This window comes from Falco cherrug, chromosome 4, assembly GCF_023634085.1.
Source record: "Falco cherrug isolate bFalChe1 chromosome 4, bFalChe1.pri, whole genome shotgun sequence".
NCBI lineage: Eukaryota > Metazoa > Chordata > Aves > Falconiformes > Falconidae > Falco > Falco cherrug.
In genome coordinates, this window is record NC_073700.1 from 56,635,574 (window position 1) to 56,701,181 (window position 65,608).

The 65,608-nt window shown below is 47.5% G+C and overlaps 2 protein-coding genes across 2 annotated transcripts; one reads left to right on the forward strand and one right to left on the reverse strand.

Annotated features, from left to right (window-relative positions):
- Window positions 1-29,044: 29,044 nt before the first annotated feature.
- On the forward strand, window positions 29,045-44,602 carry CSRNP1 (cysteine and serine rich nuclear protein 1). The gene is made up of 5 exons (XM_055709387.1): window positions 29,045-29,202; window positions 36,059-36,254; window positions 38,625-38,884; window positions 39,255-39,551; window positions 40,688-44,602. The coding sequence occupies exons 2-5, from the start codon at window positions 36,083-36,085 to the stop codon at window positions 41,669-41,671; spliced, it is 1,713 nt and encodes a 570-aa protein (XP_055565362.1). The 5' UTR covers window positions 29,045-29,202; window positions 36,059-36,082; the 3' UTR covers window positions 41,672-44,602.
- An 8,632-nt stretch (window positions 44,603-53,234) lies between these two features.
- LOC102049653 (chymotrypsin-C-like) lies at window positions 53,235-55,870 on the reverse strand. Its single transcript, XM_055709541.1, has 3 exons — window positions 55,744-55,870; window positions 54,124-54,273; window positions 53,235-53,385 (listed from the first exon to the last, which is right to left on the reverse strand). The coding sequence occupies exons 1-3, from the start codon at window positions 55,852-55,854 to the stop codon at window positions 53,359-53,361; spliced, it is 288 nt and encodes a 95-aa protein (XP_055565516.1). The 5' UTR covers window positions 55,855-55,870; the 3' UTR covers window positions 53,235-53,358.
- Window positions 55,871-65,608: the final 9,738 nt, after the last annotated feature.

Genomic DNA, 65,608 nt, shown 5'->3' on the forward strand with positions numbered 1-65,608 from the left:
TAATATGTTGGCCCACGTCTTGAAGACCCAGTTTTGGTTTCGGTTATTACAGACAACCTGCGTGACCTGCAGAAAGTCAAACAGTCCCTCAGCTGCCATAAAACAGAGCTGCCAGGAGGGTTGCTGTGTATGAGATGGCGGGGTTGTGGGGTACGCTGGTAAGAGTCAGTAGGTTGAAAGGGAGTCATCTGCCCTGATTTTAGGTTTCTGTAGCACAAATGTCTCCATCTGAGTCATCCAGCCTTTACGCCCAAAGGAGACAGTAATCTCATCTGAAAGCAGGGGTCTGGATCAGGTGATCCTCTGGAGGCACCTGTTTCAATGGAGCAATGGGCCAGACACACAAGCCCAAGGTGGAGCCTTGGAGAAGGGGAACCAACCAACCTCACCTACCCAGGGGTGGCTGGGACTGCAGCCTCCCATGGAGTGGGGACACCCAAGCACCTGGTCCGCCTCAATCCCTTCTTTTGCATGCTAATTAGCAAAGAGTGGAACCCTCTTGAAGACACCTAACCAAGACCTGGGGCAGGTTGGGACCCAAGCCTAGCTGTAGGACCCTTATAGCACTTAATAACCTGCATAGATAACACAGAGAATTAGTCCCCAGAGTGGGGGGCTCAACAGTCCCAGAGACAGGGAGTGCATCACCACTCCCATCGTTTGTCTGCCAGGGAAAATTCCCTTTTTTTTTCCCTTTTTTTTTTTTTTTTTTTTTTTAGAGACAAGCCAGCCAGCTCATGATGTCTTGAGATAGGCTGGGGGAACTCGGGAGCGGGCCAGGGTGCTGGAGACCATTGGCTGCATGTCTGGGGGGAGCAGGGGTGGGATTATCTTTCTTATGCCTCCAATTTGACCTCTTTGCTAGCAGATTGTTCCGATTTTCCACATGGAGGAATCTAGGGACCCTCTCGAAAGTTCAGACTCCTGTCATCTTCCCTACCGGCAGCAGCAGGGCTCTGGGCTTCTGCAAAGCTTTGTTTGTTAGGGAGCTGGACTGCACAGCAGCCGTCACAAACCCGGCTTGCTTCATGCATAAATTTGGGCATTTCATGTTGCTTTTATACTGAACCATGTGGGGTTTTTGCTAGTCAAAAATTTCCATGAAAAACTAGGAATTTGGGTTTGCATTTTCTGCTGGTTTTACCACCTCGGCAAAAGACCTGGGGGAAATCGCTAGATGATTTCAAGGCAAAGCATTTCCATTTTTCTTATTGCAACAGAATTTTATTTCAAAATTTGTGTGCGGTCAACAACCAAAAGGTTTACAAGTAAAAACCCCCGAAACAGGGCCGTTTTTCAGATTTTTGCTTAGCTCAGAAAAGCAAAACATTCACATCTTTAGTCAACCTGAGTTCTTACAATTTTTTTGACTTTCTTGGCTCGGTCGGAAAACCTGAAAGATCAGCTCTTTGCACAGCTTCATCTGACAACCTCCCTGACTTTCTGCATGCTGGTGCAAGAATCTGGACTTGGGCTAATCAAGTATTGTCCATCAATGCAATGCAATACAACACAGTAAAGCACATGGGAATATCAAGTACTGTCCTTCTGTCCTTTCCAGCTCAAGGAAGCATCAGGGCATCTCAAACCAGAATTTCCCAGTCCGTGGCTGAAGTGCAGAGTCTCTACAATCACATATCTTAATAACAGGTCTTGCCCAGCACAGGAGTGCTCTATGGCATGCACATTATTGTGCCATCTGCCCTGGCTGCAAACATTTATTATTCTCTGTGACACATGTTGTAAAATTGCACTGAGGTAACTCCGTCTAGTTAGTAATTTCCATTCAGATGAGCTGAAGGAATTAATGAATTTGGAAGATCTCAGATGTTTGGAGATAGGGACAGGCGATGGCACGCTTTAAAATAATCACTCTCAACTGTGCACAAGCTTGAAACCACCCTAGTAATCATAGGCAATCTAAGTGCTTATCGGGGCAGAGGGAGAGCTCAAGCACCATTCAGACTCTCTAATAATGGTAAATGATTCCACAAATGCACGTGTTCAGGACTCGGACTGCTTCCAAAGCGAAGTGCTTATGAAAACTTGAAGTGCTCGACTGGTTTTAAATCACTGTGCAGGGCTGACTGATTTAAACTACCCGAGCACTTCTCTTTTTCTTGCCTTTTCTTCTTCCCCACCCCCTTTCTTTTTTTTTAATTTTTCTCTCTCTCTTTTTTTTTTTTTTTTTTTTTTTTTTTTATGAACACTTCGATTTGGAAGAAAGTCAAACACTTTAGTGGTTCAAGACCATATTGAACTGATTTAGAAATATGTTGAAAAAAGAAACAGTAAATTATGGTTTAAAACCCTTTTGTTCCAGAGCATTTAGGAAGCAAAGATTGCTGCTAGAGCTGGGATGTATTAGCAAGAGCTGGAGACAGCACTGGGTTGCAGGCATGGTCACTTATCTGTTTGATCGCATACCTACTGCAGGACAGATCTGCCCGTGTGCTGCTCCCTACCCTCTACCTTTGATGTGCTGACTTTTTTTCTCTGATCCTTAGTGGCCTTTTCCTGCAACTGGAGAAATTCCTTGAAAAGTGGCCTGAAATTTCGATGCTGTGTGCGGAAAAGATGCAGCCTCCACCCGGGCTTGTTAACTGAGCGGCACTGCAGCCTTGGCAGTCTCTGAGTGTCACAACTTGAAAGTGAAACTTTCTGGTGGATTCATACCTCTCAAAAGATGGGATAAAACTGAAGCAGACAGCATAAATAATGGAAAAGTGAATTAGACTTTAAAAATTCTGTCCTCTTTAATAATTCAGAATGATTATAACATGCTGAAAGGAACTTTTTTTAATTACTTCTAGCCTGGCAATCTCCCATTAGTACACACACATCTCCATCAAAAATCATCAGCTAACGAGAGCTGCCTTAGCCCGAGACAAGCTGCAAAGTCTGTCCCTTTGGATGTTTATTCACACCAACGACCTGGGCAACCTTCCCACACTTATGGCTGTGCTGGGGTGGGGAGTAGATGCTGCCACCCCCAGGACCAGAGCTCTGCCCCTGGCTGCAGCCACCTTCTGGCTTGCATAAAACATTCAAAATAAAACTCCCTCATAGCCAGTAAATCGAAGCTGCTTGTCACCATTGCTGGGAAATGAGTGCAGTGGGAAGGAAACCGAGCTTACGGTCGCAGACATGAGCTGAGGTTTCCCCTCTCATGTAATGTGGCGAGGCTGAGGGACTGATACAGCCGCAGCAAGTCGGTTAAACAAGGACACGGGAGCATGCCAGCCTGAGAGCTGAAGACAATATCAGCAGAGCCTGAACGATGAGTCCTGCTTTCCTAAAGTGATGGCAGTCCTTGTTTGGTGACTTAGGCTGTGCACACTACCCTTACCCTTCCTTAGGATGCTGCAGGTGGAGAGAGGTGTCAGGGCTGCTGGCAGTGACTTGCTGGTGAAGGCTGGAACACAGGCAGACCATCAGCATTCCCATCACCGAGAGCCGTGTCTCCCTTCTTCCGGAGCAAGGGCCTTCAGTGGTGAAAGTGAGGAAGCATTGCCCGGGTGATGCTTTCCATGAGACATGCAACCAAATGGCAGGTGGGTGAGGAGCAAAGCTCTGGAGATGTCAGGAAAGGAGGAGAGCAGATGGCAGGAGAAGAGTGGTAGGTGTCTTGATTGATAGCTAAGAGCTCTAGGTAGTTGAAAGAGAGTCCAGCTGAGTCACAAGCATCAGCGTGGCTAGAAGCAAAGAGGCTGAGGCACGGGCTGGGACAGTGGAGTAGCTGAGAAGTGCATAGCTGGAGAGAAGCAGGAGAAAATGCACAAAGGGCTCTTTTGTAGCTGGGAGGTGAGCATGGCTCTGCTTGCAATACTCAAACCTGTGGTCACAGGAGCCAGGCTGTGCTCTGAGGTTGCAGCCAGACTCATTTAGCATTTTGTGGGCCGTAATTTACAAGCAAATATAAATACTGGCCACCCACAGAATATACCCAACTCCTGCACCAAAGCTGGTAGGTGGGGGAACATGGCTGTCCCTCAGCCACTACCTTCACCGTGCCATCTGGCTGGCTGTTGCCAAGCCCATGATGACCATCTGCCTTGTGGCTGCCTAGGAGAAAGTTAATTATATTTTTTTGTAGAGACACAACAGCAGCTGGAGATGCCAGCCAAGCATACACAAATAAATTAGGCCCAAATTCCATTGCCAGGACTGAAAGAGAAGTTGTTTCAGGGTTAGTCACTCTTCAGCCCCACCATAGCAGCAAGGACAAGGCTTTTCACATGTTTAGGGGATGCTGCTATGTCACGTTCACGTTTTGCCGCGGTATCTCGGTGTGAGGGATGCTCTCCCCTGTCAGAGGTTGCGTGGCAGGGCAGTCTGCCTCAAACCCTTCCTGGACTTGCTGGGGGACAGGAAGAAACATCGCTTCACTTGATGTCCCAGTTCCCACATCCATCAAGTGAGTGCAGCCATTCCCGTTTCCTTTGCAAAATGCCTCAAGCAGGAAAAAATAGTGTAAGTACAAAGTACAAGAAAAACAGTTTTCTTTGGCCCCGTTAAAACTACTGTGAGAAAACGCAGCTGTGCAGGAGCATTTAACAAATGGTTTTCTTTGCAAAGCCTCACCTTCTTGTACCAACCAATATTCATTAGCCACCCTCGGCTAATCACAACTCAGACACCAACGCTACCACCACTGGCACATTAGTATGGTCCTGAGCCCAAACCTAGCACCTTTCCTTTGGGTGAAGGCTCTTGGGGGTACAGGGGCAATGCCACACTCCTGCACCGAGACCATTTTGGGGCCAAGTTTGGCATCCCTACACTCTGCCATCCTATGCTGTGTTGACATAACTTGCATCTTCGCATTTTGCTCCATACGATCCCCAGGGATCAGACCTTTCCTCCCCTGTGATTTTCAGGACACCAAATATATTCCTGCAGACACTGAAGGGTCCTGGTTTCATTTAGGTCTGGAGGAAGCTGTGCTGTCCTCACACAAAAGAAGCACCAGGGCATAGATTAAAACCTCTCAAAAGATGGGAGTTTTCCAAACTGCCTCGTAAAGGGAGCAGCACTGTTGTGAGAAGAGAAAGCTCCTTTGTTTTGGATAGCAGCTGTAATCTCCACATCAAGCACATGTTGGAATTCGTAAGTGGCCATTTAGCCATATTCTGACAGCAGAACGAGCAACCTCGGGGTGGCAGCCAGGACTATTTATAGAGAGGAGGTTTGAGGTAATATCCTTACCTTGGATGCACTGTCTTCATTTAAGAGCCCAGCTTATGAGAGAAAGTGATGGCAGACAGGCAGACAGCAAGGAAGGAAAAGTCACAGCTCTCTCTGCCTGGCTTGCTTTGCATCAGAGCAAATTAAGTTTTACAACAACAATAGAAATCTTTGAAAACCCAGTTTCTCCCCCAGCCTAACAAGAAAAGGAATAGCAGAAGATAAATAGCTGTAAAGGTTTTTCAGGCCAAACCTGCATAAGCATATCAGGTTAATGTGTCACTGTTGTCGCAGTACAAGGGTGTTAGGAAATCATGATCTACCCAGGAGCTCAGAGCTTAGCCACAAAGTTTGCTGACCTTTTTGTTGACGTTGCTGATGACACTCAATAGCTTAGGAGAGCTCTTGGAACACTCATTGAGTGTTATCGTGAATTGAGGCTGTGCCCCTGTATTGCGTCAAATATTGATGCGTTGAGTCTGCTACTGTCAAGGTATTTGGTAAAACTCAAGCCGTGTCAGCTTAGGTGTTCTGTACAGGTGGATGGGGTGGGACGCCTGAGAAATGTGGATTTTTCCAAAATAAACAGCAGTCAGGAACTTATGGAGAGCATGAGAAGGGGAGAGGACACCAAGGTGGTGGTGAGACCCTTTCGGTTAGCAGAGGTCTTTGAAGGCTTGTACTCAGAATAACAGGAGTCTTGGCCATGGCCTGTAGATACAGTAGTCCAAGGGTAAACTGTGTCTTGGGACAAGGCATGGTGGGATAAGATTCAACTCACAGCCAAAACATCTAAATTTAGCCATTTAATTTAAATTTATTGTCTACACTACACACAGGTCAGCTATGAGTCTGAGCTCACATAGCTGCCTTGAGAGGGATCACACTGGCCAAATGTGGGTGGTTACCTTCAGGTATGTTGAACAGATAAGGTCTTTACTCAAGAGCTGGGTTGAATAGCCCAGGCTGGTACCTTCACCAGAAGATCCCTTCCACTTGCTGTAATGAAGAGGGAATATGGAGAGCCCAAGCAGAGAAGTAATAGCCCTCAGAGTAGTAGTTTTAACCACAGCTGAAGGTTAGGGTTCAGAGCAGGGTTTTTCATCACCTTGGCTCACTCGTGCTTCTCAGAGAGGAGCTCATACTGTCCTTGTGTTTTGGCTAGTAAAGCTGGCTTCATGAGCTGGGCACCAAAACCTGCCTAGGACCAAGAACCACAAGACATATCTCAGGCACCATATAAACCAAAGGAGATGCTCACATATGCAACCTAAGAGCCCCACACTGGCCACCTCAGCACTGGGTCTTCCAAAAGAAGAATGTTCTCTTACACCAGCTGTTGATTTTGGTTTACCCCTCAGGTGGGAGATTGTCAATGCCCCCGAACCTTCAGATCGTGCCTGTAATTAACCTGGTCTTCTTCTGAAGCTCCTCCTCCATGGAGGTACAGTGCTCTCTGAGTTAAGGAACAAGTATTTTATTCATCAGGTAAGGAAAAAAGTATTTATAGGAATCTCACTTCTAACATCGAAGTTACTCAAAGAGGCTTCCCTGAGCCCTTCTCCTCTTCTCCGAGTTAAAGTTGCTGCTGCTGTTGCTGCAGGGATAGCTGAAAAAATCCTGGTGTGGGAAGGAAGGAGAAGCTGGCAGGTATCCAGCATCAGCTTCTGCCATGTGGGGAGAGTCCTACTTTCCAACAGATGCTTGGGTTTTACAGCTTCTGGAGCCCAGTTCCCTTATCCTCCTAAGACATCTCTAGCTACTCCTTTACTGACCGAATGAAACAGAAGCAGGGATTGAACTGGGAATACGTAGATTTTCTAATATGCACCCAAAAATCAGCAGATTGAGAAGTAAATCCGTATGTAAGTACACATATGCAAAAGTACATATTATATGCATGTTGAGCTGTTTAAAATGGCCAGTTTCCTAAGGCTGATATCAGTTACGAGAGAAAAAAAAAATGCAAGAAAGAACTTAAGTAAGAATGTGGCTGGTAACTACAAATTCAGTGGAGCATATTTTGCTCTTGTCCCACAGCCCCACAGCCGAGACACTGACCCAGGCAGAGGCGTGACTATGCATTACCTATAGGGTCATGTCTGGGTGGCCACTTACAGAGTCAGACTCGACACGTTCAGAAGAAAGAGAAAACTGACTTTAACAATAAGTATAGAAAAGAAGTCAGAAATTGAAGGGTTTTGATAAAAGAAGCAAAGGAACAGAGGCAAGAATTGTTCAGTAAGTATCTTTGTACTGTACTGGCGAAAAAACCCAGTGACAGTCTTATTATGTGCTGAAAATTAAATACCTCCGCTGTGCTAATACTTGTTGTGGTCATTAAGCAGCAAGTGACTAAAGCTAAATGGATAACTCGAACCCCAGGATTTTCACCAAGAGGCCCAAGGGCTATTAGTATTGAATTTCATTATTTCCAGGGTGTCTGTGGGTTAGAATTGGAGACTGTATCAATCCTAGCACAATAATAAACCGCTGATAACTACATCAGTTCAAATTTACTAGATTAATAAAGACACTCATGTAGTCAATACCAATCAGCACCAGTTCATGGAAAGGAGATCCTGTCAAAGTAAACTTACCTTTTCACCATCGATAGGGACAGCAGTGTTAACAGAGTTGGCACTTTATGAAGGTATCAGTAGCACAGGGTATTTTAAGCTGATTAAATCCACTTGGCATATGTAAAATCTGTTAAGAACTGGACATTTGATAGATCTCAAACCCTAACTGCAACAGGAGACAGTTGACTAAGGCCCTGTGCTTCTAGTGGTGCGTTGCAGACCTCAGCTTTTGGCCTTTTTTACTAATACTATGGAAAGAAAGGCATTACTAGGTCTGCAAATGATGGGAAAATCTGGGAACTGCTCAAGAAAGAAGAGGTGAGGGCAGTGGGTACCCTTGATTGCTTGCTACGTTCATTGCAGGAAAATTATATTCGGTGTACATTGTACATTCCTCCTTTGAGGAATGAAGACTTTCTGTGTGTATTTACTGTCTAGGGCAGTGCCCCAGGAAGCAGAGATTTTGTAGACTATCTTCCAGGGTTTTAGAGGGAACTTGAAGGTAAAAACCCAACCACTGTGCTTCTGCACAGTGCTCTGCATCTGGCACAGATCTGGCGGATGCAAGATTTGACTCAGTCAGGCTTCTGAAGCTGAAGAAATATTAATAAATTGGAAGGAGGCACGGGACTGATAAAAGGATTTGAATATATATGGCCTAAACTGAAAGGCTGAAAGGGCCCTCAGGATGTCTGGAAAAGCAAGGAAACAGCTAAGGGGTGACTTGACTCTGGTAAGTCATCAAAAAGATGACAGAAGGATATTCTGCTTACCTGATATGGCCATAATAAAATCAGATATCAAAAAAATTAAGCTGGATGAATTCACATTAGAAACAAGACACATATTTTTCAGCAATGAGAAGTATTAACTACAGGAACCATTTTCTAAGGTTTGTATTTTTTTCCCATCCATATTTAAACAAAACAACAACAGATCAGAGATTTTTTTTCTAAAATATATGTATTTAAAGGATACAAACATGAATAATCTGCTCCAGGCTTTCCAATTAATAAACCTAATTAAAATATAAACAAAATATATTTTCCCAGGTTCTTGAAGATACCTAAAGGACCATAAAGCAACTCAATCTGCCTCCTAAACTTGGGAGAGAAAGATAAGATCAAAGCTATCAGCTGCTTGAAAACTCACAGCTAAATCAGTTTTTTTGCTGGTCAGTCTTTGTCTGCCAGGTCATGGAAATTGTCTCCACTGTGTTTTGTCATTTTGCCTTTCGGGTCCTGCTGGGATTAGCCAGATTCTGTAGTGTGCCTGAATCCCCAGATGGGCTCATCCAAATGGAATAGTTAAAAAAAAAAAAAATCAGAGAAAATAAATCTGGAGTAATTCTGTGGTGTCCTGTAGCCTGCCTCTTGTGAATCATCAATTAATGACATGCTTAATCACATTAATGTTTTCTCTAGTCCTGATCAAACTTGTTTGTGTGCTCAACTTTACTGTGTTGACCAACTATTTAATGTAAACCAGGTATACACAAACTTCCCGCTGAGCTCAGATAAATTTATCTACTAATGCACTAATGGTTAGTGTGTCACAAGCGCTAGCAGAACATGATAGCTAGATTTTTAAAATTAATTAGTTTGTCAAGCTTATTTTAAAAAGGAGAAACTTGAGCCTAAGTTTGCCTGTGAAGCAAAATAATACTATAGCTAGATAGTTTTTCCAAAGCATGAAATTCAAGAGGAGTTAGATTTCCCTTTGTGCCTTTGAAGAGCTCTCCTTCATGTCGCAGAGTTTTGTCTTGGCTAATATGCTCTAGGCACTTACCCACAGCCAGTCCTCGGCCATTTTGCTCTGTTTCCAGGAGGTACCATAACCAAAGGGCTCCTGTGTTGCCAAAAAGGCGTGGGCCAGCCAGCGGTAGTTGCATATCTCTAGGTATCTTAGTATCTCTAAGGTTCATTCCCTCTTTTTTCATGTTTTTAAAGACTCGGTCACAAGAATGCCTTTGGCTGCACACTGAAAATCAGACCACAACATGATGGCTCTGACCTACTTCTCTCTCGTGGCGTACGTGTCTGGCTGACAGCGCTTTCTGAGTGCCCTGGAGTTTTCCAGCCAGCTGAGCTCAGAGCAGGGACGGTGGATATTTGATGGTGGACATTGAGGGGGGCCCTTCCAGGCTCTTCAGTCAGAAACCAAGCAAACTCTGAATATGAACTGCTGTGGTTTTGATTAAGTAAGCAGGATCTGGGTGGGTTGCACGTGATATCCATGTAAAACATCTTATTTTCTCATTCTCAGCAGTGATTCCAATAGAGCTGCTTTGCTTCAGAGGAAAAGGAAACTTCTCCCTGTCACTAGATCATCGCAGGCTGCAAAGAAGGAGGAGGAAACTTCTTGTGATGCAAACCCAGATATTTTTGTAGCAGACTTCTGCCGAATGGAAGAAAATTTAGGTATTTAGATTTACTGGTAAGGCAATCTTTATGGGTGACTAATTGTGGACAAATGATGGAAGCAAACTTACATGAAAATGTTAACCCAAAATCTGGATGCATCCTATAAGAGATTTACACTTCCCTTTTCTTAGTTTTAGGCTCTTCTTCTGCCGGGCAGAACTTAAGTTGCTTTGCAATCTCAGTAAGTTTTGTCTTGAATATGTGTCTTAAAACTTTCTATTGCCCTTCTGAAAGGACTTTTCCAATGTGAATGCTCCTTATACAGTGAGAGTTAACCTTCAAAACAATCGGTGCCTACAAGATTAATCCAGATGCTCATCATGTAACATGTCCTCCCTGATGTGCTTCCATTAATGTTTCTTCTCCCTTTCCATAGCATCCTTTCCCCTTATGGAAACTGAAGTGCAGAATCAAGCCTTGAAGTATAGGAGCCACTTTTTGCCATGTTGTTGAATTAAATTGCCTTTCATTCTTCAGAGAGCCCAGCCAGCTTCAGTGGAGCCATGTGAGGACCAAGACTTACCCACAAGCTGGGCCTTCCAGAGCATCCTTCAGATAGTAAGGACTCAGGGGCACGCTCCATGGCCTAAAGAGTTTCTAGCCAGGAAGGAGAGAGAGCAAGAAGTAAGATGAAGTGCAGCAAAGGCTAATGCATTCAGTGAACAGTGATGTATCATGCATATTTTATTATTCCCGCTTTGTAGGATTCTCACAGGGTTTCCTGGGAAAAAAAATACACAGTACATGAATATCCTGGGCTTGTCAGACTGCTGGAAATGCACTATATGGAGGGGCTGAGCACACAGAATGGATCTGACTGGGGCAGGCTGAAATCCCAGGCAAATGTCTGACATCCCAAACTCACACAGAGACACAAGGGCTGGCTGAGGAAACCTGGGGGAATATTAACCTCCTCCATTCTTCTTTATTTTTTTTTTTTTTTAACCTTACCTTGAGGTTTAATGGGGATCCAAGACATCAGTTTTGAGTACGGAATTTTAGGTGGTGAAGGAAGTTAGACGTGACTGGCCATAGCTTGAGGAAGTTTCTACGCATTAGGAACCGTATCTGAACAGATGCTTGGTTGAACATGACAGTTACCATTTAGCTGCCCATTTTCCTTTTAATATGCCTTTTTTAATACTTAGGGGTTCCCTTTGACTCCAGTTGGAGGTCTTGGCAGCCCATGCTGGCTGTGGCTACAGCAGCAAAGCAAGCAGGACCAGCTTGTCCAAGCCTTTTTTCTGGTCCTGAGGATGAGTACCAGGACACAGCTCATATGTATATGGTTACCCACAACACAGCTCATATCCATAGTTACCTCCTTCCTGCCCTCTTCCACAAGCCCCACATAGTGGTCTTGCCTATAAGGTCACATCACATACCCTGGCCCATGCAATGCCCTGAACCATGCCCAGATGGGAGTCTGATAGTTTGCGTGAACCAAAAGTCATGCCAGGGAATGAGAGAACTTCTTGGTGATCATGGGAGACCGTTTGATCCTGTGCCCAGGTTCTGCTTAGTTAGTAGAGCATTCAGACCACCTACTGCCAAGCCTAATTCAAGCGTTGCCATCACCTCCCTTCACAGCCTACGAGGAAGCAGGAACCAGTCTGCCAGCCTGGGGTAGCAGACAGCTACTTTGATCTCTGCAGCAAAGGTGCCCCCGTGACGATATGTGTAGGCAGCCTGAATATGACCCAAGTTCATATATCGCCGACCTCTCCTGATAAGCCATGTCTGGGATAGGGAAGTGTTATTGCCCTGTTTATACCTGATGGAGATCACATGGGAAGGTGGGCAAAGACACCCTACACGTCTCTCCAGCTCCCTACCACCTTTATGCTGAACTAGGTGGGTTCAGTCCAGCTCTGTTCTCCATTGCATTTTAATCTGCCATTGCATTTCAGTGACTTTTCCCTGCCAAGATGATGGAAATATTATGCTTGGAGGCTCAGCCTACTGATTCTTCATAATGTTTTCTTGTGAGATTTTTTATTAATATGCCACCACTGTCTGCATTGTATTTTGGAATGGGGAGACAGATGTTGTGTTTTAGTTTTCAGTTAGACATGAAGAATCAGCATGAAAAGCTACAAACCTTTAATCCTTGATGCCACAGGAGCACGGGGGAGTGTTTTTTCAGAGCCAGACTGGCTAGGGAGCCTTGGGAATATATGAAACTGTTTCACTCCTCAGCCAAGCAACTTTCAGATATTGAAGACAATTTCTTTACCAGATCTTAAACTATGTTTTCCATCTGACCTCTAACTCAAAAGAAAACTGCACTTTTTATTTTTAGTTTTTAAATTTCAGCTTCTTAAGGACTCTGTTCAGCAGGATGTGCAATGCAGAAATAACTTGCACAGCTTCTAATATGCCAGTGTTATATGCTGGTTTAGAGGACTTCTTTTATTTAATGACAAAAAAGGGGTTCAATCTGCAGCTGTAGTCACATTTACTATGCTCATTTGCACCCTGTTACGGCAGCAGAGTGTGATTGCTGATCTGTTAATGTGATACTGGCAATTTGGATGATTTCTATGCTTTTATTGCTTGCTTTTTTTTTTTTTTTTCCCCCAAGATCCTGGGAACTTTATGTTTTATTGATGACATTTTTGCCTTTCTGGTTGTGTAGGAAAGTTCACTAACCTAGCAGGGAGTGATATGCAGACACAAAAACCAGAAGGCAAGAAAAGAACTTAAAAGTTGATCCTCACAAGCTTTCTGATTCTTAAGTCAATCTTTTTATTTCAGGGGGATCATGAGACTGAGATCTGACACAACCACAGGTGGATTTTGCTTTCAGTGAATAAGATGTAAGGTGTAAACTGAGTACCTGCAAAGGGGTGATCTACTTCCAGCTCTCCCAGCCACACTGCCAAGGAGAGGGACAGGAAAACTCTCAGTCTGGCTCATTATGGACTTGATGGTATCTCCCTTGTAAGTTACTAAACCCATTTTGTTCATTTTGCAACACATCAATTTTATGGCCGAGTTTGAAGTATTTACTTGTCCTTGGGGTTTGCAGTTGTTGAGATACAGGATGGGAAAGCTTGCATGTAAAATGTGGCTGAACTCTGCTATCCATTCAACAAAGAGTCAATAGTTCAGGAGTTAATTCATGAGAAGAAGTGAGCAAAAACACGCCAAGGTCAGGATCTCATGACCCACAGTCTGTCTATAACTCTATCTGAAAGACCTTGTAATAGATAGGTATGTGGCTTGGAAAATACATAATACTGTGGTTAAGCGAGGCATTTCACAAGTTTTGTAATATCACACTACTGGCAGACTTTCTTGAGTGTGTATCATATTCATATCAGAGTTCTCTAGTGGGATGGAAAACGTTAGGGTGATGAAGGTTTTAAATCTTATGACACACAAATTGATATGCCAAAAAATATTTACAAGCTGGTGAGCATCCCATAAACTCTCTCCAAAGATTTTTCTCTTCAGGCACCAAAGGAGCTGTGCTGATTTACACCAGAGCTCTGGTCCTCTCTATACCATCTCCCAGCAGCCAGGAAATGCCAAGCCCAGGTCGTTTCTCCTGGTTACCTCCTCACGGTGCCGTGAGATTTGTGTAGTGCCAGCACTGACAGCTGATTTCCTGGCTCCGTGTCAGTTCATCGCTGGTGCGATGCAGGTAAGGTTCAGGTTTCCACCTCTGCGAACCTCAGGGTGTGGGAAGCCCACCTTGAAGTACAATTTCAATGCATCCTCCTTTCTGCTTTGCCTTTAAAATGCCAGACTGCCAAGCTCAAGAGAGGAGACTGCAGAAGGCCACCAGCTCTCCAGTGAAACATGGACCTGGTGAGGCATGAGACCAAAGCTAAGGTCAGCAGGGCTCACAAGCTGCCTGCTTTCTGTTCTGTCCAGCTGGCCCTTAGCCTGGCGACCAGAGCTTGGGATCCCATGCACTCACTGTGCTCCAGGCCATCGCTCGCAAGCTGGAAGGGCCTGGACATAGCCTAGGAGCTGGAGCACCTTTGCAAGCTTGCAGCTTTGCGGCGTGGAGAGCAGGTTTGGTCTTTAAAGACTGCAGTAATGGCATTCAAGGGGTTGATGGCATGGTCATGCTTGGCCAGATGCTCTCTGCTATCTCTGAACCAACCACAATTTTCCTAAGTGAACCCGGGAGATGACTTGGTTTGAAAAAAGAAAGGAAGGGAAGTGGGAGTCAAGGTGTTCTAAATCTTGGCAAAGTCCCTGAACAAGACGGCAGCATGGGCTGCCATGTGAGGAGGAGGTGACAGGGAGCAGGGAGGACGGGAAGGAGAGCTGCTCTTGACTACCACTGCCTCAAGCACTTGTCTTATGATTCCTGAGGCTGCTGCCAGCTGCTTGTGTGAACTGGGGTGAAATCACTGACTTCCTGCTCCTCGTGTGCAAAATGAGACTCTTCATACTTCCCCTCAGACCTGTCCTCTTTGTTTACAGCATGGAGGGTTGTGATGGAGCCTCTTTCACTCCTGCAAGTGCATAGGTCCGAGCACTGCATGCCTCATTCAGGACCCGAAAGACTTGCTGGAGTATTAATCCAGAGGAATATTTGCACCCCAACCCTCAGTGTAGCCTTTGCACATGGAGAGGCCTCTCCTCTTTCACTTGCAGGTTTTTCTTGCAACGATTTGAAAAGTAAGGGGTAGGAGGAGGGAGGGAGAAAGCACTAATGGAACAAATGCTCCAAGAGCCGTTCCAAAAACATTTCCATCTTCCGGCAGAATAGCAGCTGTGGCATGTCCAATGCTGTGTTCAGTGTAATGGTCACCAGCTGTGAGGAACCACTTTTTTATTGACCAGAGCATTTCCTCAGGGCTGCAATAGATACCAAACACCTCCAGCTCCAAGTTTCACAGGTGCCTGGAGCTGGCTGTGCCTTCAACTGATGGCTTTGCCAAGGATTTCCCCCATGCCACCCCCCTCCCCACGCTGCCCTCCAGCCTCCAAACAACAGCAGTCTCACTGCGGCTGGGAGAGTCGGTGCTCAGCTCTCCTTGCCCAATGCTCCCTGAAGCCCAATACACACCACTCCTAAAGCCACAGTAATTAAAGGACATTTAAAGAGGTAATACCAAAGATAAATCATGTAGCAAGAATAATCAAAAAATAATAAAAGCTAAGACTTTTATTTCAGGAAGATCTTTTGAGGAGGGGGGCTGGATATAATCTTTCTGAGTGCTCTCTATTATAAGCTGTGAGTTATAAATAAATCCATATTTTAACATCTGGGATTCATAACATCTTGCTGACAGTCAAATCTCATAAAAGATGTGGTGAGTTCTACAGATGTGGGAAACCTCATTCAATGAACTGCATAACAAAGGAAATCTAGTTCTTTTTCGTTATTTATTGTTAACTCTGTGTCTCTCTGGTGACCGGTAAAAGTGGCTGGTTACAGTGAGCCTGGCTCCAGAGAGGGAGCCGAGCTGCAGGGTCACCCATGCTTAAATGCACCCTTGCTCAGAAACTCACAGCAGCAGCACTGTCTGAAAGCCACTGGTGAAACAAGTACTCTGTACATCGTGGGCTGCCTGCAGTATATAGGGTTTTGATCCCTCCCTGATGCTCAAGGCTGGATGTTCATGCAATAACAAGCAGTTGCTGCTGGCAAAAGCTTATAAATAGGGGGGGACAAGCAGGAAAGCACTGTCCAGGGCATCAAGGAGGCACTAGGCTACGGGATGTGACTGAGATCTGGATGCATGTGCCTTCAGTTCCAGCATGGGATTTTAGCAAGGTGAAACAGGGGGAAGGAAGGGAAGAGAAAGGCAGGACAGCCCACCTCCCCAGCTCACAAATCCTCATGAGCCACCACAACTCCTCAGCAAGGATGTAACTAATTGAGTCTACAGCCCCAACTAGCATTTTACGATTAGCTGGTTTACTTTCCCAAAAAGAGGAGGGAAAAGTATTGAAGTGTTTCCTAGCAAAACTTAATAACAGCAACCATATTACCACAAACTAGATGCAACACTTCCACTGTCACAGGCGTTACAGCAAACTGGAATCTCCTTTCTACTGGGTAAACCCAAGGAAAGTAAACAGTTTATTATGGTCACGTTTAATTTGGGCTTATACAAAGATGGAGCACTGAAGTCTGTGTTTAATGCGTTTGTGGTGGTTGGGATATTTTTTTCCCCTCCCCAAACAGCTTACCATTGATTTTCCTCTTAGCAAGTGCTGCTGTTCTGACAGTCTGTCTCACTCTTCATGTTCAGACTAAGAGCTTGTAATCTTCCCGTCGGTGATATCTGAATCCTCTAGCCGTGGGCACGGTTATGTTTTCACTAAAAGAGGATTATGACCTATTAATCAATAAAGATGAAGCAGGCTAGTAGAGCCATGACAAAGATGGTGTTGTTTTGCACAGTCCTGGAGAAACAGACAGGTGCAGCAGGCATGAAAGAAAACAGCATCTCAACAGCTTGGTCCTCAGCCATAGGTTTTCTGCATCCAACAGAAAGAGGTGGTGTAAAAAAAGGTCATGCAAAGAGCTTCTGCTGGTCTCTGAATTCTGCTATTTCATCTGGACCCATGCAGTATGGGTGCTGAGCCCCATGAGAGAAGATGAAAATGCTCCCCTGCTCTTCTCAATGACAAATCTCAAAGCACTTTAAGGTGGAGGACAGAACTATCTGTATTTGACAGAGGGGGAAACTGAGGCACGCAAGGTGGGATTTGTTTGTGAGCCTGCAGGAAATCAGAGCTAGGGCTGGATAACAGAGAATAGGCTTCGCAAGTTTAGCGAGTCCAGCCCAGCTGGCTGTGTTGCGTGACTTACACTAAGAGGCTGGCAGGACTCTAGAGCTGAGCTAAAGCACTGGAACTATGAATTTCCAAGCTTTCAAATATTTGGATAGCTTATAAATATAATTTTAAGCTTCTAATCCCTCCCTGTCAAATCGTGTAATTTTATTTTTCTTCTTTTTGGTTTCGACCTTCCTTCTTTTTTGGTTTTACTAAAGCAACCTCAGCTTTGACATCATCTGAGAATTTCATTTAACAAAATGTTTTGAATCATTTGTGCTGGTTCTGGAGACTCTGCCAATGGAAACATCCCCTGCAGCAAGTGCAATTTTAAACCTTGAATGTGCATTTTTTTCCCCCTCCTATAGCTACATTCAGAGCAAATCTCTTCCCTTGACTCCTGGCCAATTGTCCCAGAGGAAAGGATCACTCTGGGATGCCAGGAGAACATGGCTTGCACAACCAGGGAAAGCCCATCTGGAGACAGGGCAGCTTCCTCACGTGTCCCTGCCCCCTATCAGTCCACCCAGGTGGGTAAGAGGAGGAGAACAGGCTGAGGGAAGGTTCGCTGCATGCCTGGGGCTTTGAACGTGGTGCAGTGGCTGCATCACCAAAGGGACAGTGAAGCTCACCAACTGGTAAAGGGAGAAGACACTGCTGGGAATCAAGGCTATGACCAAACCACACTTCATACCTACCAATATTTCTTTTTTTTTTTAATTGTATGACCATGTTTGCACCTCCTGCTAACCAACAACACTGCTCCAGAAATTAATGTCCTTGTGTTGGGTCCTCCTCCACTCTCTTTTTAATGGTGGTATGGAAGCAGGAACATCATGTCCTGAAGTCAAAAAGGCAGACATGCAAGGATCCTGGGCCCTGAACTCACATTTAATACTCAACAGACTTCAGATACCAAACCCCAGCAAATAAACAAGGGGGCTCTCAGATACCCCTGATGCACCACTGCCAGATGTCTTCATTGTTACAACATACAAGCACATGGGTAACAGTAGCTGGTGCTCGAGGTTGCCTTTAGGAAGCAGGAACATCTTTTGCAAATCCTTGATCCTCAGTGCTGTGTCTTTGACCCACACAACCCAAAAGCCATGCATTAAAAGCCTCTCCATAAGGGTCAGGACCGGGGGAGCAAAGTTATAGGCTATTTCCAAACAAAATGCTCCCTGCATCCCCCTGTGCACCAGAACCACCCCATGAAACCACACTGAGACACCTCTCCTCCAACAGCAAAAGGGACTCCAAGAGGGAAGGTGTGTGAGACTTTATGTCACTTTTATGTCTCTATTGATACTATTTGAAGCAAATGCAAACACACTCAGGCTTATAATAAGAGGGTGTAATAGACAGTAAGTGCAAATGACTCATTCACCGAGATTTTCCAGGATTAGACAGCAGCAGAAGGGCAACAGCTGTGTAAAATGGACTTTAAAAAATAATCTTCTAATAAGATTTTAATAAACCTGTTAGTAAATTATAATGCTTGACTTCAAGAACTATTTCTCCCCTGAAGTGTTTTTCTGTGGAGTTAAAGTGGTGATCTTTCCAATGTGCATGAAATAACCCCGACCGCACCGTGGGCAGAGCCAGGCAGGGAAGGGATTCCTCAGGTCGATGGATGAACAGAAAACCACACCTGTGGAGACAAGTTGAGTCCTAAAAAGATGTTTCAGGCCTCCTGCAACATTAACTTTATGAATTAAACTCAACCTCCTTTTTTATACTACTCTTGCCATCTTTTTTCTTTCTGTTGTCTTGAGTAAATTAATTTCAAAAATAAAATCAATGGTGTTTCTCAAAACAAAAAGCCTCCTCTTTTCATTGCCCTCCAGACTGCATGTAGCAAATGCTGGCTTACCAAAACCTTCCCCTAAATCCCATGTCTGGACATGCATGTGCATATTGCCGATGCAGGGAAACTGCCACATTTTTGGTACTTTTCTTAGAAGTCTGTTTCCTGGGGTCAATTCATTACATGGTAATCTTGGCTTTCGTTTGGAGGAGAGAACTCATTTTTGCAGCTGCCACAGTCAAGGTGAAAAGCCTGCATGTGCAAATGCTTAGAAGCTCACAAACCAGAATGGAAACCAAAAGGACACGGGTTTATTGACCTCCCTGAATCCTCTCTGAATTGCAGCACGTTTGTGTTTGAGCTGGACCTGGCCAAGCTGCTCATATTTCCTATGAGTTTGCGGGCATTTTGGCCCCAGCAGGACAGTGCTCATCTCCCTTTCTCCCTCTCTGTCTCTTGTTAAATGGGGTGTCAATCACTTACCCTGTTGTGTTACAGAGGTTTCTGCCACCCACAGATGTCACCACCACATATACATTATATTAAAAAGTGTATCTGTAAGTGTTTGTATATATCTCTCACATTTTCATTCTTACTCTTTGGGGAAAGTAAAGGGGAAGAAGCAGGCTCTCAAATTTACAGGATCAGGCAGAATAACCTTCAGATGGGGCCAGAAACATAACCTTCCCTGCTGCTCTGGGGACAGGTTACTTTGTGGGGCTGTCCAGGTCGCTAACGCCTTTGTACAGTTAATGGGACACCGGCTGAGTCAGAAGATTGTGTCCCCCAGGACCGTTAGTACTGTGGGCTTTAGGAGACCAACATACTTTTGATGGCGAGCATCCCGGAAAAGCAAGATGTCCCCTCAGGCTGGGACACAAGGCTAGATCAGCACACCATGGCTGCCCATACCAGACCTGATTCACACTGCCAAACCATCATTTGCCAACCCTTGACGGCAGAGGTTCATTAAAATTGCCCATTTGTTTAAATTTATAGCGAGGCTGCTAATGGCTCTGACAGAGCAGCCCCCAGCGAGGCAGGAGGTCTACCTGTGCCCCATTCTCTGCCCTTCACACCCCACGCAAGGTCAGGTGGGTGCTGAGGTGGTGGGGGCACAGCCCCAGCCTGTGCTGACTGCAGCAGGAATCTCCTCCCGCAGACTCCGTAGCAGGTAGCTGAGGGCTGCATAACCTTTTAAAGCACAGCAGCTGGCTGCTCCATGAACAGGAGCCAGAGCTCAAAAGCATTTTGAGATAAGCGCAGCACGCTGGGCTGCCAGCATCTGCAGGGAAGGAAAAAAGGAAAAGCCCAGATCTGTCACAATTTACATGAGCAAAATTGGCTCCTTGCTGCAGACGCTAGGAGATGTGGATGCTCCCAGCTCCTCCGGGGTCAGTGCCCCAGATTTAAAGGTCACCTGTTTTGGCTGGCAATGAAATTCCCAAAGGATCAATATTTTGCCATAAACTATTAAGCGGTAGTTTTCCCATGCAGCTTCCACCTTGCAGGGCAGTGCCTGCCCTGCCTAAGTACCTGTGTTCCGTAGGTACCTGCAGTGCGGGGTGAGGATTCCTATAGAAGTACTTGAGCTCCTGCACAGGGTAATTCAGAGTCTCCTTTTCTTGATCTTTCCCACTGCACTGATATCAGAGGAGCCTGGTGACAGCTGGCATAAGCTCAGCCTTAAAACTTTATGCCTGTGTCCATCCTGCTCCAAAAGGACGGCCCCAGCTTGGTGCCTCAGTTTCCCACTGATAAAACTGGGGGTGAGAGCCAGGTCCTGCTCCTCAGGGAGCAATGAAGGTGTCACAGTCACGCTGGTGCGTGCTGAGACCCCCAGACATGGCAGCTAAGTTGATGACCTTGCTGGCAGTCTAACAGCTTTACAGCAGGCATGAATTTGGCTCAGAAGCCCCAACACTGAACCCAAGCACTTCAGGTGCATGACCTGTGACCAAGCCCATAAAAGCACCAGCAAAGGCAAATAATAAGTAACTCTGTACCTAATGCCACGCACTTACTCTTTTCGGAGCCAATTTTCCATGCTGCCAGGTTCTGACTCTAAAACCCGGTGGCCTTGGGCATCCTGCAAGTGTCAGAAGGATAGTGACAGCTCCCAGATAAAACCAGCACACAAATGGAGACCTGATGTTCTTTTGGTGGCTTCCATTTTTAAACAAGCATCGTCATCTGGAGCTCTGGCACCGAGAAGCAAGCACTGAAGTGTCACCTGTGGTCACTGTGGCCACCGAAGGCTGCTTCAGCCCTTGGTGACACCGGAGCAGCAGTTTTTGTTGTGAGATTTGCTGTGAATTCAGCCTATCAAGTTAAATACATAGAGAAGCACACACATCTACTTGTATATATACAATTTATGCATGTATTTTACTGCTGTTTCTGTCCAGCTCAAATATCATAAAAGCTGCCCAGGGGAAGCAGTGCCCCTGCCTCACACTGTGGGCTTGCGAAAACCTTCTTTAGAGGAGAAAATTGAGCTTTAGCCATATTTTTATTTTTTAATGGCTTTGGATCCTGGCTTCTCAGCTCTGAAACGAGCACTTGCAGTAGCTTAAGGAGACACCCCAGCCCCGCAGGAGCCTCCAGCCCTCTCCTGTGCTGGGGGCTTCAGCCCTGGCAGTCACAGGGCAGATGTGTGGGTGCCCCAGATGTTCCCATTTGCAGTCCAGCCCATTCACTCAAACTTTGCATCAAAATAGGTTTGTGCTGAGATGCCAGAGTCAACTCATCAGCCTTTGCTGGAGGCAGGGGGGTAGCAACTTTTTCAGACAGCTCAGGTATTTCCTCCAGAGCTCTGTCTGTCACATCACTGCAAATATGTTTGCTCTGGATGGTGTTTTGCTGGTTAAGAACGGATGTGATGGAGGCTTTAGGATGCCCCTTGCAAGGAGGGCAGGGGCTGGCGGGGGTCTGTAGCCCCAGGCTGCAGCTAAGCAAAGCAAGTGAGACAGGAGATCCCTGTTGTGAGCCAACAAAGTGACAGGGCAGTGTCTTACCAAGGCTCGCAGGGAAAGACCATGGCAAGGGTAGGGAATGAACCCCAAGTGGTGTCTGGCCAAACCCATCGCCCTACTCGGAGCTGGGTCTAGAGCAGCTTCACTGCAAAGTGACAAACAGACAACAAAAATTGCTTTTTCTCTCTGAAAGCTGCCACCAGCCAACCCAACGAAAGGGAAATAACCCTCTCACCCAGTCTCCCTCATAGTTTACGATAAAGAGCCTTTTGTTGCATTTTAATTTGCAAACTTTCTCTTCTGCCATTCTCATGTACCACAGTTCCGGAGACTCATATAATTATTTTTACAAGAAACGCTTTCAGACAAATAAGTCTGGGGAGGTTTGTAATTTCTATTACCTCATGGCGACTCTATTGATAGACAGCAGCACACCTTGGGAGAATTAGAAAGCATAAAGTAATGGAGGTTTTTGTCCTCTCAAGACAGAGCTGCGAGTGCTGCCTGGCTCACAGCCAACACCACCAATTACCAACCTGGAGCAGGAGACAGGTCCCAGCACTGAAAAATTATCGTTTTCCAACAAGCCTGGTAATGATGGAGCTGTACTGTAAGCTACCATTTCCTTCAGGGCCTGTTAGGTGTCCAGGACTGCAACGTATTTTGAGCTGCCTCAGTGTTTAGGGACAGCTGTTGTCCCTACTGGGGGGGTGGGGTGTGTGTGTGGGGAAGGATGGGGTTTGTATTGCTGCTTCTTGCCTTTGCTGCCACTTGCAACTCTTCCCTGGCTTTGTTATTCTGGAAGCCCTTTATGCCAGGAGACAGAACAGTCGAGCATAAAAAGCAACTTTGGAGGCACTGTCATTGGCAATTATGCTTGAAAGCCAGAGATTTAATTATTGTGCGAGAACGATACCACTGAAAGAGAAATTGCAACAGTCCCATCACTTGAGACGTTTCAGCACTAAAACAGACGACTCATGAAATGTCAAGAAGTGAAAAACACAGCACTCATGTATTTCCCACCTCCAAATCCTGGTGCGAGGGTTTCTGTTGACATCAAAGTTAACTATTAGTTGGGTTAATTGAGGACACAGGTGCCCCACTTGAATTCAGCTGTCTGGGTAACGCTTTTTTTTTCTCGTACTTATTTTCCTTGACGCTAACCATTGCTAGCGAGTGGCTGAAACTGCACAGCACTTTCACAATTCCCATTTCATGCCTGCATTTTAAATTAACACTTCTTCACTCAGGTTGATGATTTTTGCGTGTTCGTTGGGAATCTAACAATTACATCAGTGCTCCCCAGCAAACAGGTCATATTCTCCATCTCTCTCAAGTGTACAGCGTACCAGTACATCTAAGAGAGCACCGCATTACGATGTCCCTATCTCCATCATGGACTGGCAGCATAGCGAAATGCATGAAGAAAGCACATTTCAGTAGATGCATAAATAATTAACAAAAAGGTATATAACAGCATGGCATATAGGGCCTTAAATGCTGTAGATCTGTCTTCCAGCACCAGCTCAAAGCAGCAGCTTCACAGAAGCTGATTTGTGCTGGTGTAAAATCAATGTGGAAACCTCAGGACACCTGCTATCACATCTGCATGGCCAGACCCACTCACCTAAGGCTCTCCCAGCACAGCCACATCCCTCCCGCAGTTCCTAGTGTAGGTGAATAGCCCAGAGTGTGGCTGAAGCAGTCTTTAATTTGCCACTTTTACGTCCATCTTTCAGGGGGGAAAAAAGACCCAAACAGTCCAACACTTTTGTTCAAATCATGTTTCAGCTGCATTGGGTGGGAGGGAGCCCTGGCACCAAGATAGGCAGCCCATGAGCAGCCACAGCCATTGCGATTGCACAATGCATTATAAAAGCAAAATGCTAATTTTATCTGAATGCAAAACAGGACAAGTTAGGGCCACAGGGCAAGTCAGGGCCACAGGGGTGGCTGAGGGTGATGGTGGACACATGATTGCTCAAGCAGGATTGGTTCAGCGGTGGTTTCTTTTCCCATCTCCTCGTATCTTCATTCTCAGATAGGTTGCTGCTGTACCCAGCCCCACATCCACAGCCAGATACAGCCGATAAGCCCTTTCAGAACTGCACTCGGGATGTGCACTATGAAAAAAATTCATACCTCCAAGCCCAGATATTCCTGATTTATCCATCCCTAAGCACCAAAAGGCTTTTAACCCCAGGGAAAGCGCTTCTTCTGCTGCAGGAGAAGCACAGAACAGGCAGCAAGGAGCTTGACATCCAGACAAGTCTGGCTCACACCTCTTATCTCGCATCCCCATGTATCACGAAGCATCCTCCTCCAGTCCTTTCCCGCCAGGGTCCCTGCTTCCTGCACTTGGTCTGTGGCTGCTGCTCCCTGCCAGGCCACTTATCCCCGCCGTGGCCCGTCAGCAGGGAATTTCCTCCCGCTGGAGCGGCACTCGCATGGCACCCAGCCAGGGAAACCAGCTCTGGGCCAGTGCTGCCAGCAGCCTTTACAAAGGAGTGAGGGCTTTCCTGGGCACAGGGGCTGTGAGCCACTCCAGCTGCACAGGGAGAGGAGGATGCTCCTTGAGAGGTGAAAAAGCCATGTTAAAAAATAAACCAACCTGGCTCAGGTTAAAAAGAAACAGATTGGAGTTTTTTCCTCTCTCTCTCTTGAATTCATTTGTTGGAGGAAGGAGGCTCAAAGACACAACAACAAAATACATGTTGAGTCAAACTGAGATTACTTCTTTCAACCTACACAGGAAAACCTCTTATATTGGTTGAGGGCTATTTATCCTTCTGTGTAAGCTTCCACTTATTTATGTAGTAGTGCTTTTAGGTTGATTTTAAAACAACAACAAAAAAAATATTGCTTCAAAAAGAAGAGTGAGAATATTTTGTTTCAAATCCCCCTTCTCTTTCACACACAGAAATATAAGCAGTTTTGGGTCAGAATTGTTCATCACCTGATCGAATCACTAAATAATTTCTGCCCTGCATGGGGCTGTATCTCACAGTGACTTTACTTTCATTAAAACTAATAAAAGCAAGAGAGCAAATGGGTACCCTTGGAGGTCGCTGGCAGCCTTTCTGACCATTTTCCAGGATACCCCCTTTCCCTGATGCCCTCATGCAAAACTCGGCTCGGGGATGGTGACAAATGACCCCCCCTCATCTCACAGACATGGTATATAGATAGGTGCTATTATGTCCTGGTCCTGTCATATCAAAGCTGTCCAGGTCCCCAGAGGTTGTGTGGTGAGACCTCACCGGCACCAGGACCCATTTTGGGAGCAGTGATGGGTGACTGCTGCTGCTGAGAGGGCGGCTGGTGGCTGCTGGGCTGGCAGGGAGGCAGTGGCTAGCCGGGGTGTAGTCTCCGAGGTGGAGGAAGTGAGGAGCCAGTGTATAACCTGAACTTGATCACCCTCAACCCAAACCCTGAAGAGGAAAGCCTGCACGCATGACGTCTTCCTGTTAGGAAATATTAATCACGGCCATGTCCAAACATGGTAAACGAAACCTCAGGAAAACCACTCCTCTGGTGATCGAGTGCTGTACCCCAGCATATTCAGGAAGGCCCTTGTGCCTCAAAGACAGGACTCACCCGTCATCGGGGCACCATCTAAAATTATGTATTGCTTCCATGACATTTGCATATTTGAAGCAAAATCTCAGCTCCTCCCCTATGTGCTTCTCTATCACTGTCACCGTTGTTTCATGGGCTGGGGAGAGAGACACTGGGCAAGCCAGCTACTGAGGTGAAGCACCCGGACATGAGAAGCAAGGGGCAACCACCAGGTTATGGAGTTGCATCAAATACAGCAGCAAAATACACTTGAAGACGTTTTCAGTCCACCCTGGCTGCTCACCCTTGCACACCACTATGGTTTGCTGCCCTTGCAGCGGTGCCGTTGGGGTGACGGGTGGGGCTGCCCTGTCCACGGGAATCACTGACACACACTGAGGTAAGACCAGAAGCAAAAATCCTGGTGGCACTGCTCTGCATGACGGTATCAAACTGGCTTTGGTTCTAGAGAGGACCTTTTTCAACATCATATTATTTTTTTTACTAACACTTTAGCCCCAGAGTTTGAAAGCTTTCACTGGCCTATGGCTGAGGCTTTCACAGCAGTCTACTCTAAAAAAGCTGTACCACAATGAAGCTCTCAGCTTGTCTTCTCCACTCTTCAGTCAGACTGGGCACCTTCCAAATGAGACACCTGTGTTACCAAAAAAACCCACCCAAACCCAAACCCAAAACAAAACCCAAACCAAGATGAAAAGGCATCCCAAGAGGTTTACAAGCAAAATAATATTCCTGGAAAGAGGTGCCAGCACGCTGGCTTGCAGCACTGTGTGGGAGGCATCTTGGAGCTAAGGGGGTCACAAACAGAGCACGTGGGTATGTATGCTTGGGGAAATCCCTCCACACCTTGTCCACCTTCTTGACCAAGGCAAATCCAACCCAATTCTGTCTGATTTTGAGTTGAAGCTACAGCAAATGAAGGATTGAAGTGGGACCTTGGTGGAGGAAGGGGTTGAGCAGCCCCTTAGAGGCTAGATGCAGAGATGGCCATGAGAAGACCCTGGTATGGCCATCTTCAGGCTCCGCTATGAAGCCAGAGGAGACAAGTCCTCCTACCTCCATGGACTTTATCCTACATAGGGACTGCTGCAGCCTGGCTGTACCCAAACCCTGTGGAGTACATCTGGGATACATTTTAGCAGGCAGCTTCACAGTCCAGGGACTCTGACCATGCCACTGGCCGCTGGCCCTGCTCCAGCTCATGGGGTAGAAATCCAGCCAGATACTGAAACTGGGAAATGCGGGTCAGTCTCCACCTCGCCTACAGCTGCAAGGGGTTTAATCCCTGTGGTACAGTTCTCTGAAAGCTCCTGGTGGTCAATGGGAAGCATGTGGAGATCCTCAGCTGAACACTGCAGCGACCAGAGCTGGGGAGTGATGGTGCAGGATTACGGGCATCCCCTCAACCCCAGCTGTGCTGGGAAATCAGCTCCCCAAAACATCGTGTCTCTTGCTTGTGGGGCCTTCAGTCCCTCTGGGGGCCAAGCCTTGCCTATGGGGCCCAAGTCCCTTCTGGGGACCCAATTCTCTTTGGGGGTACAGCTCTTGCTTGTGGTGCTCAAACCCATTTTTGTGGTCAGCCCTTGCCCATGGGGCCTAAGTCCCTTTTAGGGGCCCAAACTCACTTGGGGGATCAACCCTCAACTGTAGGACCCAAATACCTTTTGGGGAACAAATCCCAAAATCCCCAGTCCCGTCTGGGGGCCAGGCCTTGCTGCTATGCATCTTTGGGGGGATGGGGGGGAACCCCATTTGGAGTTCAAACTTCGCTTGTGCATCCCCAACCCCTCAGGGGACCAAACCCCGTTTTGAGGTCCAAGCCTTTATTGTGCAGCTCAAAACCCCTGCGGGGCCCAAACCCCTTTTTGGTGACAAGCCTTTTGTGTAGGTTCCAAACCCCCTTGGTGTCCACAAAGCCTTTTGAGGGCCAAACCTTGCTTCTGGATCCCAACCACCTTGTGGGGCCAATTCTTGCTTGTGGGCCAAGCCCTGTTGTTGGATGCCAACCCCTTTTGGAGGCCAAACCCCTCCTGTGGGACCCAAACCCTTTAGAGGGCCCAAATCCCTTGTGGAGGCTAAATCCTGCTTGTGGGTCCCAAATCCCCCTGTGGGTCCCAAATCCCTGTGGAGTCAACCACCCTGTGGGGCCCAAATTGGATTTGGGCTCTTATCCTTGCTCATGAATCCCACATTCCTTGTGGGGCCCAAAGTCATTCTGGGGCCCAGATCTGTTTTGGGGTCCAAGGCTGCCTGTGGGTCCCAGGGCCTCTGCAGGCCCCAAATCCCCTTTGTGGGCCATTGCTTGTGGGGCTTGAAGCTGTTGTGCGGCCTGAAACCCAGCCTGCTTGTGAGTCCCAAACGCCCTGTGGGGCTCCAAACCCCTTTCAGGGATCAACGGGTCCAAAATCCCTTGTGGGGCCCCAACACCCTGTGGGGTCCAAATCCCTTCCAGGGGCCCATTCTGTTTGTGGGTCCCAAAACCCTGCGGGGCTCAAAGCCCCTGTGGTCCCCCATCCTGTTTTGGGGTCCGAGCTGTGCCTGCGGGTCCCAAGCCCTTGTGGGGTAGCAAACTTGTGAGGTCCAAAACCCTTTCAGGGGCCAAGCCTGCCTGTGAGTCCCAACCCCCCTGGGGGGCCTAAATCCATTCTGGGGTCCAAGCTGTGCTTGTGGGTCCCCAACTCCTTGTGGGACACAAATCCCCTGTGCCTCAAATGCATTTTGGGGTCCAGGCTGTACTGGTGGGTCCCAAACCTCAGGCAGGGACCAAAACTTTGTGGGATAAAAATCACTTTCAGGGTCCAAGTTTGGTTGTGGGTGTCCAAGGCCTTGTGGGGCCCCAGCGCCCTGTGGTAGCCAAATCTGTTTCGGGGTCCCAGCTGTGCCTGTGGGCCCCCAACCCTTTGAGGGCTCTGAGCCCCTTGAAGCACCCAAACATCTTTCAGGGTCCATTTGCTTGCAGGATCCCCAACTCCCTGGGGAGCCCCCAACCCCCTGGGGGGCCAAGATCCATTTTGGGGTCCATGCCTTGCCTGTGGGTCCCCAGCCTATTGGAGGCTCCGGACTCCTTGGGGGTCTGAACCCCTTGAAGCACCCAAACCCCTTTTGGGATCCATTTGCCTGGGGGGGTCTCCAATGCCCTGGAGACCCCCCAACCCCCTGGGGAGCCAAAATCTATTTTGGGATCTTCACCTTGCCTGTGGGTCCCCAGTCTTTTCGAGACTCTGAACCCTTTGGAGGCTCTGAACCCCTTAAAGCACCCAAACCTCTTTTGGGGTTGATTTGCTTGGGGGGGTCCCCAACCCCCTGCGGAGCCCCTGGGGGGCCAAAGTCCATTTTGGGGTCTGAGCTGTGCCTGTGCGGGCTCTGAATGCCTTGAAGCACCCAAACCTCTTTCAGGGTCCCTTTGCTTGGGGGGTCCCCAATCTCCTGGAGACCCCCTCAACCCCCTGGGGAGCCAAAATCTATGTTGGGGTCCATGCCTTGCCCTGTGGGTCCCCAACCCTTTGTGGGCCACACTCCCCCTGCCCCGCGCCGCGGGACCCACATCCATTTTGATGCCCCCAGCCCGCTGGGCCCCCCCCCAACCCCTCTCGGGGTGCCCCGCGGGGCCGTGGGCGGGGCCTGGGCGGGGAAGGGGCGGGGCCGTGGGCGGGAAGTCCCGCGGCCCTGACTCAGCGCCCCGCCCCGGGGGGGCAGGAAGCCGGGCGGGCCGGGCGCGCGCCGGCCCCGCGCCTGTCACCGCCTGCGTCAGAGCCCGGAGTTTTCCACTGACGAAAAAGGGCAGCGCGGCGCGGCGCGGCGCAGCCCCGGCCCCGGCAGCGGCAGAGCGGGAGGCGCCGCGCCAGGCACCGCCGCTGCAGCCGGAGCCGTCGCGCCGAGACCCGCCTCAGGTAGGGGCCCGCCGCGGGCAGCCGGCGCCGGGATGGGGCTGGGGGAAGCGGCGGCGGGGGTCCGCCGCGGGAGAGGCGGTGGGCTCCGCCGTCCGGTGCTGCGGCTCGGGGCGGGGAGGCGGGGTGCGCGGCCGTCGGGGCGGCGGTGCTGAGCCGGCTTGGCGCTGGCGCGGGGTCCCGGTGCAGTGTCCGGCGCGGCGCTGGGCTGTCGGGGGGCCGGGGTGCCAGCCCGCGGCGCTGCCCCGCCGTGAGGGGTCCGTCTGGCTTCCCCGCCGTCCGGAGCCGGGCAGGCGCGACGCGGCGGCGCCGTCTGGCCGTGCCGCTGCCGCCCCGGGGCGAGGGGAGCCCGGCGGGGCGGGGGGCAGCGGCACCGCGTCCCGGGGCGGAGGGGGGGGGGGGCTGTCCTGCGCTCCCGGCCCGCCGCGCTTCCCCATCGGCCGGCAGCGCCGTGCTGACCGTACGCAGGAGCACCTATGGAGTAGCGCCGAGCTGCCCCCCTGTCAGTTAAGGCTCTGCTCCATCTTTACGGCTGCGGTTCCAATTTTCTTAGGTTGAAAGAAAGGCGGGGCGGGGGGGAGCCTTGCCCGCTCGCTCTTCCCCAAATCTGCCCGGCTGGGGATGCTTTCCCGTCGCTACAGCAACACCTACCGACCGGCGCACGGATGGACCGGCCGGCCGGCGGGCAGCGGGGCCCCCCGCCTCCCGAAACAAAATATCGCCGCTTCGGCGGCGCACCTGGGCAAAGAAATAAAAAAAAAGGGAAAAACCCGCAAAACTACTAAGTTTCCTCGGGGGGTGAGGGGTGTTGGTTTTTTTTTTTTTGCTTCCCCCCCCTCCCCCCCCCGGCATCCTCCGAAGTGTCTGTCACCTCCGAGTTACATAATGTCGCTGTGGGAAGAGGCTGACACGCAGGGACAGCCCTTTCCTAAAGCAGCCCTGCCTCGCTGCCGGCTGGAATGACAGCGCCTCGGTGGGATGGAGAGAAAAAAAACCCACGGCCATTTACGAACCTCAGAGTCTTGTCATTCGTTACAGGGAACTCAGAAATCAGAAATTAGTATTTCCACCCCCACCCACCCCACCCCCATATCCAGAATTTTTTTTTTTTTTCTCCGCTGAGCAGTTCGCAGTTGAGGCCCGTCGAGGTGATGGGGTTTATTTTTCGGGATGGTGCATTTGTGCTCCACCGCGGAAAGACTCCGCAGCTCCTGGCGAGCCCTTTAATAATTCAGTGCGGGAAATGCGTGCGTATATATAGCAGGCAAGGTAATGCACAGTGTGTACCTACAGGAGGACAAATATGGAAACCTGGTGTGAATTATTCATGAGGTGTAATCAAATAGAGGATTTTCCTAGACAAAGCACACTTCGCTGTTTTCATATTTATTACAGCACAATCTGCGCCGAGTACATTTGAACCTTGTTTCATTCGGGCTGTGTCAGATAACCTTTAATGTATTTGCTAATGTTTCTTATTTACCTTTCAAGCTGTCAGCCAGAAATAAGAGCTGAATAGAAAAATCTGAAAAGCCTTTTTCTTTGTAGCCTTGTGAAAATTAGTAGACTGAGTAAGTGCTTCTGATGCTGTTCCCAGGGAAGGTGTTTTGCCTGTTCAGTCTCTGGCAGGAGAATAAACTCATGGTGCTACGAACTGATTCATGCTCCTGCTCCACGGCACGGGGTACTTCGGGTTTTGCTGTTGCATAGTAGGCAGAGGCTATTTTTAACCGGAGCAAGGTTATGAAACCTTAGACCCAGCTGGGTGAAAATAATCTGGTCTGAACTGGAAAGCACAGCTTGCGTGGCTGGGAACACGCGCGGGACTGTCCCCTGGAGGGTCCCGATGGGATGATCCTGCTTACCTTAGCTCCCATCAGCCCCCAAATTGGGAAGTGGTATCATCGTGGAAGCTGTCACAGCGGCGCAGTTAAGTAAATATGCAAAGAATTAAGATAGTTAAATGAACAAGCAGTGAATCAGAGTTGATAGCATGATGATTAAGTAACCCAGAGGTGTTGCTGGCATCACTGCTGCTGTTAGACACCAAATATCTAGGGTAGCCGAACGGGAAGCCCAGCTCCCCACCAGTATTTGGTGATACTCGCACCAGCGTCGCCTGACCTGCAATAAACAGCAACGTGCAAATAAACATCGACCCCAAAAACTCCCCCAGGCTCGCTCCAGAAGTCATGTTTGGAGCGGTACCTGGCGCAAATATGTGGTGGTGTTTTTTAAACTAATATTTACTCCTGCTAGACCTGCACAGCCGATGCAGCTCTGGGGGAGGGAACGGGAACCGCTCTGACTCATTGCTCAGCAGAGTTGTTAACTCGCTCCCAGCGCCCGAGCCCTCGTCCCGGTGTGCCGAGAAGAATCCACCTTGGCTTCCCAGGCTGAAAGCAGATGGCTGTAATTGTAGAGTTGGCAAACCAGCTCAAAAAGTCCCTGGAAAATAAATACTTTTAGTGCATTGCACTGAGGTTTGGGGGTTTTTAGGTGTTGGGGTTTTTTTGATTGTTGTTACCCAAATTGCTTTGCAGAAGAAAGTTTGCTTTCAATAGCTCATGCACAGATTTGGGATCCTTCCATTCCTTAAGATACTCCTCTGACAGAAACCCCAAATACAAAATATGCTTGCTCATAGGTGTTCTCCTGCAATACTGTGAGAGTTGTGGCATGAGCAAATGCAGCTGCTGGACTTGCTGGGAGAAGTTTCCTTTGCCTTGCTCGCAGTGCTGCATTCACCTGCCTGGTGCAAAGCCCATATACAGCCCCAAAATAAAACACTGAAACATCTTCTCCACGTACTTCTGCACAAAGCCATGATGCCTCTTTGTGCAGTCTCTTATAAATAGACTAACTGGACACTGGTAGGGGTTGTAGTTGCCTTCCTCTGCGCTTGGCTAAACAAATGCCAAACCTTCTTAAATCTAAATTACTCGAAATATTTACTGTTGAGACGTCGTCCAAGAGGAGGATAGTTAAAACATTAATTCCTCACATTCCAGTGTATTAGGGCTTTACCCTGCAACTTGCCGAGCACCAGAAATGGGACTTTGCAGATTCAATTCCCTTCCCCCCAACTAGACAGCCACCTCCCCCCTACTCCCCCCACCCAAACTTTAATGCTTTAGAAAAAAAAAGAAAAAAAAAAAAAAAGAGGAGGGAGAGAAAAAGAAAGGAATGCACATCTGGGCTAAATATTTGTTAGAAAGTATTCCCAGGATAGTGGGAGTTCTGGTGCCAGAGAGGAATTCCTGCGGGTTTGATCCATTGCATTATGTACTTGTTCCAAAAGCTGTTTTCAGTAAAATAGATGAGTAAGAAGTCTTAGCCAAGAACAGAATGTCTTTTTTGGCAACTAAAAGGAAGATAGGATTATTTTATTTCAGGTTATGTAAAAAAAAAAAAAAAAAAGAGAGAGAGAGAAGGTGGTAAAATCCTGCGCTTGGTGGTGCCTGTAGAGATTTACAATGGCAAGCATATATATGTATATTTATTTTTTTTCCATGCCGCTGTGCACATTTTTGTGATTTCTTTGTAAGACATCAGTGTGGATTGAAGATTACTTGTGGAATTACAGCAATTCAAATATCCTGGCTGTGTCAGAATTGGCCTCTGGGTTTTTTTGGCTGAGTGGACAGCGGTTTCAGTGACAGGGCTTTCAAGGCAGTGTCCAAATTGTTGGCATAATTCTGCTTCCAAGTGCCAGGGCAAGAAGGGGAGGAGAGGATCGCCTTTGCCTTGACAGCGAAAACCCTGTCTGGAGGATTTTCTGGGGGTGGATAACAAGTAAGACACCGATGGGTGCAGCCCTGCTACATTGCATGTAGCTCCGGAGAAGGATTTGAATACTTGACCTGGAAAACGTAAATCAGCAAAGAGGGGAAAAGCGTTATTGGGGGAAATTAATGTGTTTTGGCTAATGGGCAACAGGTTCACCAGCTTTTTCCCATTAATTGAGAATCATGTTTGCACGACACCTACTTTGCATTAACAAAACAATAGGTGTTTTGAATAAGACGGCATGCCAGCGGTGGTTGTTGGGTTTTTTTTCCCCTGTGTATTTGGCTTATTCTCATAGATGGGAGATGCACACACCTCCTTTCATCCTTCTGCCAGGCGTGGCTAATGAGCGATGATAGTATTAAAATAAATAAATAAATAAAATTGCACCATTTTATGCACAGCTTGCCTTGGCTCTGGCTTGGTGTTTATGTTCATTTGGTTAGTGTGCGTGAGGAAAACGCTTCGATTTTTCTTGCTGTGTGGTTTGGGGGGAGGCAGCACGGCTCATACTGGGCGTTGTTGGGTTTGCAGGTGACCTGAGCATCAGGGCTGCATCACTCTGCAGCACAGTGATATCCACCTTCTCGCTTCTCTGGGAGTCCTGCAGACCAGGTCAGTCCTGGGAGAACTGAATGCCATGTGGGGTTTGGTTGTTTTGGTCTGGAACTGGGACGCCTATTTCAGTGGTGTGATCTTACTGTTCCACCACCCTCTGAGGTCCCCTGTGAGGTTTGGATGTGGTCAACATCACTTCTAAGAGGGTGTTCACTGTGTCCTGCGGGCTTTTTTGGGGAGCTAGTGTCTCCCTCCCTTGGCTAGTCAGTAGCATCCTTCACCAGCAGTGTCGGAGGTATCCCTTGGAGCAGCGACCAGTTGCTTTGTGGTGAGAACTGATGCTCTTTCAAGACATGTGCAGGATTTTTTTGCAGTTTCTGGCTGCTCTGGGTGGATGATGGGATCAACTGGGATGAGCAAACTTCTGGCTGCAGCCCAGGCTTTGATTCGGACCCCTGCCATGGATTTGTAGGGTTTATTTACTCCTAGTTGTTTCTTAAAGCACATATGAAACGGAGCAGAAGGCACACACAAAAAAAAAAAAAAAAAAAGAAAAAGAAAAGGTTTGTAAATGCAGCCATGTAGGTTGTTGGGGCATTGTGGCTGCCTGCGAGCTCTGCTTTGCTGGAGCACAGGCAGGAAAGGGGTTAATCCAGGTGTCAGGTAGGACATGTGCTGCTGGGGCTGGAGCGTGGCCAGATCTACCTTCTCCCCATCTCTTTTTGGATTAAGGCCAAAAAAACAACAGCTTCTCTGTGGCAGAACCACCTGCAGCTCTGGGTTTGCTGAGGAGGAGGAGGGATGGAGGGGATCACCTCTCCCTGGGTTCAGGGGGCTGTGGGGGATCCACTGGCCCCACAGGCACACGTTGCAGTGAATGATTAACTTCAGGCCGAGGAACTGCTTCATCCAGGGATTTTTTTTTGTTACTTTTTAGGGGACTATTGTCTCCGGGGAAGCTGCTGGTAAACATAATTAGCGAGGGCTGGCGCAGGGCTTTGAAGGCACGGCGTGTGCTCCTGTCCTACCATGTGTGACTGTGCAGCAGTCGAGATACTGAAAACCTCAACGTTAGGAAGGTTTGAAGGTGGTGTGGTTTCTGTGCTGCCTGCTCAGAGCTGTCAGGAGGGCGGGTTTAGTGTTATGGTTTATATTTTTCTTTCTCAGAGACTTAAATTAACTTCAGACATGCAAAAGAAGGCGAGAAAGTGTTACCGTTACAAAGAACAAATGTGGCCGGTGGAGGAGTTTCAGCTGGTGGGAGGGGATGGGGACCAGCTGTCTGTCACCCCCGTATCTGCACCCTGTATCTGTCACCCCCATATCTGTCACCGTCCTGAGGCTGTATATGTCTGTCCCAGTGTCACTCGAATTCTAGGGATGCTTTAGATTTTGTGTATTACCTCTGGGTTTACTGAAGCACGGGTAGCATCCCACATTGCTGAGGCTCTCCCCTCCTTGCTAGAGGGAGTTTCTGGGCTGGGGCTGCATCCCCGCGCTTGTGCCATGCAACCCGGTGGGATGGGGTCAAAGCAAGTCACTTCTCCAGCAGCAGCCTGGTGCTCAGCTTTGGGTATGGCTCACTGGCTGCAAAATAAACTGGCAGTTACTTCTGCAGCAGCCAAGGGTACGTGGTGTGGTGTTGCCAGCATCTAAAAAGGGACACAGTCCCACCTCTGTGCAAGAGCATCCCAGGTTAGGTGGGCTCTGACACCCCTTAGCCTATTGTTGGCAAAGCGTGCAGCTTTTGTGCTATTTCAGGAGACAAAACCCACACAAACTTTGTAAAAGCAAAGGTTAAAAAAGATGCAACAAAGTAATTTTTCTTTTTTCTTTAAGATGAGCAGGGGAAAAGCATGCAGGAAATTTAGGAATCTAGGCAAGTACAGAGCTTCTTTGTTTTTAATTAGCTGCGTTGTTTTTAATTGCTACTATGCTTGATACATAACCCAGCCTAAACAAGAATAGCTTATTGAATGGGGGACTGACTATGAAAGGCACCGTGAGGAGAAGGGCTGTTCTTCACAGTTGATATATTTGTATTTCAGTGCTTCATTTAATAAGTCTGTTTCCCCAGGGGGCTGTAGCAAGTAAATCATGCCAACAGATTGTTCTTTGCAAACTGGCTTATTTTTGTAATTAGCGAAACGTTAAAGCTGTAACTGCATAGAAAGCGATCTGGGTAAGGAGTTAACGTAAAAGAATTAGTAAGCAAAATGTAATACTTATTGTTTGATAACATTTGTGTTGATTGAATTGGTTTCCGGACAGTTTGTTGCCTGGGATAGTCGGTTCTTCTGCAGCGTGGTAAAATGGGAGAGAAATTCAGCAGGTGTGCACAGTGAAGGTGGAAAGATGTAGGGTTTTTGGGGGAGCACTTTCTGGGAACTGCACCTGTGCAGCCAGGCGGACCTGGTGGAGAAACGTTGCTGGGGTTAAAGCCACCCTACTCATCACCCGAAATACCCAGGATTTCCCTCGCTTTATTTTGCTTTCCTCCTTTGTTTTCCAGTTATATGAAAAATACGGCGTCACCATGAGTGGAGTATTGAAAAGGAAGTATGAAGAGCTGGGGGATGACAGTACCTACTGCTCCTCCTCCTCCTGCTCCCCCCTCTCCTCCTCGGCATCATCGGGCTGGGAGACAGATGAGGAGAGCTCCCGCGGAGAGCCCAAGCCCAGCTCTGCCTTAACGCCCAGCTTTACCCGTGAGTATCTCCGGCAGCCCCTTTCCTGGGGTCAGACGTGCCGCTGCACGGGTTTCTTTGTAGTGTGGTGGTGGGTCATCACCATGCAGAGACCTCCTTGGGGCACAACTTTACGGGTGGAAGCAGCCATAACGCCAGCTCCCTGTCATTACACCAATTAATCTTGGTTTTGTAATCAGCCAGCATCCTCAGGGTTGTCTTCCTCAGCCCTTCCTCCCAGCATTTATCATTCCTTTTTAATGTTTTTGAAGTCCAAATTGTCAGGAATAGAAAGTCAGGGACCTGGGTGTGCAGAGGCATGCAGGTGCCACCAAGCCAGTACTGTAGGACGATCCCTCAGTCCCCTGTCAGGCTATTCCTTAGGCAAAAATTAAACAGACAGCAAAGACCCATAACACTGTTTTTTAAAAATGATTAACCAGTAGCGTAATTACCATTTCGGAACTTGTTTCCTACGTAAGTTTGGTACTTTGCCAAAGAACATGACATGTTTGACATTGCCTTCGCTGCTAGTGCAGATAAACGCTATTTTGTTTTCCCAGCAATATCAGTTTTGAGAGCTTTTAGGAAAATGCACAGAAGGCAAGGTTGTAAAATCCTTTATCTGCCATGTGAAGGGAAAAATAAAAAATACAATAGGGGAACATCTTCACGGAGGAGAAATAGCCCGACCTAGTAAATTATACTGAACACCCACTGTATATAGCAGTTAAGGTCCACTTAGCAGACATACACAAACATGCAGTGGTCTGAAAAGGCTTTAGAAGTCTTGTAATAATAAAGAGTCTCATTCTGGCTTGTCTTCCCAGGTTTTGTGACAAAACAATGAACTTTTTGTATTCTCTGGCTCAATTGGAAAAGGGTCAGGAATGGGAAAACAATTTTGGAGGAGGGGTGCGGGGAGAGAGAAGCAAATGCCAAAGTGCAGCAGCTCAGCCGATAGATGATCGTGGTGGTTAACTTGTCTTTTGATAAAGAGCTAATGTTTTAGAAGATTGAGTCAAGGTTATTATGAAAATGCAACGCGCAGTGCTAAGATATCATCAAAGCCACTGCAGATCCCAGTGTGAAACCCCCAGCTATTTAGCAGAAGCTGCTGACACAGCTGGGTGAGCATTGTTGGTTTTTTTTTTTGCTTTCATATGAAACCAAAATGCTATATTTTGGCAAGCGAGACTTGTGAAATGTGGGTGCAGCTAACTGCCCAGTCTTGCACTTTCCCAGCCTTCGGGGCCAGCCAGACCAGCCGAGACCCTCAGGTTTTCAGCAGTCCTTTCACTTGGCTTCCCAGGAGCAGGGCTGCCTGTGGCTCTGCCATGAAGAGCGGGGTTCGGATCCCAGCTCTGCAGTCACCCATCCTTTCTGGGTTATTTTTTTCCATATTCCCCATGGTGGCAACGGAGACATCCATGCACCAGCAGAGAATGGGACCAAAAAACCCTACCACTGAATTTGTGCATAGCCCACTCCCATTCCTGACATGCTCATGCAGCAGAAAAGGCAGCTCTGCAACCCACTGCCACTGCATTTTGCTTTGTTTTCCATGGGTAGCTACGTTCGTGGAAACTCACTGACTCTGAAATTGCCCTGGCTAATTAGTCCACCTCCATCTGCTACGTTTGCACGTGCAAATGTGCAGAACCAGGTATCTCTGGAGAGGCTTCGCTTTAAATGGTGTGTAGCATGTTTCAGCAGTTTTAAGATAAACCAGAGTCGTCATGTATTGCCATGTTTACCCTGGGATCACCTGCATAAAGATTTAACATCTTTGCAGCTGCTCTCAAATGAGCCTCTTGAGAATAAACTATAGATTCATAGTTGCTCCCGGTGGATGGTGAAGGGAAGTACCAGAAAAACAGCTGTTTTGGCTATTATCTGCCCTGCCACAAAAGCTGGAGCCACACAGCGCTGGAGTGTTGGCACTCCGGCATCCCGGGAGCAGACCATGAGCTCCTGAATGTGGGGCAGGGTGCTTGGGTTTACAGCAAGACAGGCATGTAGGATGGTTTGTTGCTTGTTCGCTATGCTCTGCTGCACTTGAAGAATAAGCAAATGTATGTTTCCTGGAGGAAGTCAAGCGGGAAGGAGAAGCAGCAACCGTTTCTTAGGGTGAATCTGGTCGGTGACTCCGATGCATTGGGACTTGGCTTACTTTCCACTCCGTTCTCATCCCACCTTTGAAGTGTTAGATCCTAAAACACCAGGAACCATCGAGCAATGTTGCAACCTTATCCCGTCATGTCCCTGTTGAGAGAGTAATTGCAAGTCCTGCCTGTTTGTAGTATTTACAGCCTGTTTGTCATATTTCTATCCTGTCTGCAGGGTGGCAGTACTGACTGTGCTTTTTTTTTTTTTTTTCCCCATTTCTAGCCACATCTATCCTGAAGAAATCCAAGCGACTAAAGAAGAACAATGTAGAGTTTGACCGGGTCACTGTGTTTTACTTCCCACGCTGCCAGGGGTTCACAAGCGTGCCTAGTCGTGGGGGCTGTACCCTGGGGATGGTGAGCAAACACAGCTCCTCCCGGCAGTTCACGCTAGCGGAGTTTTCAAAGGAGCAGGAAAACGTTCGTCGAGAGAAGCTCGAAGAGAAATTAAAAGAAGAGAAGTTGGAAGCATTGAAGTGGAAAGTGAGTAGGAGCGTGGGGTTGGGTTGACGAGGAGCTGGTAGATGTCATTAGTTAATGGCCAGTTTTTATAGGAGCCTCTCTGAGGCCTGGGGGCATCGGTCCTTAACCCTGCTTGGGCCTCCAAGAAACACAGGCTGCAGTGTGGGATTTTTCAGCTCAGTTTTCCACCTTTGAAAATTGATGGAAAAGACACTGAACTCCACGTGTCAGGTGTCTGTGAGGGCTTTGGGGGCTCTGACACAGATGTTGGTCCTGGGATTGCCCATCACGGGGGACAGATCTTTCCTTTCATGTTTCTTCTGACCCGGAGGTGCTGATGGCTCCATGTCCCAAACGGGTCCCTAATGCTTTGCCCATTCATTGCCCTTAGCTCACCATGAACGGCACAAAGGAGTCAGAAGAGGCCAACCAGCTCACCATCGAAGACATCTCCGACGACGACATTGATGTCAGCAACGTGGACCTGGAGGATGGCTTCTTCCTCCAGCCCTATCCCGCCAAGAAGAGACGTGCGCTGCTGAAAGCTGTGGGGGTGAAGAAGATCGACAAGGAGGAGAAGCGGGAGCTGCACAACATCCGCCTGTCCCGGGAGGACTGCGGCTGCGACTGCCGGGAGGTCTGCGACCCAGAGACCTGCAGCTGCAGCTTGGCAGGCATTAAATGTCAGGTACTGCCCTCGCTTCTGGCCACAGGGGAAAAGCCACAGCTCCAGCTGATGTATGTGTTAAAGGAGGGGGGTTCTGAGCAAGCAGGACAGAATTAGGGCAGCCTGTAAAATGCATCTGTTCCCACCTGTGCTCGGAGCGCAGCAGGCAAGAAAAGCTCTTGGAGATGCTCCCCCAGGCTGTGAGGCAGACGCTGCTCGAAAGTGTTCGTGTCCCAAATCACACAGGCAGCCGTCCCCACGCAGTGCTGAAGCCGTGGGGGAGTGCCTGAGCCTGGGGCGTGAATGCACCCGCACCGCTCATCCCACGAGACCCACACCTGCTTGGTCTCCTGTTGGAGATGGGCCACGTGGGAATGTCTTCACAAATGAAAGCTTCTTGCTCCTTACACAAGGCTGCGATTTCTCCTCCTCCCCCTGGTTTTATTTTTAATTTTATTTTCCCTTGGTGGGTGTCACAACTCCCAGCGCGCTCAGGCAAACGTGGGAGCGTCAGCTGAGCCTCAGCCCACAGCTAGCTGTGCAAACCACCTGCAAAGTGGGATAATTTATATTCAATTAGCTTATTATATTTTTCATTTTATTTTTTATGGGTGCCTGCGCAGCTGCGTTTGGAGAGCCGTATTGCCTACTCTGGGTGCTGCTCCCTCCCTCCATGCCGTGGCTGCAGGCTGGGGGTGGTGTAGGGTGGGTGTGCACAGGCAGAGGGGTGCAGGATGGGCGCTCCTTGTGCGTGTCACAGCCCCCCTCTAGTGGCTGCTGCTCACAGGGACATAAAGGTGCCTGTTCAGCAGTTTGTCCTTATCTCAACAAGGGGCAGAAGCTCCCGATATGGATCTGGTATTAAATATCATGATGCAATATACAAAACCTCATGTTTTCCCCCTTATGCCTCCTTTTGGAGCGCTCTATTTTGGGTTTTTTTGGAACCTTTTAACTTTCTTCAGTTGCACTGAAATCCAACTTTTTTATGGCAACCCTTCAAAAGAGCAGGGTGTCTATCTTTGTGGGTTTTTTAGTCTGCTTTTAAACCCTTCAGTTGTTAATTGGTTTCTCAGGGCAGGTGAGTCGCGGGAGGTTTCAATTTTGTGCCACCAGGTTCGGTCCTAACCCTCCGCCTCTGCTTCTCCCCATGCCAGATGGATCACACCTCCTTCCCCTGCGGCTGCACCAAGGATGGCTGTGGCAACACCGAGGGCAGGATCGAGTTCAATCAGGCCCGCGTGCAGACCCACTTCATCCACACCATCATGAAGCTGGAGCTGGAGAAGCAGCAGCAGAGCAGTGAGAAGGTGGTGGAGGCTGAGCCCCCTTTTCGGGAGCGGCTCCCATCGTTGGGATGCGCGGCAGGGAAAGGCTCCTTGGAGGAGCGTGCGGTGCCGCTGGCACCTGCTTTCCAGTTCAGCCCTGACCTGGAGGCCCTGGGGGAGAACAGCTGCAGCAGTGACATGACAGACTCCTCCATCTCCTCCCACCCCAGTGAGGACCTGGAGGAGCCCTACGAGAGTCTCCCCTCTGACAAATCCCAATCGGATGTGGATGACGATGGCTTGGCACGCATCCTCCACTTCAACGACTCAGATGCCGAGGAAGATGGTGGCCGTGGCCAGGATGACCTGAGCTGCTTCCACTCCACCGACTTCTTCATCGAGGACCACAGTGGTGAGGCCAAGCCTGTCCCTGGCCACTTGTCCCACCTCTCTGAGTGCCTGGATGAGAATGCCAACCAGGATGGTGGGGGTTTGCTGGAGGATGCTGCCCATGCGCGGTGCGATGGGCTGTCCTGCTGCGCCTCATCGCCGGCCGAGCCCTGCTCCAAGAGCTACGTCGACCTCAGCCTTTCCTCTGACTCGTTGGATTTCTTCCAGTCCTTCTCAGACTATAACTTGGGACCCCTTTACAACTCCTTAAAGGAGTACGAGAACCTCGATAACTTCTCAGCATTACAGTTTCAGTTGCCTAATTTCCCTGGCTTCCCACAAGCCGCAGATCAGGGCTCCTGTTTCTTGGAGTCCCTCATCGGTTTGTCCGAATCCGTCCCCGAAACCCCAGCCCCTTTCACAGACAATCAACTTTTGGAGGATGCCATCAAGTCATCGCTGATGGAGACAGTGAAAGTGTGAAATGCCATGTGGCTCAGGCAGCAAGGACTGGTGCCAAAAGGAAGACTGAAGAACAATTGGACGGGCAAACTTTCACCAAAAGGATGATGCGCTACTTAAAAATAAGGAGGAAAATACAAAAAAAAAATACTTTCTAAGCAAACAAACTATTTTTGGTCTTTATAGAACGTGGACATTTTGACATACTGCAGCTACAATCAGTTCTCTCACTGTTTGTGCAAAAATTTCTAAACTTTCATGGTGGGGTGGGGTGGGGAGGGAGGGAAAAAAGACTTTCGCATATGAATTTCCTTGTGTTTTGTATGAAAAGACCTGTTGAGAAATACTCCTCGCTGACGTTGCCAGTTGTACACACAGCCCCTTCTAGAAATGTTTCAGTGTTGCAGGAACTTTTTAAAACAACTTTTTGAAGCTGTATTTATTGTGAAAATGTGTGTTTTGCGTAAGAGTTAGCCCAACACAATCTTACGTTTAAATCGGACAAGGTTTACAGAAGAGATCCATACACTATATACATAATCATTTTTCATCTATTTATTGCAAATTCCAGAATTTAACTAGCCACCGAAGCTTGAACTAGCATGAAACCTTATTTAAATTGGTAATACCTCAGATGTATTATGTGTACAATCATATTTTTTTTGCATAATATATCTGTATTTATTTATTTTCTACCTGTAGTACATGAATAGCACTGTGGTTTATCTATGACCTGGAAGGGCAATAAGGTCTTCAGCAGCACCCATCCTAAAGATGACCCTGGTTTTTCTGAGTCTGAAAGATGTTGGCTGTTCGGTCATCACTTATATTTCTAAAAGAGCCAAATGCAGATGGGTGGGTGGGGAGGGACGAGGGAAATGTTTGAGCAACGTCCTTTGGTTTCCATCAGCCCCCTAGCAGACACGGTGATGGTGGGTGATCTCCATAATACCGCTGTGGAGAGCAAAACAAGCCAAACTAGCTATTCGACAAATAATATGAACTAGCTCTGAAAAACAAAACAAACCCCTTTCCATAAATTATTGTATAATTTATTTAATTTCCGAAGGATTTGGCCATGAGATCTTTCCTGATGAGTTGTGGTGCCTGAATATGCAGAGGAACTGTTAGCAGCAGGGGGGGTGGGGTGGGGGGGGGTGTGTAACGGGAAGGACCTTTGCAGCCCTGGGGGGGCTTTGGCAGAGCAAAGCCAACAACAGCAACACTGTGCTCACGCTCCTCATCGAAGTGCTCCTTAGGACTCCCTGGCATCAAGGGTATTACAGCTCCAAAATCTAGTGGTTCAGACTGTTTATAGTATTATTTTTTTTTAATATAGGTAAATCAAGTAAAATAAATGGCTGTGAAGGTTATTGGGTTCTTTATCCTTTGAGTGCAGTTTTAGAGGGAAGAAAAAACAATGCCTGAAAACAAAGCTGCAAAATGTGAAGGCTTTTGTTTTTTGAAATGAGGCAAATCGTTGTGTTTGGGAAGGATATTGGAGGCCCTCTTGGCCTTTCGCTATTTAAATCAGTCTGAGAACATGACACTATCTGGCCACGAGATGTAACTGGACGTTAAAACCTGTACATCAGTGATACACTAAGTGCCTATGCCAGTGATATGAAAAAAAACCCAAAACCGGCTTTAAATCCCCCTGTGGAAAATGTGAGATTTGGTGATGGGAGTGATTCCTGGCATTACTGGCACCGGGGGGAGGTGGCAGCTCCGGCATCCCAGCCCTGCTGCCCTGGGAGCGGGGTGCTGGGAGCAGCTCCTGGGGGTGCACAGACACCCAGACAGGAGAAAAACCTCAAAATGTGGATTTGAGGCTTTTTCCATTGGCTGAACTGTTTATACCCCCGATGACAGGGATGGTGCTCTCGGGTACCTGCTATTCGACAGGCATCTCGTGCAAACCTGCCAGCAATTTAGGAAACTTCTGGCGTACAAATATGGTGAAGACTGGGTTGCTTTGGGGTTTTTTAATCATTATTATTACTATTTAATTGTATATATTCTCTGGTATTGAGCCGGTCAACTTGGAAGCGGAGCTGACCCGCTGCGGCCGTGGGCAGGTGCTCGCCCCGTGCTCGCCACCGCATCCTCCTGCAAAGCATCACCCCTAGGGACCTCCCCGCCGGGCAGGAGGGCGACTGTAGGAATACTACTGGCAGATGGAGGATTTCCTGGAGAGAGATATATATATATATATAAAAAAATTACTATTTTTTGTTCTCGGCGTCGTTTCTTTAGACTGAAAAATCCCCTTTGGTTATCTCCTAGGTGGTAGTTTCTATTCTTCAGACTGCATCAAAAATACTGACAATTGAAAGTCTGGTACCGTTCTGTATTTATTGGCACTAATATATTTTATAACATTCCTAGGTTTCTCTGCATATATATATATATTTATATATATAAAATATATACATATATTTTATATATATACACACACACCTTTTTTTTAATGAATGGTGGGGATAGACTCCTGCCTTTGTGGATTTTTTTTCTATAATTTATTCTTTTTATTTGTGTCAGTGCCAAAAAATAAAAAAAAAATAATAATTTTTTTCTCTTCCCCCCCTCCCCCCCCCCCGGGCACTGAATTGTAAATATTTTTTATTTTTTTTTTCTTCTCGGTATCTGTGTAAAAAGTTGCCTGTTAAACAGTTTAAAAACTGGGTATTTATTGACACAATCTGTAATTATCTAATGTATTGATTGAAACGCTTTGGTTTCAACATAGCTTTATTTTAGCTTTCTTTGTGTATATATTGTGATTATGTTGCTTAAAGGTACAAGTTAAAAAAATGCTTTATTTTTACCTTATCCATTTGCATTTGTTTATAAAAAAGCATATTTGTCTACAGCTGCTGTCTCTCATTTCATCAAAGCAATATGAAGAAATTTCCATTACACTTTCAATAAAATAATTTTGTTTGAATATGGCAGTGATTTCACCCTGTTGATATTTTACTCTGGCTCAAAAATTAGGATGATGGGTGTGTACACTGCATTGTATGTCATCATTGTCCCTTTTTTGCTTGTTTTTGGCTTTTTTTGACCCCTTTTTGAAGCTAATGGTTCTCACCCCAAGTGTTAAGATGGGAGCATCCTACCAGGGCAGGAACAACCCTTGTCCCAGCCTGGTGTCCTCCAAGAGGCTTCTCCTGAGCTTGGGGACCCCTGTTTCTTTCTCACCCACCCCCACCCCCTGAAAAACAGCCCAGGGAAGAGCGTCCCCATGCCCTCGCATGGGGGAAAGGCATGGGGGGAGCCTGGGAGGCTGAGCACCAGCATGAGGCCAGTCCCATAGTGGAAAATGAGCTGTAGAGTTGGTCCCTGGAGGAGGCATGGAGCCCAGGCAGCTCATCCTTCCTGGTGGAGCCCTCCATGCATGGCAGCTGGGTACGCAAAGGGGGAGACTTCCCAGGTAGCCTCCAAGGTGTCCCCAGGTCCATCACATCCTCAGTGGCACCTCAACGCTGAAACGTAGCAGGGAATGCTACCAAAACCCTGGGAGGTCACACAGGAGAAGCTCTTGGGGCAGCTGGAGATGCACGAGGGGTGCCCCAGAGTCCCTTAATTCACCCAGAGGTGGGTGTCCTTGCAGACAGTCACCCAGTGCCAGCCCCTGCTTTCAAATTTTAAGCTAATGCAGCACATTTTGGCCAGGGGAGAGCCTGGGCTGGCAAAGAGCAGTTTCTCCCAGAGCTGGGACTAGAAGGGACCTTTTTTGGCAAATTGCTTAATTAATTTGAGGGCAAAAATGTGATGCAAGCTCTTGCCTGCACAGCAAGGAGAACATCTCCTGAGGCTCCCGGGGTGTCTCTGGCTGCTCAGCCATGCCATGGCAATGTGCCTGGCACATTAACTTGTGGTGGCATGTGACAATTGTCCTGTTCAAGTTGCTTCCTGCTCCACCAGTGCCACACAATCCCCTCCACCCCTCAAAAAATATTTTAAAAATCAGCGCATGGAGCTGGGGTACAACTGTGTTGTCTCCTGAGGTTTGTGGTGGTGGCTGCCCATCTCTATGGGACAATGGAAAAAGCAACAGTTGTGGCAGCATCCCCATCACCAAGAAGCATTTAGGAGAAATCTTGGGAAACCCCGGAAACCCCTTTCCCTCAAGGGCTACAAACTGTTTCTCAGCACCTTTGGGATCTGGAAGGATGCAGACAAAAAGAAGCATCACCACGATCCTGCACCCCAGGGGAAAAGCAGGGAAAATACATTTGGTCCTGGCAACGGCAGGGAAATAACAAGAGGGTGAGGATGTGAGCCAGGCCATGGTGCAGAGGAAAAGCTGAATAAATCCCCAAAACCTAGGTGGGGAGATGCGCACCTATCCCACGGGCTTGCGTCTGGCGGCGTGGGCGTAAATCATAACCACTGGCGTTGACCTGAAAGCAAGGGATATTGGCCCAGGAATGCCATTGTCTAGTTTTCCATCGGGAATCCATTTTTAAAGGTTGGCATCTGCCCCCAGAGCAAAGCTCAATTAATTAAACAAACTATTCATTACAAATTAGTTGCTGGGCTATAAAAGCAGTGATACTGAAAAAATGCCTGTCGGTGGTGGTTCTGCAGCGCATGGTGGTGCCCGGCCCCAGTTTCCCCACCCAGAAGGATGGGTTTACTTGTGTTAATTTTTTTCTTTTATGGGCTTTATGCCTATAATTCCCTCTCACATTCATTGTTTTCTGATTGGGAGGGGAAAAGCCTCCAGCATACGGCTCCAGCTGCCACACCGGTGGGTTTTCGGCTCATGGTGGTGGCTTTGCACCGTGCCCCTGCAAAGGGCATCGTGGCCAGGGGACCTGCCACCCCCCAGAACAGAACAGAACAGTCCTGAGGTGCCGCATCCCATCAACCAGCCTCTGGAACCGGCATCTCCACAGGGAAGGGGCAGTTTGTCCCAGCTTCTTTGTGCCTGGAGGAGTTCATGTGTGCGCTGAAGGGCGAGGCAGAAGCCCTGGAGGAGTTTCCCTGGCTGGTTGGGGACTGTCCCTCTGCAAGGCGATGCTGTGGAAGCCATGGCCCCTCCGCTTGCACAGGGCTGCCTCTGAAAAGGGATGAAGCCAGGTGCCACCCTGCGTTTGCTCCCTGCCCTCGGCAGGGCTGAGGCCAGCCGACCTGCCACACGCACCGGGACGGACGTGACACAGCGCTGGGACACACGCAGTGCTCCTTCCCATCCCCGGGAATCGGGGATTCATTGACCCCCATTAAACCCATCTGTGCACTCCCCACCTCGCTCAGGGCTTCGTCGTCCCCTCCATTTCCATTTTCATTTTTTCCTCCACCCCGCCACCCCGTACGCCTTGCTTGTAACACCCAGCGGCACAGGATTACTCATCGCCTGCTTTCGTTTCATTTTTAGGTGCCGCCATGCACTGAAGCGTGCGCGTAGCCACCAGACTAGAAAGCACTTCTCTCCGGGTGGCGGAGCAGCCTCCGGAAAAGGGATGAGTCAGTCGATGACCCAGGGCTGGCGGGGACAGGGACGGGCTGCGACGCCAGGCGAGGCTCCTGCAGACCTGGCACCACACGGGAATGAGACACCCGAGGAATTTTCTCGGCAGGAACAGCTATAAAATGATGGGTAGGATGGACTTTATCTCCAGCACGGAAAAAAAAATCAAAAAAACCCCAACAACAAAAAACCCAACCAAAACAGCCCAGGAGCTCCGAGACAAGGCAAGGGCAGGGGTGCTGGCTCTGCGGCAGCAGGGGCATTTCCATAGGGGCAGATCCTGCATCCCAAGGGCTTGTGTCTGCTTTGGAGGCAGGAGCACTGGGAAAAAATACCATTTCTCATTGCTGGTCTGGCTGATAGAAGAAAAAGACAGGTTTGCACCGCATGGCCAAGCAGCATGGCACTGCAGGGGGTAAGGCTGCCCCTTCTGCGAAGGCAATAAAAGCATCCCAGGTGATGCCTCTGCATCCCTGCTGGCTTTGAGACCTTTGTCACTGTAACCGGCACTTTCCCCACCCATGCACGTGTGTTTTGCACAGAACTGGGCAGAAGTCTGCATGCAGGTGTTGAGGTTTTAATTCAGACCTAGAGATCTGCATGACTTTCCTGTAAAAAGGCACGGCAGGATTGGCTTTTGTTGGCACATGGCCCATTTGGGTTTTAATCTATCAATGATACGGGATGAGGGAAAAAACAAAAAATCAACTGTTAGTCCTTAATGCTGTTCAGCATCACAGAAATCCTCATTGCACCGTAAGGAAATGTCCTCTCCAGCCAATCAGCCCAAGCTTTACACCAAAATAAAAGCAGTTTGATTTCTGCACTGTGTGAGGGTCCTCCGTGGTCATCACCTCTGGAGGAGCTGTGAGTCCTCAGCATCGGGGGAAGTGGGTGATGCTAAATGAGCTGGATAAACGTAAGCATTCTGGCTTCAGTGTTTTCCCTGCATAAACGAGCAAAAATTCCTGTTTTGCCAGAGCTCTGGCTGAAGTGAGACTTTAGGTAAGCAGCTAACAGAAAGAACTAAGTTTTCTCCTTCACAGCTATGACCGTGAGGAGTTTTCAGTGCTGCTTAGCCCACGTTTCCATCAGCTTGTTTTATACCTCTCAGCCCGCTGCTGCGTGAACGGCACCATTGCCATCTACTGGGCAGCTGCCCTCTTCTCCCAGCCTCCCAGCTAGCCAAATTGCTCTTGGGCTACGCTTGGCCTCCTCTGTGGGATCAGAGACACGATGTACCTCCTTGAGATATCATATTAAAAAAAAAAAAAAAAAAATAAGGTTTAAATCACCTGCTCGGGTCTGGAGGAGGGGGTATGTCCTGTGGCTTGGCTGTGTTTCCACGCCCAGCCCGGCACACACATCCACAGCTGGGGGAAACCATCTCCAAAAAAGTGAATGCTCAAAAAAACCCCCATGGATGCACCTACATTTTGGCCAGGAAAGCTGAATAAGGGACCAAAATGCCTGCGGCTGGGCATGCCCTAACTCCTTCACATCGGTAGGTGCATGACACCCACCAAAGGGGGAATATCTGCAGCTGAAATATTTTTGCATGACCATGAAGGCTGCGAAGACTCAGATCCCTCCAGCTGGGGAAGCTGAAAGACTCGAGACGGCCTGAGGACTCAGTTCCCTGGGGACTGCATGAGCCACACACCAGGGTAAAACATTACAGAAGAACCCTGCCACCAGGATGAATAAAATGAAAAAGATGTCCCTCCAAAGTAAACCTGCTCTACTGGATTACACTTGTAAATAAATACTTGTCTACTACTTCGGATTAAATAGAGATGAGAACCTAACGGTGCTTAAGTGCTTTTCATAGTCAAAGCATCCCAAAGTGCTTGCTGGTGGTGAGGGCTGGATAGCTGCCAGGAGGCAAGGTGCTGGTTGTAGTCATACTCCCAAAGACCCATCATTTTTGCCTGCAAGTGAGCAAGGGAACAAGTGGGTGTAGGAGTGGCACAATTTCAAGTAGAGGTTTTTTTGGAGTTATTCTGATAAAGGATAGCGTCTCCAGGGTAGGATTTGGTTGAGGAGATATCTATAACCAGAACATCTCTATTCAGCTGTGGTGTGGTTGAGGGCCCCATGCTTATCCCTCTGTGTGACTTTAGAGCTGCCCGGCTCTGTTGTGTATTGGGCCAGCTGAGATGCTCAAGAGTATGAAGACATCCTCATGGGGCCACGGTGGAGATGACAAGGGACCTCAGGATTGCTGTGCCCCTTTGACACCAAAGGATGAGGTGGGATGTCCTCAGACTTCCCTAATGGCACTGACCACTGTGTTTGATCCCTGCACCCCCAAGCTGTGCTTCACAGCATCTACACCCTTACCTCCCCAAGTAGCTCAAGGTGGTGTAGTCAGTCCTACGCCTCAGCAAAGCACCCTACATCTGGTGGGACCAGCCCCAGCAGATGTCTCCTGTTGCCATGGCTGTCTCCTTTTCCTGCTCCCCATAAAGACGTGGGGAGCATCAGCTTTCGAAAATCTAGTTCATTCCCTGGTTGAGCTGCATCCTCATCACCTGGCTTTGGAGAAAAGGATGGGGACATTACATATGAGCATTATAGTACTGTGCCCAGCCAGGTTTTCCCAATACCATCGGATATTACATTGCTGTGACACTTAGTATCTTCACACGGTAAAACCTGTGCGAGGCCTTGCATTTTCCACCGGCTTCCCAACGTGTGCTCCTGGGATCACAGCTTTGCCTGGCAGCACTGGGGAACAAGTAGCTCTAGCAAGGCTCTTGGCTAGTGAAAGGTAAATGAGGCACAGGAGAAGCACATGCACCGTGTGTGGTGCTGCCAGGCTATCTCTTCCCTCTTACCCTACGCAATAAATCACGGCTGAGCAGCACAAGCTGTTCCTGTCATCAAAACGCAGAAAGAAACACTCCTCTTGGCACCAGGGATGTGATAATGACCCTGAATTAGAGCTGGATGCCTCCAGCACCTGATTCTCCTGCTCCTGTGAGTGCAGGCTGTTTCTCTCCCCTGCTGCTGCAGGACCAGGTCCAGGTCTTGTTCACGTGGAGGAGGGTTTTAAAGCAGCAATGTCCAGCCTGGCTTTCGGAACAGCTTGTGACAAGATGTTTCAAGCACCTGATGACCACGGCTGCCCCGTGGAGACCAGGGACAGTTGCACGGTTGTGGGCAGAAGCAAGGACAGCCCATCACTGCTGTCACTTCAGAGGATGAGGAGGGGATAGGGGATGGCTGTGGGGTTTTGGGCTGTGGCAAGGCACATGTACACTCATTAAATGGCTGATACAGGCTGGGGAGGGCTTTTGGGCCAGGGAGCAGCAACATCCCCCAGGGATCCCAGCTCTGCTCAGCCCAGGCCAGGGATAGAGGCAATGAGAATTTGGGCCCCTGTGTGACATCCCCAAACCTCCCCATGGTCCATGCACTGAACACACCGAGTTGGACCCCCAACTCAGGCATCAGGCACTGCAAAGGCAGTCTAAGACTTCTCAGCATCTGAACGATTTTTGGAAGTGGTTTGAGGTGCTCCCTTTAAAAATCCCATTTCCCAAAGCCTTTGATCTGTGTCTTTTTAATTCTTTCTGAAACTCAAAGGGAAAAGCTTGAATATAGTCAGGGCAAGATCTCAGATGCCAGTGTGCTCCTGTCACTTGGCTGCTAAGTGTCTTACAAGGGACATTGCTAACAGACACGGGCTCTTTCAGAAGTCAAATATTTGAACTGGGTATAGCAGCAGCCATCACACGTGCTGCCTTAAAAGGAGCAGGAATGATTCAGTAATATTATGGGGCAGGAAAGCTGAGATTCAGGGCTTTTTTAACTTGTCAGAAGAGGAGAATTGCCAAAATACTGAGGACCCAGGACATGCTGCCAAGTGCAGCCCAATAAAGCAGTGAGCCAAAAATGCAGCTGGGACTCTGCTCCTTCACAAGCCTCACAGAAAGCGCTGCTGGTTTCGTTTGCCCTTGCCGTAATAAGGAAGATTTATCTGTTTGCAAATCGGACCTGTGGGTAACGGCAGCGAAAAGCAGCTCCTGGGTGTCACTGCTTATCGGTGTGTCCGCACGCAAACGCGAAGGACAGTGCAAGGCTGTGTACATGCCATTTTATCATTGCAGCCTACAAAACTCCTTTATCAGTCGGTGATAACCCTATCGGGTATTCCTCCGGTTTGCCAATGCCCTCTAGTGGCTTTGGGAGAGAAGGAATGTGCATTTCCCCCCCACCCACCCACCCCAAAAAAAATAATTTGCAAAAAATACTGTATGCCCTAGGTTTGTGCAGGCTTTGGGAGAGATGGGACATGGGTAGTTTAAAATGGAAAAAGAGCTAAATCAAAATCCTCCTTTCGTAAATGCTCATCTCATACACAGCAAAGGGATGAGAGGGAAGGTCGTGGGATTCCCCGTGTATTCCTAGGGGATGTTTTTGTAGCTCATCACAGGACTAATCTTGCTTTATTGTGCACATATATGTCTCTCTCCCTCCTTGCCACCCTTTACCGACCCTGCTGTGGGTAATAAGAGCGTGGCTTTTATTTCAGAACGTTACACGCTGCAGAAGAAGGAAACTGCAAACAAAAAATTCAAGCCCTCAGCCAACTGTCCTGCTAGGAATCTATTTCACGGCCCTCCAAGCCATAGAATGCTATGAAGCCCAGTTTGCCCAGCTGGCTGGAGCATGTGCCCCTGCATGCCTAACAGCGCAGGGGATTGTTTTACATGGAATTTATTGCTTCCTCGCTAGAAAAACACCCTCCAGAAACGCTCTTTTTTAATGCACTTAGTCTTAGAAAATGAATTGAAAAAGTAACTGTCCTGCACAGGGTGAATTTAAGAAGAAGTTAGATGAATTGTGCTTTCTGTGGGTTGAGTTTGCCAGTACACTTGAGGCAGATGCCTTCTGTATGAGCAGCACTGTGCTGAAGCTGTTTAGGAACATAAAGAGAACCCAGTTCTGTAAGCAAAACCACTGCTGGGTGCTATTAGAATAGAATAAATTTAGAATAGAATAAATTAGACTAGACTAGACTAGAATAAATTTGAAGAGGAGAGGAGAGGAGAGGAGAGGAGAGGAGAGGAGAGGAGAGGAGAGGAGAGGAGAGGAGAGGAGAGGAGAGGAGAGGAGAGGAGAGGAGAGGAGAATAGTTTGAAGGGACCTACAATGATCATCTAGTCCAACTACCTGACCACTTCAGGGCTACCCAAAAATTAAAGTATGTTAAGGGCATTTTCCAAATGCCTCTTAAACACTGACAGGTTTGGGGCATCAACCGCCTCTCCAGGAAGCCTGTTCCAGTGTCTGACCACCCTCTTGGTAATGAAATGCTTCCTAATGTCCAGTCTGAACCTCCCCTGGTGCAGCTTTGAACCATTCCCGTGTGTCCTGTCCCTGGATCCCAGGGAGAAGAGCTTAGCACCTCCATCTCCACTTCTCCTTACTCCAAAGGAGACAGGTCCTTAGCCACTCCTTGTAGGACATGCCCTCCAGCCCTTTCACCAGCTTTGTTGCCCTCCTCTGGACATATCAAGGACCTGAGCATCCTTCTTAAGCAGTGGGGCCCAGAGGAGCACATGGCGCTCAGTGTGCACACAGCGGGATAACCACCTCTTTCGACCGGCTGGTTCTGCTGGGTTTGATACACCCCAGGGTGCAGGTTGTCCTGCCTTCCCCGGCACACCGCTGGCTCCTGCTGAACCTGCTGCCGGCCAGCACCCCCAGATCCCTCTCTGTAGAGCTGCTTTCCAGCCACTCCCAGTTTTCACTTGTGCCTTTCACACCACTGCTCTGCTCCCACCGACCTGCAAGCACCGAGCTGACCACCTTCGCTGTTGGTGGAGTTATCCTTAAGGAATCCCTCAGCAAGAAAACTCCATCATGGTAGTTTTCTGCAGGGTGGTTTTGGTGCCAAAATGACAGCCCTGAGGAGCTATGTTCGCTGCCCACAGCCCAACCATGAGCCAAGGACACCATCATCGGCTTATATTGTCACGACAGGCTGTGGCATTTGCTGGAGCCTCCTGCCCTGCTGACCAGGTCTGAGCCGGTGCCGAAGGCTGAGCACACACAGCAACAGGCCACTGGCTGCAATCACCAACACTTTATTGCACTCTTAGCCAGACCTGGCTATTCATACCCCGAAGAGGTATAGAAGGGATGAGCAGAGGGTTAATGAGCAGACATACTTCGTTCTAGCTCTTCTCATATTCATGCACCAGTTGGTCCTTCTCTAGAAACCCCCGTTACTCTTTATAGTCTGGAAAACAAACAAGAGGTGGGTTCAGTAGAGCCAGAATAATGCAAGTCTCCATCCCATGTAAGTGCTCTGCAGAAGGGCTTCTTCCCAGCCGGGCCAGGGGACTGCTCTAACAGCCTTTTCCCACCCAGAAAGGTTTATGGGCCATAGTAGCCTCCCTCTTCCTTGCATTGTGACTTAAAATACCTCTCCCCACCTTTCTTTCCAACTGGTGCCACAGTTTACAGTGGCATTTCCACAAAACCATCCCCTGTGCCTGGGAAACAGCTGCTCCTGGTGCCAGACATTGTATCTGGGAGCAAAGAGCTCGTTGCTGGTTCCCAAATGTAAAGCTGAGAGTGCACAGCGTGGCTCTGCAGGACTTGCACTTGTAGAGATGCTTTGTGTTTGCTGCATTTCCCATTCACCGGCCAGCTAATTCCTTCAGTGGTTTCCTGCAGTAAGGTTTTCTCTGGGTGAACAGCAATGATAATTTTTTGGACACAGAGCCCAGCTCCCACCTGGCTTGAATTTTGTCTGTGGTCCTCAGCAGAGCATTTGAGCTTCAAGGCAGCAGCTCCTTCCTTACAGTTGTTTGACTACACCAAAAGTAGCACCAAATATCCTGGTTTTCGACCTCCCCAGATCTCCCAGCTCAGCCTCTGATGGTCTAATAAACGAAAGACTCCGATCCCTCTGGCACTCCCTTGCCTTGATGGGAGATGCATCAAGTTACCTCACAGGCATTAAGCAACTTACGCTGTGGATCCAGTCCACGTAGGCTGACACACGTGTGAAGACTGTTGGCTTCTTGTAGGTGTTACAGTAAGGAACTAGCCCAAAGCTGACAACCCCATGGACTTGCCAGTGATTGTCTTTGAAGCAGCTGAGAGGGCCCCCGGAGTCCCCCTGATCAGAGGATGGAGAGGAACATACTAAGTCAAATTATCTAAGCAATTGAGGAATGACTGGATAGGATTAAGGAGCACTAATTAGTTAAAGCACTGTCCTGAACATGAAAATAAAAATTTGTGCTGCTTTCTTTTGCAAAGGGCTGACTGTTCCCCAGCAGCATGGGAGCAGAGACCACGCAGCACCTTCCAGGATGCTGCAAAGGTCAGACCCACCATTTGTACTCTCAGTTTACATGCCTGTACACACACACTTATACACACATACACCACCAACCCCCACCCCCACCCCAGGAAGGACTGAAACCCTAATTTTCTACCACCATTTTAAATATAGCAAGTGTAAGCAAATGGTCCTGGGCACGTTGCATCACATGCAGTCCTTCCCAGCAAGGGCCACCTGCACAGCACCTCTGTTAAACTATCAGTGCACTCTCCAGCTACAGGCAGGAGGGAAATGCTGCTCTGTTTGTTCTTGCAAACAAGCATATTCAAAGGGTCCCGGGAAGTTAAGGTGGTAAAAAAGAAAGCAACTTGAATTAAAATATATGAGAAGATAAAGGCCCTCGCTGGGCTCAGAACCAGGTTTGTATAACAAGGTTCTGCCATAACTAAACCACACCAAACCCTACACTATGTATCTATAGACCTGTAATTATACTATACCTATAATTGCACCACATATAATTGTATAATCTGTTTTATTTCTATACATTTCTGTATTATAATCATATATTTACATAATCAATTATGTTATGTACTTGTCCATTACTTTTTAAGGGCTCTGGTTGGTTTCTTTCACCAGAAGCCACCCCTGTAGCAAAGGGAATACAGGCAGAGATAGCAGGTATACCCTGCCTCCACCTGGCAAACCTCCTTGCCTTGATACTGGGGCCACCTGGAGCCCCTGGGATAAAGGGGACCTCACAGCATCTTCCTTTTCCACCTAACCTGGGCCAGACGGTGCAGCTGGGGGTAGCCACAACTTGCAGCAACATCAGCTGTGCATGTAAGCAGAGTGGCTGGGGTGCAGAAAGGTGACAAGCAGGGGGGAGCACTGCAACATGACCACAGCGTTGTCATGAGGAGTGGCAAGACTTCTCCACAGCTTCACTCTTTGGGTAAGAGCAGAGGGGACTGCCAAAGCCTCAACCTAGTCCCCAGGACCTGGTCAATGGGACACGCTGCTGGAATAAAGGGCAAATCTCCCCTCCAAAATCAGAGGGGAGAGATGCAGCCTGAGGGTTTGGAGGTTTTCTCTCTGCTGGCTGCTCTGTAGGGAGGTGGAGGAATGCGAAGCAGTCTGGTCTAGAAGACATTCAGCAGAAAGCAGCAAAGGGGCCAGGATTTGCAGGAGAGCTTTTGCCGGTGGAGAAATGGCAAACCCAGGTCCCAACTGCAGGAACAGCAAGGTCAGATAGGAAGGAAAGAGGGGAGCCTAAAAATCCCCTGATACAACAGATCTTACACTGCATCCAGACTTCACGCCGTCTCCACCTGCACAGATCATAGTGACTTTTACTTGAGATCCCCACCAGTCATCCTGGGAACAGATCTGACGGTCCACCACCGGCATCATCACCTCCTGCAGTCTGTCTGCGCTGTCACCATTCGCTAGCACAGAAAGGGTAAGATTTGGGTCCAGGAGCTCCAGCAGCTGAGGAGGGAAGCCCGCACCCTGCCTCGTGCAGCCTCACCTGCGTGGTCGTCCCTCTGAAACCAGGAGGGATGCTCAGCGCTCCTCCTTCCCTTACTTACCGCTAACCAAGCCCCATCCAGTAAGGTAGCAGGGATAGTCATTGGGCAACGTTTCTCCTTCAGGCGGCAGCAGTGCCAGCTCAACGAACCCATTGTCATAGGCAGAAGACTCGAGGTGCAGCAGGGCAATGTCATAGCTGAAACGGGGTACAGGTAAAAGACTCTTCACTGAAAATCCTGCTTTAGCCACAGACCAGACGTCCTCACTCACATTTCGTCACAGGTCTCTAGTCTGTGGCATGATGATAGACAAGCACCTTGCAAACATCACTGAATAATCCTTATAGCTACCACAAAACCATGAGATTTTTGTTATCGATTGAGAGAGAAGAGGCCACGGTACAGACCGATAAAGGGCTAACACCCCCCAGAAACCTCCCACTCCTTCGGAGGCACCAAATCCCAGAGTGAATTGCAGCGGACCCTGGGCAGACAGGCATGCCTCTGAGGGGGAATTTAGAGCAGTTCCTTGGCATTTCCTTGATGGCTTCCCTCCATCAGATGCACACAGTGGTGTGACTGCTGGCAAGCCCTCGAATCTGCTGTACATCCTTGATCCATCCGTGAGGCCAATCTTTCCCCCATCTTGGGACAAAACAGGACTGAGGTCACCCACACAGATGTAACACCTCCAAGAGAAGAGGTCATTTGGGTCCTAAGTACCATTCAACCATCTGACAATATCCAAAATAATTACCCATTGGCAATGTTATTGGGATTCCAGCCTTCATGAATGAAGGCTCTTTCCACACCAATGTAGTACTCAGTGCCATCCTCCTCCACGAGACTGTGCTCACCCAGAGCCACTCGGTAGCTTGAGCCTTCTGGCCTGAAAATGAATCACAGAATAATCAATGTAAAAACTACTCCCCACCGCTAGCTTGGCAGTGTAATTCCTGCGCCACTGACACCTTCCACCAATGTAATCATCTCTAAAGCACCTTCCACCGGAGGATTTTCCATGGGCTGTAGCTAAACGGGCTTAGGAATTAGGCAAATGCCGCCTGCAGTTTGCTGGCAAAGCAAGTGAAGGTGCAGCATCAGCTACTACAGTGCAGAGATTAGCCTTGAAGGAGAATGTTCATTTTTCATCATCGCATGCCTGAACCGGAGTGTGAAGGATCAGCTTGTTACACTTCATTGTAAGTACATTCACTAAAGGCATGAGTAATTAAAGAGGCGTGTTTGCTTATCGGTGTCGCGCTGTACCATCTGGGCGGTGCGTGTTAGATATGCTGCAGAGCAAACTGTACAACACGGACCGTCAGCTGGGGACATGCCTTTTGTTCGGTCTTGCCATCTCTGTGCAGGTTTCTCAGGGTGCAAACCCATCCGAAATGCTCACATTCATGCAAATGCACCTCCTCTTATGCAAATCAGCAATCAGCTTGATTTCCACTCCCAGGAAACCAGCAAACAACATGTAAAACCAAGGCTAAAGCAAACACGAGTTTTCCAGTTCCCTTGATGAAGCGTGCAGCGAGATGTCCAACAGCACAAGGAACATCACCAGCAGGCAGTTCAGAGGATGAGGAGGGTCTGGCTCCCATCTGCAGCAAGAATGAGGGGCTGAACAGGAGTTTTAATGCTTTTTATCCTACTCACATGCTGAGGCAATGGGCTGCAGTCATCACCCAGTTGCTGCTGATAAGGGTTCCACCACAAATGTGTGAGTAGTACCCCGGGTAGTCAGGATAGGCAATCTGAAGTGATACCTGGATCAAACGACAACACGTGTTACACCCAAGCGATGCCATGCCTCTCTGGAGATGGGGTGTGTGGCTTGGGACAGCGCAAGCTGTCATTTTCTCACTGTTTTTTTCAAGTCTAATGCTTTTTTCAAGCATAAGACACCAACATTACCTGCCACTTCCAGATGTTTCGCGGGGCCTCATGGCCTCCGATTACTCTCCCATCCTTCTGTTCATCCCTCAGGGGACTTCCAGAGATTGCCCCTAACCACACAGACAAAAGGAGTGCAGTTTGTCATGTGGATTCCCAAAGAGCATCAGCCATCCCAGGTTACCACCAGCCACAAACCGGTGCGGCACAGGACCAGGACCGCCAGCTAAGCCAGCCTGGCAGATCAAGCGCTTTGAGACTGGAATGTGGTGACACTGTGATCCCTCTCCAGCCCAGAGGCTGTCTTTAAAGCCTCCACGGTTGAAAAATGCCATCAACAGGCTTCAAGACACAAAGCTCTCCCACAGACTGACTTGTTTCCCATAGCCCCTACCACCCCACCCTAACAGCCAGGTGGCTGGGCACCCACCTAAATCCCCTTTCTTTCAGGGTGTAGGCTTCCCCTCCCTCCGAGAACTACCAGATCTTTCTCATGGAGATCTTGTTCCCGCAATAGAGAAAACTCCTTCCAGCCAAAATAATTATGTCCACATTAGGTTTTGCACTAGCCCAGTAAGTGCAGAGAAAAAAATGATCTGCTCTAATCTGCAGCAGTTAGAGGCCGAGAGGTTCACCCTTTCCCAGCTCAGATATTTTAATTGCAACTTACCCAGGCAGCTAAGAACAACCAGAAAATGAAGCATGTCTAATGAAGTGGTAGTATTTTTTTTTTCCCAAGAAAAAGTCTTTTTATACTAAAATATCTGATAAGAAGCTGTGTCTAAATTCGTGATTCATACAAGTTATCTATACTCATAACTCATTAAACTGATAAAAAATGTTCAATGTGTTGGAAAAGAGGGGGAGCAGCAAACTGTTCAAGGTAGAGCCCAAGGTTACACAAACACCCCCACACTGCAGAGTTCCCACTGGGCTATGAAGCAGAAAAAAAACCTTATAAATTTGGAGCACTCTCAGACTGAATCCAAACCAAGGCAGTGCAAACCCAGGCTCAAGAAGCTGACACTTCAGACCAGCAATTGTTGATGCACGTGTTGCATTCCCTTGTAAGAAATCCACCTGTCAGCCCAGCTGCCTGCCATGCCACACAACATGGACTGATCTTTGCAAATGAGATAAAAAGAGCAATAGCAAACAGGGGGAAGTGTAGCACTAAAAGTGGTTCAGCCTTGGCTGGATGTGTTAATCTGACCTTAGCTGGAGATGCTGATCCATTTTTAGGATACTTTTCTGCTCCCTCCTCCCTGCTGAATGAGTGTTCCCCTGCCTGCCCCAAAATGCTGGCTCTCAGTGACAGGAGGGGACGTAGGAGCTGGGCTATGGGCAAGGGGGATGCTGCAGCTGGAAGAAACCTGGGCTATCTCTGAGGAATGGGAAAGGTCCTGTAATCACAGAATGGTTGAGGTTGGAGGTCTGGAGGACATCTGGTCCAGCCCCTGTGCTCAGGCAGAGCCAGTAAGAGCTGGTTGCCCAGGACCATGTCCAGACAGCTTAAGAGTATCTCCAAGGATAGACACCCCACAGCCTCCCTGGACGACCTGCACCAGTGCACGGTCATCCTCACAGTAGAAAAGTGTTTCCTGATGTCCAGAGGGAACCATCTGGGTTTTAGTTTGTGCCCCTGGCCACTGGTCCTGTCGTTGGGCAATCCTGATAAGTGCTTGAATCTGCATCCTCCCTTCAGGTATTTATGCACATTGATGAGATCCTCCCTGACCTCTCCCTTCTCTCTCAGGCTTTCCTCATGGCAGGCATGATCAGTCCCTTCATCATCTTTGTGTCTCTCTGCTGGACTTTCTCCAGTATGTCCATGTCTTGTACTGGGGAACCCAGAACTCCAGTGTTGATTTCTCCAGTACTGAGTAGAGGGAAATGGTCACATCCCTCGACCTGCTGGCCATGCTTTGCCTAATGCAGCCCAGGCAACTATTCTTTGTAACAAGGGCACACTGCTGGCCCATGTCTGACTTGGTGTCTACCAGGACCCCTAGGTCCTTTTCTGCCAGGATGCCTTCCAGCAGCTTGGGACAGGCAGCAGGTAGGGGAGGGACCAGGAGATATTACCAGGACCTGCATCCCATCGTTGACCGTGGCCTTGATGTAGAACTTCAGAAGAAAATGTAGAGGCCTTTCTAATGGATAACTTTCTTCTGGGGTGAAGTATGTTTTCCTTTTTTAAAGCCCCATTAACTGCAGTCCCTTAACCATTTTACACTTGTGGAGCATCATTATTTATATCCCTTTAACGGTTTAAGGCATCTATCCATATATAAGCATAGCAGATGCATAAGTTCTTCAGTTAAATGTAAAATGCAGCCCTGCTTTAGATGTCCAGTGAGGAAGAAAACCAGAAATGCCCATAGCTGGTGGAAACTTGGAGACTTGTTTCCACAATCAGGGGAAATCCCCTTAGGAGACACAGGCCATCAACAGGAGGGAAGCAAAGCTCGCCTTGAACGTCAACTGCAGCCAGTGACCAGGTGTCAAGTAGAAAAGGAAGAGTTAAGGAAACGAACTGGAGAAGACAGCAAGGGTCATCCAATCCTCAAGCCCATCATCCCCAAGCCAGAGCCATTCCAAGGTTTCTCACAAGTGTAGGCAAAAGTGAATTTCTGTGCTCCAGGTCTTTACTGGTAAACAAAATGGGACATCTTTCACACCACAAAGCCAACTCACGTGGCCTTCTTTGTGTCCACATGGCCAAACTCTTTTATGCTCTAGACCAGAGAGGTCTCACCCATGCTCTCGCCCAAACTAGCTTTCCAAACCATGCATAAAGCTGCGATGGGGAGCATGGAGTGGTACAAACCAGTCTTAGGGTAGACGGTGCTGACATCTAACTGTACAGAAAAAGCAGGACAATGTCTGGGTTGGTCCTCTGGCATCCTTTAGTTAACTGCTGCTCTAGCATTTCTCAGTTAATTAGTGATCTAGTACTGCTCAGTTAATTAGAATATAGCTTTTTGGTCCTTGTTCTCAGAGCATCCACATTAAATATTTGATGACAGCAGCATTTTCTGGATGAGTAGACTGTTTTAGGAGTGATGGGAAGGATAAGGCAGGTTGTGAGGGGTAGGATAGATGGTGGGGAAAGATTCACGGACTGTACAAGTAAATAAGGAAATTTGGATGCACTTGATGAGATCCATTGGGAGCTGCTGAGCACAAAGTCATCTTTTATGGAGGCCCTAAAGCACAAACTGACTTCCAGACATCAGGAGGGTTTACTGTGTATGTTTACTGTGCAGCTTTATGTCTGCTCTGCTCTTACATGCCTTTCCTAAGCATCTGCTATCAGCAGTTGTCACTAAGCCATTGGCTAGATGGATCTTTGGCATTACACAGTTCAGCCCTACATGTATCTTTATTTATTGACTATGTCTCCAGAAACAAAAGCCTCAGATTTATTTTTGCAGTGCAAATGCCAAGGTTCCCTTTCTTCTGTATAGCAGCAATTCAACATGACGTATCTATTCAGAATAATATTAAGCACACAGTTAAGCATGTGCTAATGTAAAGCACATGCTTCTCTTCTTAACAGAGATGGTTTTAAATGTATTAAGTAAGACTAGAGAAGATTCCTTCCAATGCACACACAGTATTTCATTATTTTTTCTCTACACTTCTCTTTCATACCTGAGTTTGAGTTGTTTCACATGGTAGTAAACCCATAAATATTCCCAGCTTCTCAACATTTGGCAACAAGTTAGGACAACATGAGCGGAAACCCTTCTGTTATATACGTAAAAAAGGTCTATGAACAGACTATTCTGAAAGCACTGACAAAACCTTGATTAACATACAGTTCTTAATAAATAGACCACAGTGACCTTAATCATCAATATGTGAGGATAAAGGGACAAATGAGTTCACTCTTTCTTCCTCTTTTTATTGCTATAGGATGAAGCCCTTATTTCAGTGTGAGTACTATTGAGCTGTAAAGAGATAAGCGTGATATGAAGTGGCTAATTTGTCAGACCACTCCATTTATCTCTATCTGGAAGCCTATCTTTGAAGGTTCATCTAACATACATCCAACTCAAAAGAAATTCTTAGGAAGAAGGAAACATAAAACCAGTAAGTGAGAAAACTTCGTATTTCAACACTGGAAATGTAAAATGACATAATGCAATGACAATTTACCTACTTTAGTGATAAAAATACTTATGAAGTTTAAGCTTGGTGTTACAAAATACACTTAACCTATATTTACTGATGTTTCACGTGGTGATGTTTGACAGAAAGTGCAAGTGACTCAGTAACACTAGAGTTGGTATGCACTGTGATGTACACATACATGAAAAATGCTACTTGATACATTTATTAGGCAGCTGAGGTTCAGGCAAGGTATAATGCACACAGAAAGTCTACTCTGAAAGTGATTTTTAAAGAAGTTTGATATACAGACTGTTGAGGGCATGTGGAATGTGACAGCGTTTGCTTCATTAAAGTTGTAAGATCAAGAATGTTTTTCATTCAGAGGATATAACAGGTAAAAGGGAAAGCGATAAACAAAACAGAGGCACAAACCTGACAGACAAGAGATAACTAAGATGGTGATGAGGACCAAAAGTCTCCAGACTGCAAGTGATGGGCCACTGAGGAACTACAGGCTGAGCTCTGGAGAGAGCTATCCTGGACAGTGGTACTGATAAGAAGGGAAAAAGAAGATGAAATTGAGGATTTGAGGTATTCAAGAGGGCTGTGCAGGACAAGCCAGCTGGTCTAGCTGGCAAGTAGGAGATCATACAGCCGGTACAAGGGCCCAGTGTAATCCCAGGTCCTGGAGGCAGCTGGAGATGGAAGGTCTTATAATGTCCTTAATGTGGACCACTGCATATGGCAGTCTTACTGGCTTTATTTAAAACCTTTCTGTACCATCCAGGCAGGCAAAATTGATAAATACAATTTACTGTCACTTGGGGGTTCTTTCAGCCTGAGAAAACAATGTAAGCGGTTGCAAGAGAGAGGATCTGATACTCACTGTCTTGTAAATTAAATCACCTTTAAAATTCAGCTATGATGAATGCAATGTCCCCTGTTGGCGAACCTAAAGCTCCCCCTTGCTGAGCACACACAGACTGTAGTGTTCATGCCTGAGTCAGCTCATTCATTCCTTAAACAGTTGTCTTCCTATGTGACTCTTCAAAAAAAGGAAAACTTTAGTTTTATGTCAATTAAAAAGTCTAAAATACGTATTTAGTCAACTTATTATTAATTATTTCTAGTGTTTAATGACATCTCTAATAGCTAAACATTTTGTAGGAAGGTCTTATATTTAGGGTTTGATTGCTGCTTGTGCCTTTTAAAAATCTTTTTGAGTCTTTGGATAACTTGGAGAAAGCGTCAAAACCTAGTTAAAAAAATGACAGTTAAGAAAGTAAAACTTATTTTTCTTGTGGTGTAATTCAAAGTTTTTTTAACGACTTACATCATGACAAACTTCCACCTCCTCCACACATCTCCTATCCTTTGGATAACTGAGAGCAAGTTTGAAACCTTCAAGAGATGCAGAAAAAATTGTTGTTTACCACCTGTACATATTGAGGTTAATCTCATATTAAACCAGCACTTTGGAGCTGATACTACAACAGATTTAGAGTTAAAATAGAATACCCCAGAAAACATTCAGATAATGAACATGCGACCTGCACTACACTTTCTTTCTACCTGGACTTTTCAATTGGATTAATGCTAATGTTGAGTTAGGAAATCTCCCAGAAAAAGAGCTTCAAGGAAAAAAAATTTACTAAGTAATAAGGTCTTATGCACCTTGGATCCCTAGCCAGTTTGCAAGTACCGGATACTTGGTGGGCTCACGCTAGCCAGGGCTGGGAAACGAGGGCTAATGTTCACAGCCGTTGTGCTCCTGGAAAAGGAGCCTGTCATGTCACCGTGCCTCTCAGAGCCCAGATGCTGGCACAGGTCCTGGGGACCACGCAGCACTGCTTCAGTCCAGGGGTTATTTGGAGAGTAAACCAGGACATAAGGATCAATGACCTGGGAGATGAGCAACAACAACTAACACCCCACATTTTTCTGATTCTTCAACATCTGACAACATCCAGTTTACTTTTCTAACTGTTTTAGTTGAATCTCTGGCCTTGGTGGTCTGATATAAGTATTACATGAGCATGGGTCATTGTCAAAATGATCTGAATTTTTTCCTTCTAAGAAAACATAAATCACATTAATTATAGCAATCTCCCTTCATATGCTAGTGATTGTATGATATTTTGCACTGTTGTATGACAAAAAGGTAATGCAAAACCGACAGGTTGTTAACAGATTGTGGAGTAAACCTCAGTACTGCCATTTGTAGTAAATGCCCAATACAGCATTAAAAACCACTGAATATATACGTACACTTTTTTTATCTTGCACTGGAATTCCTACGGACAGGTTCCTAGGACCTCATAATATAGAGGAATTTATATATTAAATCTTTACAATAGGGCAACATATTAATGACAAACTAGGTGGAATATATGAATCAAAAGTCCTTACAATCAAAACACCTGTAAAAGGTTTTCAGCTTGTCTGAAAATTGAGCACAGAAGATACAAAAGGAAAACCATCTCCTGTGTGAAAGGCAAAGATACGACTTCCAGGAATACCCTTTTCCTTCTGGGTGCCGTCCCATTTCCTCAGTGCAGGGTGAAGTATTTGGATGATTCAACTCTTAATTATTCAAACCACTGCTAATCAAATCAAGGTCAAAGGGCTCCTTTAAGTAGCAAAACATGTTACCTGCTTTAATATGAATGCGTCATGATTGATGATTAGTTTTGAGCATTCACATAGCTCTATTTAAGTATGCATATTCATGCAGGGGAAGCATGTAATTAAATACTTTGCTGACTCAGGACCAGAGTGTTCAGCTAATTGTTGTTTCGCACTATTTCCCAATATTGATTTGTCTATATTGTAAATCTTGGGAAAGGAGAAAAACATCAATAGTTCAAATTATTTACGCACAACAGAACTGAAAGAGTAAATCTTGATAAATAATGTCCTATTTATTTACTTCGAACAGCATAATAGCTTGATCTTGCCTCCAGATTCTGTGGAACATCCAGTACATAATTCAATCTTGTTTCAGCTGTTTAAGTAACTGTGGGACTAGAAAGCAGTTTACAGAAATCCAGTTTTCAAAACTCTTAAGAGTTATGGCCGTGATTTTCGACAAGTAAAGAGACAAGTAAAAAAAAATTAGTCTATGAAGTTTTAGAAATACTGGTATTCCTAATTCCTCTGAAATCAATGGAAAAGTTTAGTATTAATGACATCAGGATCTCACCCAGTGTGTTTACCAAAAAAGTTCACTTTGACCTTAAGTAAAGAGGAAAAAGTATAAAATAAACAGCCTACATTCTGTCTCTTTTAATCCTTACTCAACATGGAAAAAAGTAGTAAACACGTTCATACATAAGTATTCTAATATGGTTATTAATTTAATTTTAAAGCTTTTAGTTTAAAGTTAAGAAAATGTTATTCATTGAGGAGGAAAAAACAGGTAAAAAAGCAAAGCAGGAGTCTACTAGCAAATTGTGAGAGGAAAGAATGTGCATGAGAAGATCTAAAAAACTTTTTGCCATTTCTACAAGTACACTGAGATTTTTTTCTACATTGTGTATGCCTGTAGTAGCCATTACACAGTATTTCTGTAATGTCTTTAGCTGATTTGGGCCCTTTTGCAAACAAGGACAAAA

Bases quoted from the DNA above. Each gene is read 5' to 3' on its own strand.
- CSRNP1 (XM_055709387.1), top strand. From the start codon at position 36,083: ATGAGTGGAGTATTGAAAAGGAAGTATGAAGAGCTGGGGGATGACAGT. The intron at 36,255-38,624 runs GTGAGTATCTCC...CCCCATTTCTAG, and splicing joins CTTAACGCCCAGCTTTACCC to CCACATCTATCCTGAAGAAA. The intron at 39,552-40,687 runs GTACTGCCCTCG...TCCCCATGCCAG, and splicing joins TGGCAGGCATTAAATGTCAG to ATGGATCACACCTCCTTCCC.
- LOC102049653 (XM_055709541.1), bottom strand. From the start codon at position 55,854: ATGATGCCGGTGGTGGACCGTCAGATCTGTTCCCAGGATGACTGGTGG. The intron at 54,274-55,743 runs GTAAGATCTGTT...TCCTCTGATCAG, and splicing joins GCGTGAAGTCTGGATGCAGT to GGGGACTCCGGGGGCCCTCT. The intron at 53,386-54,123 runs GTAAGTTGCTTA...TTTGTTTTCCAG, and splicing joins ACGTGGACTGGATCCACAGC to ACTATAAAGAGTAACGGGGG.